This window comes from Vombatus ursinus, unplaced genomic scaffold (genome assembly GCF_900497805.2).
Source record: "Vombatus ursinus unplaced genomic scaffold, bare-nosed wombat genome assembly UNPS02014798.1, whole genome shotgun sequence".
NCBI classification, from domain to species: Eukaryota; Metazoa; Chordata; class Mammalia; order Diprotodontia; family Vombatidae; genus Vombatus; species Vombatus ursinus.
In genome coordinates, this window is record NW_020954576.1 from 48,390,381 (window position 1) to 48,462,469 (window position 72,089).

Consider the following 72,089-nt stretch of genomic DNA (forward strand, 5'->3'; position numbering starts at 1 on the left):
AAGGAGAAAGGGAGAGGTAGAATGGGGTAAATTATCTCACATAAAACAGACAAAAGGCTTTTACAGTGGAGAGGAAGTAGGGGAAGGTGAGAGAATGAGTGAATCTTATTCTCATCAGATTTGGTTTAAGGAGGGAATACCATACACACTCAATTGGGTATGAAAAACTATCTTACCCTACAGGAAAATAAGGGGGAATGGGATAAGAGAGTGGGGGGATGATAGAGAGGAGGGCAGATTTGGGGAGGGTGTAATCAGAAGCAAACACTTCTGAGGAAGGACAGGATCAAAAGAGAGAATAGAATAAACGGGGGCAGGAAAGGGTAAAGGGAAATACAGTTAGTTTTTCACAACAGGACTATTACGGAAGTGTTTTGTATGACTGTACAAGTGTAACCTGTATCGAATTGCTTGCCTTCTCAGTGAGGGTGGGTGGGGAGGGAGGAAGGGAGAAAATTTGGAACCCAAAGTTTTAAAAACAAATGTTAAAAATTGTTTTCACATGCAACTGGAAAATAAGATATACAGGCAATGGGATATAGAAATCTATCTGCCCTACAAGAAAATAGAAGAGGAAAGGGATAAGAGAAGGGGGGTGGAGATAGAAGGGAGGGCAGATTAGGAGAAAGGGTATTCAGAATGCACACTGTCTTGGGGTTGGGGGAGGGATGAGATAGGGAGGAAATCTGGAACCCAAAATCTTGTGGAAGTGAATGTTGAAAACTAAAAATAAATAAATTAATGGACAAAAAAAGAAAAATGAAAACAAAAGATGAACAACAACATGTGACTGTGGGCAAGTCATTTCAGGCCCCCTTTCTGGGCCACAGTTTCCTTTTCTGTAAGGTGAGGGGGGTTGGGTTAAGTGGTTTCTGAGGTCCCTTCCAGTTCTAAATCACTGATTCCATGATTTCTTCCAGATCTAACGTTTAGTCCTAACTTACTGGTTGGAGATCCTTGGTTTGCCTGGTGTTTGCCTTCTTAGATAACTATGTCATCTTAATGTGGTGTTGGTACTTTCTACTTCTACTTCTACAAAGACAGTGCTGGGCACAGAGTAGATACTTAATAAATGCTTCCTGCCACATCCCCTGCTCCCCTTTCGTGCCCTCCTCAGGGTACCACTGAAATGCTTAGTCTACCCATCTATTGCCTTTAATTCTCAATACATGACCAGCTAATTCTCTTTCCTGGTTATCTATGAATTTGATAACTTATCACCTCCAATAAATGTCCAAAAAATAGATAATAATATAGGAACATGCTATTGTGGAACTGTGCATCTGAGACCAAGAAGTACTGGCTTTTATGGCATCAGTAAGAATGTTAGCTCTTAAAAATAATCACGAGACTAGCCCAGAACAGAGGCTTTGAGCTAATAAGATCATATTTGTAAAGCGCTTAGTACAATGCCTGGCACATAGTAGGTGCTATGTAAATGTTAGCAATCATCCTCATCATCATTATTACTAATACCTAAACTTCTGCAGAGGAAAGGTGATATAGGAGGCAAGCAAGTCAATGAATTTTACAACTGACATTAATTTTGCCTTCTCTAGCAACAGATGTGTGGTTAACATTCAGTGGTCATGAATTCCATCTAGGAAAGAGGGAACATGCATTAAGATGTGATGATTTTAGAAGCAGAATATCACTATGAAAAGGAATTTGTCAAAGTAGATATTGTAATATCTTGGAAGAGGTTCTTTTCCAAATCCATAGTTTTCTTATCATTCTGATGACCACATGGTACAGTGGAATGAGTCCTGGCTGCTACAGGGGACCTGGTTTCCACTTAAGCTGCTAGGACCACCTACTTGTATGGCCCTAAAATGAATCATTTAATCTCTTTCTTTCGTTTTTCTTGTTTTGTTTGTTTGGCAGTGGGGGTTAAGTGACTTGCCCAGGGTTACACAGGTAGTAAGTGTTATATGTCTGAGGCCGGATTTGAACTCAGGTCCTCCTGAATTCAGGGCCAGTGCTGTATCCAGTGTGCCACCGATCTGTTCCCTAATCACTTTCTTTATCTGTAAAATGACAGGGTTGAAGGAGATGACTTCTAAGGTCCCTTCCAAGCTATAGAGTTATTACCCTTCTTTCCTACTCCAGGCCTTGCTACCTCATACCTCCACTATTGCAGTCAAAAGTCTCCTAGCTTCTACTCCATCTCCAATTCATCCTTCAGGTCACTTGCCAGACTAATCTTCCTCAAATGTTTTTTGCTCAGAAATCTTCACTGGCTCCTCCTTGTCTATGGCATGACATCATAGAATCATTCCTGATAGTCCCAGTTTTGTCTAGTTTGACCCTACCTTACCTGTGCAGTGTTATCACATATAAATTTCTGGAATAAACCCTTTCAGTTTGGCTTGTCTCAGTAGACAACGAGGTGAGGTGAAAAGAGTGGAGTGGGAGGCCCTGCCTAAGTTAAAATTCCAGCTTTTCTACTTGTTGCCTGTGTGGTTTTGACCAAGTCATCTCAGTTTTCTGTGCCTCAGTTACCTGATTTGTAAAATGAGGGAACTGCACTAAATGACCTCCAGGTTCCCTTCTAATTTCAACGTTCTATGACTTCTATATACTATATTGTATTCTTATTTAACTTTGTGTCATTTCCCCAAATAGATGATAAGTTGTTTAAGGGTAAGAACTGTGTCTTATTCTTCTGCAGTCTAGCACAGTGCTTTGTACATAGTAGGTGCTCAATCTTTGTTGAATGAAGGAAAGAAAAGATAACCTCTCTTTCTTATTAAGTTCTGCAGTATAATGGCAAGTAAACTAAGTTAGGGGATATAGTAGATAGAGTGCCAGGCCTGAAGTCAAGAAGACTCATCTTGCTGAGTTCCAGTCTGGCCTCAGACACTTACTAGCTGTGTGACCATGGGCAAGTCACAATTCTGTTTGCCTAAGTTTTCTTATCTGTAAAAGGCGCTAGAGAAGGAAATGGCAAACCATTTCAGTATCTTTGCCAAAAAAAAAACTCCAAATGGGGTCATAAAGAGTTGGACTTACTGAAATGACTGAATACCACCACCACAGATTATAATAGAATATGATGGAGACATAAGGCTGGGATCAGGAAACATTGGTTTTTCATCATGTTACGATGAAACCCAGAAAACTGAGTAGATAATATTTTATGGCTCTGCGTAAGAAGAACTGAGCAGTATTTATTTTTTCCCCCTCTTAAGAGTTGACTAAGTAATTATACAGTCAGTTCTCAATTATCTGCATCCAGATTCTCTTTTGTGGATTATCCATGGTGAATTCTTAACATTGGACTGACTTTTCCTTACCGTCTAGCCTGAGCCTGAGCTGCCTCCCTCCACTGCCCAGCTGGTGTGAGCTCAAAGAATATTAACTCATTTCAGTATTGACCTAAGCAAAACACAATTAGGAAGGCACATTTTCCACAAAAGGGGGAATATAATGAATTCCAAAGTCAAATATAAGTGAATTTTGGTTTATCCACTTTGCTACTTCCTTTAAGTAGTATGTATAATCAAGGGATGTATGTGCTAACTGCAGAATAATAATTGAATGCCAATACTGTATAGAAGACTAAATTCAACCTAGTTATTATGTAAGTGATTACTCACAGACCAGACATAAGGGATAAGAATACTATATTGTACAGACTTTGCCTGTTGTGAGCAAAAGAAAGAGGAAAATTGGTTAACTAGTTCAAATGATGTGGACAACAGTTTTGGATAATTCAGACTGAAACCTTTTTTTAATGGCAATTACAGACTTATTTTCATTTGGCCTAATTTCTCTGGTTAATTACCTCAGTTCTCCTCTTTCCTTTGCCTTCAGCTTCAACTCTGAGACAGGTGGTAGTTGTGAGGTCACAGTAAGGGGGAAGTGCTTTGGAAATAGTGATTGATGGAGGGAATTCAGCCTGACAGCTGCTGATCTTTGGTTCAGTTGATTTCCTTTTGCAGATGGTTATTGGCAGTTGAAACTGCATATCTACTGTTGGCTCCCCTGGTAAATTGCATTTACATTTAAATTGTGCATTCTTCCAAAGGATGGAGTAAGTAAATAACTGCAGATTAAACTTTAGTAATGAAAATTGTGTGGTACCAAACCTATAACTGCAGTGACATCTGGCTTTTACTATTTCAGTTATTTAGGTTTAATAACAGCATTTGGTATTAAGGGAGGAAAATTTTTCTCTACATTTTAATGAAAAGAGGAAGATCTCTGTGTTTGGATACCTTATCATGTTGAATTCCTAGTAGATTGGCATTTGAAATACTACTTTCCAGTGAATAATGTGAATAAAACACCTTTATGAGCGCTGGGAAAAATAAAAAGCAACCTAAGGCTCATGTAGACACAGTCAAACCTAAGTGGAAGAAGGAGCAATTTACATGGTAAATGTGGAGAAAATAGAGAGAAAATCCAGATAACTCAGCATCCTTCAATACAAAATTTTCCAGTGAAATATCTTAGCATCATAGAGCTGGAAAGAACTTCAAGAGATCAGTGCCTGGCACAGTGCCTTCTATGTCCAGGGGTGCCCAGGAGATATTCTTTTGGCTAAAATCATCTATGGTTTAGCCCTTTGTCTCCTTGCTTGATGTGTCAAACTTCAGATATTTTTGCCAAGAAAATATCTTGAAAATGTTTGCATCATCTCAACAGCCCAAGTATTTAATGAAAGCATTTCCACCTGGCAAGTAGCTTTTTGTTGGGAGCACTGCCTGGAAATGTAAACAAATTGCTCATGCATCCTAATAGCTCAAACCTATCATTTATTTGCTTTTATTGAAACAAATGTGATAATTTTGGAAGTCTTTGTCTGGTGGAAATCAATGTTTGACTCTTATCAAGTGTTCACACAAAGAATTTGTTAGTAAACAAACACTTTATTTAAAAACATCCTTAGCCATAGCCCTGAAATTATGATCAGAATCACCCTGTGAACATCACTGATGGAGAGCTGAAGACTATTAGTTCTTTTGGAGTTGGTGGAAATTTATCGTGTAGAGGAGGATATCTACTAAAATAGTATAGACTCTAGCCTAGTGTGGATAAGATAAGTGAAAACATCACTGACTTGCTGGTGCTCTACTAACCTTTGTATTTGATCTATACTTTCTGTATTTTTCCCATGCTGGGTTTTTTTGTTTGTTTTGTTTGGTTTGGTTTGGTTTTTGCCTTGTGATTTACTTTTAGCTCATCAGCTTTTCTTAAAAGAGACCTCAGTCTCATGGTCTTATCATTGGCCTTTTTTAATTAGTCTGTACAGTAGAACTAATCCTACCCATCTGTAGGGATGTGGTTAAGAGATCATAAATGTGAACTTCTAATCAGGAAAGAACTGAATTTGAATAGTGTCTCCAACATTGTTGAGCCTCAGTTTCCTCATCCCTAAAATGGCATTAATTAATAATAAATAATAATACTCTTATTATCAACCAGCAAGCATTATAATAAAGGGAAAGGAATTAGCATCTGCCAGCCACTGTGCTAAGCACTTTTCACAAAAATCTCACTTGATCCTCACAACAACACTGTGAGGTAGGTGCTATTATTATCCCCATTTTACAGTTGAGGAAACTGAGGCAAGCAGAAGTTAAGTAACTTCAAGTCACATTTGAACTCACATCTTCCTAACTCCAAGCCCAGTGCTCTATCTACTGCATCACCAGCTATCCCAGACAAAGAGTGCTTTAAGGTTTGCGGAACTCTTTACCTATATTATTGCATTGTTCCTCAAAACAGTCCTTTGAGTTACATCCTCCAAGGTTCAGTGACTTGCTCAGGGTTACAGAGCTATAAGCACTTGAGATAAGATTTGAATTTAGGTTTTCTTGATTGTCATTCCAGCACTTTAGCAGCTACACAGTCCATGCTTATCTGTCTTTCATTGTACAAATGCAAAGTATTCTCCTTAATTTTGTTCCATTGTAACCAGAGACCAGCCAACAAGTGACCAGTTTACAGACTTTGCCAACCTCCAAACCATGTGGGGGATTTGGCAAGCCTGCTTCCTACACTAGTCAGTCCTTGGCCAGTCCCCTGTTACAAATACCATATTGGCTAATTCTCATACCAGTATGAATACTTACGTTTAAAACATTTTCCTTTTCTTCTTTCCTCTACTTCTACACCACATAACCAAATTACTCATCCACTGGAATCCCGTATTGATTATCCAGTCCTTTAGGCTTGTTTGATCATTTCTTCTGTTTTTTTTTTTTTAATTTATTTTTTGGACTCATTTTAATTAGATAGTGTTTCCCTACTTTCTATGAGTCATATTTTTTTTATATAGTTATATATGTGCACCTTGTTTGTTTCCCGTGATAGAATGTAAAGGCAAGGGCTATTTTATTTTTGTCTTTGTATCCCCAGGGTCTAGCATACCCAATGCCTATACATAGTATGGACAATTAAATGTTTGGTGATTGATTGATAAGTAATGATGATTTCTCTATATCTTCTGCCTCTTTGCCATAAGACATAATTCAAAGAAACTAATTTCTCCTTCAGTTGGAACTTGGCATGAAATTGTAAACTTGTTTTCATATCAATCTGTTGCTATGGAAGTTACTGATGTCACACTGTAAGTATTATGACTATCATAATGTCTAAATAGGCAGAAGACCTGGTTGCTAATAGAAACCTCAAGGCAAAAGTCACATAGCTTTGGCGCCTTTTAGGCTTTATGAAGGGGTAAGTGGATTAATCATCCAATTGGATTCCATTTTAATATTTTTTTCATATATTTCATTATTTCCTCTAGGCAATTGTCAAGTGTGCTTTAAACTGATGAGATCTCATTTAGAGTCTATTTGGGGGAGCAGGTAAAACAGCAGAAACTGCTTTGCAAGGACAGATGTCCCCAAATGTGCTTGAGCTAGTTTTATATAAACTGAAAAGATCATCAGTATCTTATTTTACTTTTTCTTCAGGGTACCTCCATGACCTGTAATAGCTCACAATTAAATAGGGGTGGACATTTTACACATTCTTTTCTAACAACCTTAGGATGATAGTACAAGTATCATTACACCCATTCTATATCTGAGGAATCTTAGGCTCAGAGATGTTTGTGATTTGCCCAAGATCGTGCTAGTGACAGTAGACCCAGGTCTCTACCAAGGTCCTTTGACCCATAAGTTCAAAGCATTTAATTTGGCTTCTCTACAGTACAAGTTAAGCATAGGTTCATTGTAATAATTCCACAAAAATACATGTCAAGAACTCAAGGACTAGTGATTTCTTTCTGATAAGAACTCCAACCATTGATTACTAGTTGCATCTTATGTCATTTATACTCTTTGAATTACCGAGGCTCAGAAAGATTAAGCAACTTGTTCTTGGGTCACTGAGGTAGTCGGCTTCAGAGAGGCTTTGATCCCAAATCTTCAAAGTAGGCCTTCCTGATTCCAAATCCAGCACTCTATCCTTGACTGCCTCATTGACAAATGAACATTGATCAAATGTCTTATTTATTTTTAAACCTTTACCATATGCAAGGCATGTGATAGTCTTGAATGAAATGAAACAGTTCTTATGCCCAGCAGTTTTATATTCTGACAGGGAATACGAGATAAAATAGGGCTGGACTTGGGATTTCACTGATTCAGGGAACTCCCAGGTGACAAAATGCTCTTTACCAGTGTAGGTTGGTACTTTCTTTGTACCTCAAAAGTTTCAGACAACTGTTTGGAGCGCTGAGAAGTCAGATAGCCAGAGGAGAGACTTGAACCTAGGTCTGACTGGCTCCAAGGTCAACCCTATTTCACCATGCTGCTTCTCAAGAATAACAATGTTGAAATGAAATTAAAAAATAAAAAACAACACACCTGACTTCAAAAAAGAGAAGTGATAAACTTGTTCTGAACTACTGACTCATTATGCAGAATAGCTCATAAGATTTTTTTTTTATTCTTTCTAGTGTACTATGTTCCCCTAATTGGACAATGATTGATTACTTATGAAGGCAAATCCTTTTATGGTGTGTAATTGTCTTGCAGTGATTTTCACTACAATGTTAAAATGCTTTGTAATCTGATAAAACAAGAATTAAATGGATGCATATAATAAATAAACTCAAGGTGGATTTTCTTTCTTTTTTAAAGTATTGCTAATGGCTTTTGCTTTTTTCTTCTTCAGGTTTTTGTTAAATGGGTAGAGATTTTAGTTCTCTGATGAAAGGATTATCTGAATAAAACTGATTGAACCTGAGGCTGAGGAGTTTGGAACACTGGATCATGACTTGTATAAATCTGTATAAATCAATTTCTGTGCCAGGGACTGAATAGCCAACTTCATTCAAATGCCAATTCAGCAATTACGAAGTCTGCTGGCAGTTAATTAAAAACTACCATCTCATTATATTCAGAGGTAAATTACAAGTGTGAAAAACACTACTGTTCAGAATAACTTACTGTCCTCTACTTTCTTTAGAAGGTCAGAAATAAATAACTTTCATTCAACTTATTGAAATTTCTTTCTCTTTCATATTTAATTAGTTTCTTATCTCTCTTTTCAAAGCTTGAATCGTACTTGAGGTCTTTAGGCAGTTATGGAAATATTAAGGTGTTAGTAATTTAGATAATTTCTGAGGAAGATCTTTCTCATTCTAATTTGTTAGAAAAAGTTAGAAGTAATTGAACAATATAATATTGGGAGGAGTGTCACTTCAAGCTCTTTGTCATTGACAGCTGATAGGTTTTGTAATAGAAGGAGCAAAGATGAGATGATTTTAGTGTATCTTTGTAAACAGTGATTGGCTGCTCCCTCATGGTGAGTAATAATTTTTTTACAGTAAGACAGAAAGAATGGCCATTTCATTTGCTGCCTATATTCTTGCTGGGGTAGGATAGACAAGTTAAACATTCTTGTGGGTTGATAATTTTTGATACTTATTTGTAAGACTCTCTTAATTAATTGAATGTTTTATTATTTCAAAGGTTCAATGGCTAAAGAAGAAGGCCAAGTTCCCATTAGCATGGTGGATATTAAAAATCTGACAGACAGCGAATTGCAGGAACAGCTTATGAACCATGGATATAATTCGGGGACAATAATACGTATGCATACAACAAACAAAAACAGAAATTAGGGACTAGTGAAAAGTTTTATGTCAGGGAGGGAAATTTAATTTCTTCATCAATAACAGAATCAATATACAGAAAAGGGTTATATAGCTATGGGACCAATTGCATTTAAAATATATATATATATATATAACATGATATAAGAATCATAAAAATTTTATTATCTAATATCATTTGATTAGATAGTAAAACTTATTTTAATAATTTCAATCAATCAATATTTAATTAGTACCTACTATGTGCCAGACACAGCTAAGCTCTAGAGATGCAAAAAGAGGCAAAAGACAGTTCCTGCCCTCAAGGAGCTTACACTCTAATGAGGGAGACAATATGCAAATAAATGTATACAAAGCAAGCTATATACAGGATAAATAGGAAATAATTAACAGAGGGAAGGCACTAGAATTAATAGGGGGTAGGGAAGGTTTTCTGTAGGAAGATAGGATTTTAGTCAGAACTTAAAGGAAACCAGGCAAGTCAGTCTGAGCAGAGGAACATTCCAGGTATTGGGGACAGCCAGGGAAATTCCTGAAGCCAAGAAATAGAGTAAGTGGAACAACATGGAGGCCAGTGTCCCTTGAATGAAGAGTATATGTTGGGTAGTAAAGTGTAAGAAGACTGGAAAAGTAGGCGAGGGATAGTTTATTTTTGACTTTGAATGCCAAACAGAACATTTTGTATTTGTTCCTGTAGGCAATAGGGAGCCATTGTAGTTTATTGAATAGAGGAGTAACATGATTGGACTTATGCTTTAGGAAAATCACTTTAGTGACTGAATGGAGGATGGATTGGAGTCGGGGGAGACTTGAGGCAGGCAGACTATGAGATAGTAAGGGGTCGAGGATGACTCCTGGGTTGGGAACCTAAAGGACTGGGAGGATGGTGTTGCCCTCTGTAGTATTAGGGAAGGTAGGAGGTGGAGGAAGGTTTAGAGGGAAAGAAAATGAGTTCTGTTTTGGACATGTTGAGTTTTAGATGTCTACTGGACTTCTAGTTCAAGATACCTGAAGGGCAGTTGGAGATCCAAGATTAGAGATCAGCAGACTGGGGCTGGATAGGTAGATTTGAGAATCATCTGCATTGAGATGGTGATTAAATCCATGGGAGTTGATGAGATCACCAAGTGAAATAGTATAGAGGGAGAAGAGAAGAAGGCCCAGGACAGGATCTTGTGGGACACCTACTGTTAAAGTGTATGATCTAGAAGAGGATTTAGCAAAGGAGACAGAGGAGGGTTGGTTAGATAGGTAGGAGGAGAACCAGGAGAGAGGTGGTATCCCAAAAACCTAGAGAGAAGAGAGAGTATCAAGGAGGAGAGAGTGGTCAGTAGTGTCAGAGGCTGCAAAGAAGTCAAGGAGAATGAGGATTGAGAAAAGGCTAATGGATTTGGCAAGTAAGAGATTGTTAGTAACTTTGGAGGGAGCAGTTTCAGTGGAATGATAAGGTTAGAAGTCAGATTGTAAGGGCATCAGAAGAGAGTAAGAGGAGAGAAAGTGGAGGCACCTGCTGTAGATGATCTTTTTGAGGATAGCTACAAAGGGCAGAATAGATAGAGAATAATCGTGGGGTTGGAAGAGTCAAGTGAGGGTTTTTTCAGGGTAGAGGGAGACTAGGGCATGTTTGTAGGAGTAGAGAATGAACTAGTAGACAGGAAGAAATTGAAAATAAGTGAGAGAGTAAGGATGACAGAAGGGACAATCTGTTGGAAAGCCATGGGATGGAATGGAATGACTTAAACTAGTAGAGGGGTTATCCTTGGTAAGGAGTAAGGATTCATCATGTGAGACAGGGATGAAAAAGGATACAGTGGCAGAAGGCACTTGAGTGACGGGAGATGAGGAAGAGGGGTAAAGAGGGAAGTCATGATGAATGGCCTCTTTTTTCTGTAAAATATGAAACAAGGTTCTCAACTGGGAGTGTGACAAAAGGGGGAAGCCATGGAAGGTTTGAGGAGGTTTGAAAAGGTTTAGAAGAGCTGCTGTGGCCAGTGGGATAGTAAGTTGATAAGGGATAACGTAAACTCTTCTCAATTTTCTCAGCCTCCACAAGACAGGTTTATGAGGATAAACTGCTAGAGTTGTTGACCACTTCAAGTCCATCAATGCAGCGTAAGGTTAAGAAGAAAACTAAAGAGCCACTTCAGTATCTGGAAGGAGAGGAAAAGGAAGGTACTATGGTTAATCCAAAATTCATATAGCTAAAAATTCTTGCTTTTAATGGATTTGTCCAGAGCAGTTCATATATCTTAAAATGGTATGCAAACTGAGCTCCTAAATACCATTTTTTCCCCACCAGTTTTCACTTAGGTCCTCCAACAGGTCATGAAAATCAGGGGCCATTTGTTGTTCAAGGATTTGGTCCTACAAGGGAGAATTATACAACTGTAACCACTTGACAGCATTCAAATACCTGAAAAAAAGTTTTTTCTTTGCTAATATCATCTTAATAACAATACCAAAATTGGTAATTGATTCCTAAAGTCAAAATCTATTACAGGAAAACTTTAGAGTCCTTTAAGATACCCAGATTATATATCTGATAAAAAGTACGTAAGAGAGCCAAATGAATTCAATATACTTTCCTTTACCTAGACTCTCATACATGTTGTCTCACTGTCCCAAACAAGAGCTGCTAGGTAGTGTTTTTGAGAATCCTGGAATTTGGGGATTAAGGACACTCTTTGGAATTCTCTGATGTACACTTATAATGGCACACCCCTTCAGAAGCTCCAGAGTTCCCTGGTGGAACTTCCCAGTTTCAAAGTCCTTAGCAGATAAATCCAGAGGTCCCAAAGCATACCTTTCAAAGCAATCAAAATTAGGAGCTATGATAGGCAAATGTGTGGGAAGAGAGGATCTCACATAATTCCCTATTCCTTTCTAGTTTAGCAAGTAATGAGAATGCTTTGAGCTACCTTAAGGTCTACTGTTCTCTTCTGTCTCAGGATGTGGCACTGGGTGCTAGAAAATCCCCTAAATCACATGTAACACATGGTTGTCCTTCCCGCCTCCAATGAGTGTGATTAATGTGAGCTACTTCAGTTGTCCTATGATGGCAAAGGGTTTGGTGTTTTGTCACAGTCCTGGCATTTTTTGGAAACGTCAAAGTGCTATATAAATGTTAGCTATTATTATTCATAAGAATACCTCAGGACACTGTGACAACCCCTCTAACAACTTTCCACAATAACCAGATAATGGGACCTCAAAATTTCCATTTCCTGCAGATAGCAGCCCAAGCAAGCTACTTGTTCTCAATGACCATTAGGCAACTGCTGTCCTATAAAGAGAAGCTATATAGACAATCAATCAATTTGGCATAGTACCTAAGAGAGAGCAGTGATGGGCCTTTGGGACCCCTTCCCCAACAGCAGGCACAGGAAAGCTTGTATTTGTTGCTCAATGACGATCAATGAAAAGAATAAACTATAACTGGGACCATTGACCCTTTAAAAAATAGTAACAATCTCATTTTTTTAAACTCGTGAGTGAGAAAATTGGATTTGGTAATTAGTGTCCGTTGCTTTGATAGCTTTCATGTTCTCATCTCAATTTTCATTATATTTCCCATGATTTAGAGAATGCTGATGATATCGTTTTGGAAAAGAATATCAAAATCTCATCAAGAAAAACCAAACGACTCAAAAAAGTATGTAGTTTCTCGATGTATGAATATTTTACAAGTAATTAAGAATGATAAATTACAAGTCACTCTACTAAGGATCAGGAAGAAAAATTACGTGTTAAAAATGCTATTTTGATGTAGAGTTCTGTTATACAAAGATATTTCCATGCTCTGCAAGGATATTCATAGTAAAAGTGCCATTCTTCTTGTATTTAAATAAACTCTAAGCTGGGTTTGGTGGTGCCTGCTACCAGGAGGCTAAGGCTGGTGAATCTCTTCGGCCCAGGAGTACAGAGCTGCAGTGGGCTAGGCAGATCCTAGCCCACCAGTACTGTGCTAAGTCCGTATCAATATGGTATAACCACCTGCCTGGAGCAGGTTAAAGCACCTATGCTCATCAGTAATGGGATTGGCCTGGAAATGGTTGTTGCATGTCCAGCCTGCAAGAGCCAGTCTCTTTCCCCACCCAAAATTTATTAAGCAAAAACTCCTATAGAACAAATGTAGTCACAAGTTCGTGTCTATGGAGCAGTCATACTGTCTAATGGGAATGTTTGGGCCTTTCCACTTGAACTATACTTGCAAAGGTTTCAGGTGACTGTGGATTCAAGGAAGACGGAGGCAAGTAGCAGTCAAATGAAGAGGAGAGATGGAGATGGATAGAAGGTAGGACAGCAAAAGGGCGAGTAGATTCGTGAAAAGCAGAATAAAAGGGCAGGCAGTTAGCAGATCCAGGTAATATAAAATGTGGCAGTGGAGAGAAGGAAGTTCAGAGCCTGGAATGTTAGGTACAGTTAGAGTAGAAGTCACAAATGTAGATAGAACTGCGTTTATCCTTCCAGCTACTCCTGCGTTCACTTATTCCTGATTCTCCATAAGCAAGAGACTCTGAGCTCCATATCCTAAAGAATTCATACAAACCCACTAATGTGCCCCCGCCAAAAAGAGTTGTTACTGTTCTAAATATTGTTCTGTTGTTTTATGTGTCACCTGAAGTAGTTACTTCTTCAGCATTGCAGAGGATCTGTGATTTCATCAGTGTGAGCATTCTCTGTACCAGTGCTGATCACAGCCTTTTCATGCTTGGGTGTTCTTCTGGATTTGTTATAACGAAAAATTTACCTGGTGGTCTAGGGTACTAGTATCTCTTCCAGCCTGCCTCAAATGCCAGTCCTTTGCCAAGTTCGTACCAGAAATCCTTCCAGCTTGATATAAGACTTTCCAGAACCTACATCTGCTGGCATAACTATTTTTTTTTTTTTTTTTGCTTAGGCAGTTGAGGTTAAGTGACTTGCCCAGGGTCACACAGCTAGTAAGTGTCAAGTGTTTGATCTGAGGTCAGATTTGAACTCAGGTCCTCCTGACTTCAGGGCCAGTGCTCTATTCACTGCACCACCTACCTGCCCCAAACATTGTCTTTTTTTGGCGGGGGGGGTGAGGCATTCAGGGTTAAGTGACTTACCCAGGGTCACACAGCTAGTAAATGTCAAGTGTCTGAGGGCAGATTTGAACTCAGGTCCTTCTGACTCCAAGGCCAGAGCTCTAGCCACTGTGCCACCTAGCTGCCCCTGGCATAACTTTTGAAAAACAGATCACCTCCATACCACCATGAGGCACCAAAATGGAATTTTAATGGAAGTTACTACTACTTTCTTTCTTTTTTAAAAAACTACTTAACCACAATCTTAGAGATGGAAGAGATTTCAGATTCAACCCTTACTCAAATCATAGTTCTATAACATCCCTAGCCTCCTTGACAGCTAGAAAACCTCTAGTGTTGTGGATTATGTCATCTTTAAATGAAACTCATGCCATTTTAGGACATATATAATTATTACGGTATTTTCCCTTATGTTTTACTGAAATTTATCCTGTAGCTTCCACCCTTTGGGCCTAATTCTGTGTTTTGAAGCCAAGTAGAATTCAGTTCAACATTTTTAAAATATGTACCATATATATGGTACTGGAATATATAGAGTAAATAATCTTTTCTATGTGCCAGCCTTTTGAATATGCAAGATCTTGAGTTTTTGCTTCTCCAAACCTAATATCCCCAGTTCCTTTACCTAGTCCTCTTTGGCATGGTTTCTGGGTGCCCCCCCCCCCACTTCCCATGACCCCCATCCTGGCTGGCCTCCTCTGGAGAGGCTACAGTTTATCAGTGGCCTTTACTAAAAGTCTCCCTCCCCCACTCTGAACCAAACTTAATATTCCAGATGATCAGGGTATAGTCCCCATTCTGGACATTATATACTTATGTTAACGTAGTTACAAGTCACGTTAGTTTGGGTTCCACATCATATTTCTGGTTTAAGCTCACAAGCCTTTTTAAACAATATTAATTATCTAACTACATCTACCCTATTCAATACTTGGGCAGTTGGTTTTTTTAACCCAAGTGGAAAACTAAATTTTATCCCTTTTAAATTTCATCCTATTAGCTTTAACCCACCATTCTTTGCTGCCAAGGTGTTTTTGGATTACTTGTTTTATCGAGTGTATTAGTAGCCACTCCTGGCTTTTTATCACTCACACACTTAATATATATGTCATCTCTGGCTTTTTCCAAACAATGGACAATACTGTCTGTACATTATAATAATAGGTTCATATTTAAACATAATTCAGATTTTTTGAAATAATTCTGATATCTTAATAAATTAATTTAAAAGATATTTTACCAATGATTTGAAGGGACTCATTAAACATTTTTTTCCATTTATTTAGTCCCTGTTCTGCTTTTCAGAAAATATTTTTCATATAATTCATCTAACGATATTTCCAGGAGAAATTGGCAATCTATATTGTAAAAATATGTCAGGTGACAAAGATACCTTTCATCTTTCAATTTAAATATCTTTTGAATAATCTGTTTAAATAATCTAAAGAAGTAGGCAACCTGAAAGGTATGATTGGTTAACAGGTTTTGAATCCAAAGGTCTTATATAAGCCATTCTGATTTAATCAAGGACCTTAAGACTTGAGAAGAGATGAGAAAAAGCACCTCACTCTTCTTTGCAGAAGTGAAGGAATGTGGGTGTAGAACATTACATATACTGTCAGATTCATGTTTTTGCTGAAAAAGTTTTTTTTTCCTCTTTGTTGTAATACATGGCTCTCTGGATAAGGAGGGATACATTGAGAAATGAAGGTTATATAAAAAATAATATAACAATACATTTAAAAAAATAATAAGGGACCTTAAGATATGTTAAACTTTTAAATTCAAAAGTAGCTACCACTTATTCTAAGGTATTATTTTAAAAGTGATAGCCAAATGTATTTATTAATATACTTATCTGATGCTATATACTTCAACTTCTCAAAAAACTCTCACTTAATCCATCCATCCACAGTAGCTGTTGTCCAGTATATAGCCTCTTTTTTGTGGCTAACCTCCTTGAGAAGGCCTTCTAAAAATCAATGCCTATACTTCCTTTCCTCTTACTCTTTTCTCAACTATCTACAGTCTAGCGTCTCACCTCATCATTCCACCCAAACTCCTCGCTCCAAAGGTACCAATGATCTCTTAACTGCCAAATCCAATGATCTTTTCTCAATCCTCATTTTCTTGACCTCTTTGCAGCCTTTAACACTGTCAGTCATGCCTTTCTTGATGCTGTCTTCTCTCTAGGTTTCCATGATGTACTCAATCCTGGTTCTCCTACATATCTGATCATTCCTCTGTCTCCTTTGCTGGATATTCATCTAGGTCTTCCACATTAATCATGGGTGCCCTACATGGCTGTATCCCGGGCCCTCTTCTCTTCTCCCTCTGTACTGTTTCTCTTGGTGATCTCATCAGACCCTATGGATTCAACTGTCATCTCTATGCTGATGATTCTCAAATCTACTTATCCAGATCTGACCTCTCTGCTAATCTCCACTCTTATATCTCCAGCTGCTTATTAGATGTCTTGAATTGGATATTCTGTAGACATCTTAGACTCAGCAGGTCCAAAACTGAACTCATAATCTTTCCTTCAAAACCCTCCCCACTTCCAGATTTCCCTATTACTTTTGAGGGTAACACTCAGGCTCACAGCCTCATCTTCAGCTCCTCACTTTCTCTCACTTCTATATCCAGTCTATTACCAAGGCCTATCAGTTTTATCTTTGAAACATGTCTCGTGTACTTAGCCCTGTTTCTCCTCTGACACTGTCAACACCCAGGTTTGGGCCTTTATCACCTCATGCCAGGACTATTGCAGTAGCCTGCTGGTTAGTCTCTGTCTGCCACAAGTCTCTCCCCACGTCAGTCTATGCTCCTTTCAGCAATAAAATTGATCTTCCTAAACCCCAGACTCCCTTAAAATAAGCTCCAATTCAGTCAACTCTATTGGCCCCCTGTGACCTCCAGGATCAAATATAAAATCTTATTTGGCAACCAAAGTCATTCATAATCTGGCCCCCTCCTACCTTTCCTATCTTCTTTTAACCTATTCATCCCCAGGTACTCTCTGATCAAGTTTCACTGGCTCTTTGTTCTTTGTTGAACCACACACTCCAACTCTTGATTTCATGCCTTTTTACTGGCTCTTCACCAAGCCTGGAATGCTCTCCCTCCTCCTCTCTGCTTCCTGGATTCCCTGTCTTCCTTCAGGTCACAGCTGAAATCCCACCTTCTGCAGGAAGCTTTTCTGATCTGCCTTAATGCTAGTGCCTTCCCTCTGCTGATTAGTCTTCTTTTTATCCTGTCTGTAGCTTCTTTGTACCTAGTTGTTTGAGTGTTGTCTCCCCCATTAGACTGTGAGCTCCTTAAGAGCAGACTCTTGCTTTTTTCTATAGCCCCAGTTCTTAGCACACAGTACCTGACACATAGTAGGTGTTTAGTAAATGCTTACTGAGTGAGAAATGGAATAATACTTAATAGTACCTAGAGAAGTATTTGCATTTCTTTGATCAGGGCACCATTATTTTCTTATTTCAATAGTTATATAATAGAATTGAAATGACTTTGAGGTTAGGATCATGTCCGTAAATGTCCACTGAGTCAGAGAGGCAGCAGCATCCACTGCTTGAAATGCCAACCCTGGGAAATTTATGGTGTAATTAATGCATATTGGCTGCTGCATCAGCTGTGCTCAAAGACCAAGGAAGGTGGGCTGGTTCTTGAGTGACAAGTCATCTCCTCCATCCAGGCTGGAATCCTCATGTCTCCTAAACATTGCCTTGTTCTTTCTAACCTCTATATCTTTGCTATTTTATGCTTTTAGCTTAGAATGCTTTCCCTATTCCTATCTACCTATCCAAATATCACACATGTTCAAAGTCCATCTCTATGAAGACTTTTGAATATAATACAAGACAATATAATATAATACCATATAAAATAATGTAACTTAATATAAGGGACAGCTAGGTGGCATCATGAATAGAGTGCTGGGTCTAGAATAGGGAGGATTCATCTTTTTGAGGTAAAATCTGGCTTCAGACACTTACTAGCTATGGAACCTTGGGCAAGTCACTTAACCCTGTTTGCCTCAGTTCCTCATCTGTAAAATGAGCTGAAGAAGGAAATGGCAAACTCTTCCAGTGTCTTTGCCAAGAAAATCCCATATGGGGTTAGGAAGAGTCAACAACAATGTAATATAATATAGCATAATGTAATATAACTAATAAAAAACACAATGTAATATAATACAATATAATTCAATATAATAATGGTGAATATAATATCTGTACATAAAAGTGTATATGTGTATGTGTATGAATTTTAAGAGAGAGAGTGTTGAAAACTAGAGGTGAGTATAAAAACTCTTAACAGTATCCCATGGAGTGAGCCTCTCTGCTAAGCCTTCAAGTCCAGGTAACCCAATTGGGGAAAGCACTTGAAGTAATTGTGGAAGTACTGGCATGCCCAGTTTTATTCATGTCACCATGACTCCTCACCCCCAACTATAGCAGCAATAGTATTGAGACTACTCAAGCCTGCCATTGTTTCTTTCCTCTTCTAGTTTCCAAAGGGAATTATTGGCATATTATTGGCATTTTAGGGGCAGTGTGAATTTGTGCATCCATATTCATCATTATTCATCCATATTTACCATTTACCGTTTTGTAGGAATGAGTATAATATAGCCATTACCATGGAAACCATTGTGGAAGGCATTATCTATCTACATAATTCCAATTCCAATCCACTGACACTTACCATCCTGTGTAACTCTTGTCTGTGTCCTCACATAGGTTTGCCACAGGGGAGCCATGTCACAAGGGAATATTAGTGGGATACTCTGGCTGTCCATGTGTCATCCTTTGCCTTGTCTATGTGACCAGTCCATCTTCTCTTCCTATCTTACATTTTTTCCTTTGATATCTTTTACTCCCATTCTTTTTTGAAATTCCCATTAAAAAAAGAAAAATGCAAAATGGTCCTTAGGCTGGTGCTGTCTCCTTGTGTCACCACAGTCATGGTGGCAGAAGGGCAAAAATGCATACAGAGATGCTAAGAATACTGGTTCTTGGATGGCTGATAAACTTTAACTTCACAGTTGCTACTCTAGATGTGCCATAATTTATCCAATGACCAGTATAGACATATGGCTAGAGGAGGTGCCAATTTTGACATTCTCACTATAAATGAAAGCAGAAGAAAAAAGAAAGTTGCAACCAAATGGAATGACAGCTCACAGGTGCTCCTTGGAAAGAAAGGAGTTGGTGGAGTTAATTTTATTATATACCCAAAAGCAATGGAAAACGTTAATTCATAGGATATTTGGTTATCACAGTATCACTGATAACTATAATGCAAAAAAACCCATAAAGTAAATATAATTTATGCACAGTATCAGTTATTGAAGCTAAAGAAGAGAAATTCTGTGACAAATTCATGAAGATCTTACAGAGTCAATCAATACACACTCTGATACTTGGTAACTTACAGGGGGAAGATACCAAAAAATATACAGGAAATCATGACGCAGGAAGAAGGAATGAAAAGACAAAAACTTGGAGGCTACACAGAAGCCTCTTGAATATTTTCTTTTAAAAATGGTAGGCACAGGACATAGGAGCATCAAATAAAATTACCAAGAAGAAGTTAAATAGATTTCATTTTAAAAGCAGGGAGACTTGTTATTGATGTGAGAGTTATTCCTGAAACAGCTCTCTGTGTATGTCTCTTTGTTGAAGTAAAGATCAAAATGAGGAAAAATCAAGAAAGAATAATAACAAGAGAAGGATATGGAATACAGTTGAAACAATTCAATCCTGAACTAAACAACTAATCAACAAAGAAAAATAGATGGACAACAGAAATGACATTGAAATGGATTATAATAATCTTATACGGAAAGTGTTATTTTGTTTTGTTTGGACCAGACCTGTGATTTCAGCAGTATAAGGAACTCCTGGTGAAAAGTTTCTTCTATCAATACAGATCTATACTTTGAAACCTGCACAAGTGGTATCATGCAAAAAAAAGTTTTGGTTTTTTTTTTTTTTAAACTAAATCTGTGATTTCATTGCTATTGGGATCTTCTGGTAAGTAAAATCCCACCATAATTACTAGTTGTCTTTAGAGTTGGAGGAGAGGAACTAATATATAATATGTATCATGCTTTTTGGAGACAATTGGGAGTAAGTAACTTGCCTAGGGTCACACAGCTAGTAAGTGTCTGAAGCCAGATTTGAACCTGGATCCTCCTGACTCCAGGCCAGTTCTTTATCCACTGTGCCATCTAGCTGCCTCTTCATGCTCATGTTTTTCAATTCAGTGGTCTCCATATGGCTTTAGAGAGTTTAGGACAAACTGATCTTCAATTCCCTTCTGTTTCTAATTCTCCTTAGTCTTGTATTCACAAATGAGATCATTCATGAGATGAAGAGTAGCAACATAGTTCTTTACAAATTCGCAGTAATGGCCCCAAAATCCTAGAAAAACTATTAAGTCTCTAGGGTTCTTCAGACATGATCTGCTGAGAATCAGCCTGTCTTCTCTGAGTCAGAGCTCACTCCTTGCTGAGGTACTATATAACCCAAATACTTGACTTGAATTCTGTAAAGCTGGTGCATCTTGATTGTCAACTTCAAATCCTCAAACTCCAGGTGATCTAAAATGTTTATTTATCTTTCCCTATATTTTTCTAGTATCTTTCCAAAGACAGTGAGGTCATCTAGACACACCAACATGTCCACATAGTTCATTTCTCCATAAACCATAAAAAAATGTCATGTCACCAACATGGTTTACGGATTACACTAAAACTGGTAAAAACTGAATAGATGAAAACTGTCTTCTCTTTATCTTCCTCTGCCTTAGGTATCTAGTAATATCTACTGTGCAAATCCAGTAATGAAAACCACTGACTTCATAGCAGACAATCCAGGACATCTTCCAGTCTTGGAATGGTGATCCACTTGGGTTCTCTTGTTAAAATTCTGTTAGCCTACTCTACACATATTCATATTTTACTCTTCTTTTTCTGTACTACTATCACAGGTGATGCCTATGGACTGCTGGATTCTGTGATGATACTATTGACCAATAGTCTGCATATGATTTTAGGATTTGTTATCCTTAGACTATCCAGATGCAATGGTAGACTCTTTGTTTTTTTTTTAAATCAAATTATTAATTTTGTTCTAGGTTCTTATACCATAGTAATTAGTCATTTGACTGATTCAGATGTAAACTCTGCCTTTCCTGAGAATATTTCTGACTTGGACCTGTGACTTTCCTGTAAAGTGGGATGTCTACACTCAATATTATCTGTAGGTAAAACATCTTTTCCTGACTTAATTAAGTTCATCATTGGTTTATAAACTGGTAAGCTTTCTTTGTACTAGAGCTTTCACTTTTTAATTTGCTTCTCTTTAGAGGAAGAAATAATGATCAATTTCCCTGTAATCACTGAATCAGGAATTTTTGATTCATCATCTATATCTGTTACACCACAAAAAATTACAAAATAGATTGAAATTTATGTTAATCACCACATATCTCCCCAAATCTTATTAGCTCTTTTCAATATTTTAATAATGTCCTTTGTCCTTTTTTTCTTTCATTGTTTTTTTTGCATTCAAGGTCTACTCCTATAATTATCTCTTTGTGTTTTTTATAACTTTTGTTTCACATCACTTTTTTAAAAATTTTGGCCTCAGTTTTGTTCAAATCTTAGTTAAAATTGTATCCAGTAAATCAGTAGTGCTGAAGAAAACAACCCAGTGTGAAGTGCCATACAATAACAAATCAGTAAAGAAATATGCTAATGCAATCAATAAATACAGTGCTGCTATGGAGCAATATAGAAGCCATAACCAACAATTAGCACATGAAAAAGTAAGCAGTGTCAGTGAAATCAGTGCTACATACAAATAGGCAACAATGTTATTAATAGTAGTTTTAAGTGGTGTGGATTATCAGCAGAGCAATACCCCTTTATGTAACAGGCATGATTCATTAATAGTCAATAGCATTCGCATGTACAATGTACTTGGCATCCAATGAAAACTGGGTAAAACCATGAGAGAGTACAATCCCAGAGAACAAAAAAATTTTTTTTTAATTATTTCTCAATACTAGAAAAAAAAAGTCATGATGAAACATGAAGAATTAGAATATAAAGAAAATTTATTTTTTCATTAAAAATAAAATACAACTAGGAAAAGAAGGCTTAAAACACAACAAAACAAAACTCAACACATACACTCATACATTTCGAGGACAAGCATCCCCACAGGTGACTACATCTTGGCTCTAGGATATCAGTGTTTCCTACAGTGCTAAGATCTGGCCATTTAGCTCATTGCCACTTCCATCTCCCAGATAAAAATTTGGAAGTTCTAAAGGCGGCAGAGGAAGAGAGGAAGCCAACCCTGAGCTGTAAGTTAGAGAACACGTTTATCTTGATTCTATGTAACAGCTCCCTGCCTCAGTAGGCACTCAGGACAGTACAGTTTCCTGTATCATAGAGAGCAAGTACAGGGTATATCAGTTCTGTTGATATGTCTCACAAATTCTGTTCTGCCTCTTTCCCTCTATAGAAAAATTCGTCCCTTGAGTCTTCCCAAAGATGAAAAGGCTATGCAGAAGTATGCAGAGGGGCAGCTAGGTGGCTCAGTGGATAGAGCACCAGCCCTGGAGTCAGGAGGACCTGAGTTCAAATCTGGTCTCAGACACATGATACTAACTAGCTGTGTGACCTTGGGCAAGTCACTTAACCCCTATTACCTCACAGAAAAGAAAAAAAAGGAAGAAGTATGCAGAAGCTATACTACTAAATGTCATTATTTTTATATTTAGCTCAACAATCTAGCCTGTTGGAATTGTTTGTATCCTAGATCTGACATTCAGCATTAACTATCCTACCCACATTTTGTGTAATCTGAAAATTTCATAAACATATCATTTTTTCTAACATTCAAATCATTGGTAAAAATGCGTAAGAATATCGATCCCTGGGCCTCTCTCCTGGAGACCTCCTTTCAAGTTGATCTCAAGTCAGTAATTACTACTCTTTGATGTTTTTCAACCATTTCCAAATCCACCAATGTGTATTGTTTAGCCCACATATCTCGTGCGCGAGATGTCATGAGAGACTCTGTCAACTGATTGGCTGACATCTGAGTAAACCATTTCCCTCCCTTTACCAATGTACCACTTTAGTAGCATTGTCAGAAAAGAAAATGAGATTGGTCAGACATGATCCCTTCTTGATAAAGCCATGCTGGCTTTGTGAATACCAGTTCCATTTTTAATTGTTCACTAACCATCCCATTAAGGGGCAGCTAGGGGGCACAGTGGATAGAGCACTGGGCTTGAGCCTCATCTTCCTGAGTTGAAGTGTGGCCTCAGATACAGTTACTGGCTGTGTGACCCTGGACAAGTCACTGTTTGCCTCAGTTTCCTCATCTATAAAATGAGCTGGAGAAGGAAATTTCAAACTATTTCAGTATCTTTGCCAAGAAAACCCCAAAAGGGTAGCAAAGAGTCAGATACGCCTGAAGCAACTTCAGAATTGAAGTAATGTCAGGAGAGGAAGGAGGGACTTAAACTTGAAATTGCTTACTGATTAATCAATCAGTCAATGTTTATTAATGCCTACTATATTCTAGGCTTTTCATTCTGAGTCACTAGGAATACAAGACAAAAATGAAATCATCTCTGCCCTCAAGAAACTTAAATCCTATCAGGAGAGAACATACACACATCATAAATACAAAGTAATTTGTGAGAGAAGGCACTATCAGAGAGGGGAGTGAGAAAAACACCAGACAGGTGGTAGGGCTTGTGCTGAACTTTGAAGGAAACTAGGTTTGTTTTTTTTTATATCACCATAATTTCCTCCACTATCTTTTGCCTTCGACAGTCCATCCCATATAATAAATAAAATTTCTTAAGGAAAAAAATGGAAGAGAAGAGGGGAAAAGTTGGTATAACTGGTCAGTACATTGGAAAGATGTGTGCACCATGCCACACTCATTGATGTTTCACCTATACAAAGGGCTGAAGCAGGGATGTCTCCTCGTATCTCTTTGAAGCCATGCTTGTTCTCTGTAATTTCTCAACATTCACTTTTATTTTTTGTAGTCCTTTCCATTTACATTGTTGCAGCCATTGTATAAATTGTTTTCTTGGTTCTGCTTGCTTCACTCTGCATCGGTTCTTGTAGATCATTTCATGCTTCTGTGTATTCTTCATGCTCTCATTTCTTTCAGTGCAGCAATATTCCATTATGTTCATGTACCACAATTTGTTTAGCCATTCCCCAATATTTATCAATGATGTTAGTCTACAGTTCTCTTTTGAGTGCTTTATTCTTGCCTTGTTTAGGTATTAGTATTATATTTATCTCATAAAGGGAATTTGGTAGTATAGAATAATTTGTGTAGTGTTGGTAAAAATTGTTCTTTCAAAGTCTGATAGAATTCTGTGAAATCATTGGGTCTGAGAAGTACTTTTAAAAAATTTTCTTTACAGTTAGTTTTGCTTCTTTATTCTGAGACTGGATTATTTAGAATCTCTATTTGGTCTTCTGTAAGTTTGGGTATTTTATATTTTTTTAAAGTATTCCTCTGTTTCTTTTGTATTCTTACTTTTGATAGCATCTAGCTGTGTAATGTAAATTCTGCTAATTCTTTTTGTTCTGATTTTATTGTGATTTCATCTTGGTCATTTGTTCTTTTGCTGATTTTATTTTCTGACTTCTCTTTAACCTGATGGGCTTAAAGTTTATCAATTTTATTAGTCTTTTCAAAGAACCAGATTTTAGTTATATTAATCATTTTTATAGATTTTTTTCTAGTTTCTGTTTCTCCTCTAATTTTTAATATCTTCTCTTTTATGTTTATTTTAGGCATATTTAACTTTCTGTTTTTAAAATACATATTCAGTTCATCAATCTTCTTTTTTGTTTTGTTAATATATGTTTGTAGAGATATCATTCCCCCCCAAAGATTGTTTTGGCTGCAACCTAGAAATTTTGGTATGTTTCATCATTATCATTTTTTTCCCACACCATTATTGATTGTTTCTATGATTTGTTCTTTGACCTCCTTATTATTTAGGATCTCATTGCTAAGTCTCTATTTGGATCTGTGTGCTTTGTTTGTCTTCCCTAAATTGATTACTATTTTTATTTTGTTATGTTCTGTAAAGGAGAAACCAGAGATTCCAAGAGGTATGAAGGGGGGAGATGGAGAGTCCTATGTGAGGAACAGCAAGAAAATCAGTTTGACTGGGCTGAAGAGTGCATGAAAGGGAATAATATAGAATAAGACTAGAAAGATAAGTTGGAGTCAGGTTGTGAAAGGTTTTCAGTGCCAAACATTGAAGTTTGTATTTGATCCCAAAGGTAAACGGAGTTTATTGAATAGAGGCAGTTGAGTGCTTTAAGAAAATCCCTTTTGTGGTTCTTGTAAAAAGATGAATTGGAGAGGAGAGAGTCTTGAATTGTATCAATTAAGCTATTTCAATAGGCCAAGCAAGTAGTAATCAACTGAACTAGGCCTGAACTACGACCTAACTAAAGAGATGGGGATTAATGCAAGAGACATTGTGGAGATAGAAGCAATAAGACTTGGCAGCTAATTAGATATGTGAGGTGAGAGAGAGAGTGAGGAGTAAGTATAGCCTCCTACCTTTAAAGAAGCCAGAATGGAAGCCTACAGGATGAATTGTCAGTCACCGATATATTCTGATCCAAGGACCATTGGGGGCTCTGGAAAAAGATGGTTTCCTTCTCTCATGCTGAAGAGGGGATGGTGACTGAAAATCCTGTAAGGGGAAGAATTGAGCAATGGGGTACCTTAGAGGACTGAACTATGAAGAGCCAATGGGAAAGACTAGTTATTTTTATTTGCTAAGAAGATAATAATGGTAATCCTCCCCTTTACCTCTCTCCCTTACCACCTCTTTTCTAGGGAGGACAAATACCCACTCCAGCTCTTTTCTTTGTTTTTTTACAGTTTATCATTTATATTTGTTATTCACTGGTATTGAGATAAAACTAGATAAACTAAAGGACCTGTGTGTATTTCATTTATTCAAGATCTGTGCAGAGAGAGTAAGAGTCAGCTATGCAGAGTACAGGAAGGAGACTGTCCTGTCTAAATTGCCAGTTTCTTCTCTGATGGGTGCTCAAGAGAACCAGAAAGATTTTTAGTGATAAGCATTATTATAATTCCTGATAATCTTGGAGTTAAGATTAAATCATGTGATTTTGAATTCTGCGTTTTCCTGGGGACAGTTGTGCTAAAACTTGTCAATAGGAGAAAAGAGACATGGTAAGAAGTTTTCCCTGAGCTCCTCAGAGGCAGTTGGCCATGGGCCACTCTCCTCCTAGGGGTCCCATCTGCCCCATAGGGGGAAGTCATGCCCACAGGGACACCCACAGGAGGATCTGGGAAAGAGTAGCTTCACCCACATGAGAGCTGTCTAAGAAGAAGCAGTTGGCTTTCCTACTAAACTAAACTCCTCCAGTCCTGTGAATGGTTAGATAAGGATGACTCTAAACAGCCTACGTTGTTCGATGGATGGTAGTGCTTTTGGCAGAAATAAGGAACTTTGGATGAGAGGCGGGTTTAAAGGGAAAGACATTGAGTTATGTTTTGGACATGTTGAGTTTTCGATGTCCCTAAGACATCCAATTTGAAATATCCAGTAGGACCTGGTCATGCCAGACCTGAGCTCAAAAAAGAGTCTTCTAGGACTGAAGACAGAGATCTAAAAGTCACTTGTGTAGCAATGATAATGAAGCCCATGGAAGCTGCATGAAGTCACCAAGAAAAAAGTGTGTAGAAAGAGGGACTGGAACAGAACCTTCGGGTACACAGCAGAGGTGCAGTAGAAGATGGTGATCCAGCAAAGAGACTGAGATGGAGCAGATGGGGAAGAAGAACCAATAGAGCAGTGTCACAGAGTCCCAGAGAGAGGAGAGAGTGGCCAGCAGTGTCACATGCTGTGGTGAGATCTGTAAAGATGAGGGTTGAGAAAAGGCACTCAAATTTGGCAATTAAGAGAGGATTGGCAAGTCTGGAGAGGGCAGTTTCAGGTGAAGTAGGCAGTCAGAGTTGGATTGCAAGGGTTTGGGATGGAGTGAGAGGGGAGAAAGTGAAAATAAGTAGATAGCTTAAAATTTTTTTCTTTTTCTATTATGAATTTAATCATCAACAAACATTTTAGTGTACAAAAACAGAAGAAAAGGGGCAGCTAGGTGGCGCGGTGGATAGAGCACCGGCCCTGGAGTCAGGAGGACCTGAGTTCAAATCCCCTTAATAAAAGGATTTGTCCCGTAAAACTTGGACTCAGTCACAGGGCCACACTTGAGGACCTAAAGGGCCACGTCTGGCCTTGAGGACGCAGGTTCCCCACCCCTGGCTGGGGAAGGTTTTGATTCAGTTTAAGTTATTCATCTTTCTCTCTCTCCTATAAATCACCCTCAAACTGGCTAAGGAATACTCAAGGTTACATGAAAGGTTTGTGATTCTCGGGGTAGAAATCATTACTTTCTTCTCTCCCTGTGCCTCATACTAATAAGTGGATGCATCTCCTGTTTTTCTCAGACCAACCAGTTTCCCCAATCCTATATCAATGCAAGCATCAATGTCACAGCAAAGATTAATGGCCACTAATCATTTTATATGGAGGGAATAGACAATACGGTCATCAGAGAAAGAGAGCAAAAGGATAGAAGGGTACCTTTTGTTGGATATAACAGAGACCAGCAACAGGTGCTTCTAACCACAAGAGGAACACAAAGTGGCTTTTCTTTTTTTCCTGCAGCTAGGGGGTGCAGTGGATAGAGCACTGGGCCTGGAATCAGGAAGAACTGAGTTCAAATCTAGCCTCAGATACAAGCTTTGTGACCCTGGGCAAGTCAGTTAACCTCTGTTTGTCTCAATTTCCCCAACTGTAAAATGGGGGTAATAACAGCACCTACCTCTCAGGAGTGTTGTGAGGATTAAATAAGATAATATTTGTAAAGTGCTTAGCACAATGCCTGACACATAGTGGGCTTATTTTCTCCCCTTCAACCACCTAGCCTCCTAACCCCCTTATGGGAAGGAGAGAGAACAAGACCTAGAAGATTTGCTTCATTAGAAGGGTAGTGTTTTTCCCCCTCCTCAGAGGCAAGAGAGAAGAGGATGTTTGAGTTAGCTCATCAATCATCATCCTCATCAATAAAAATAAATACTGTTATTGGCCTCAGCAGTAGCTCATCACGGCCTCTGAAGGGAAGAAGGAGGCATGCAGAATACCCGAAGGTACCTAGCATCTCCTCACATGGCACAAAGATGTAGAATCTTGAACTCTGAATGCTGCCTCCTCATTCCTTCTTTTTCCAGCCTCTCTCCTAGAAGTCTATGAGAAACAGTCCTAGAAACCTTTACCAGCCATTCCCAGGAATCCTACCTACCAAGCTTCATTGCTGGCAGATTCTGGAGCACCTTGTTCATGGCAACATCATGTTACGTATGTCTTTCTGATTAATCCATAACCTCTCTGCAAAGAGGCAGGAGACATGCTTCATCATAAGTCTTCTAAAGTCGTGATTGGCCATTGCATTGATTGGAGTTCTGAAATCTTTCCAAAATGTTTTCCTTTACATAATTGTATCATCTTCCAACTTGTTCCATTGGTTCAATTCATTTCACTCTGTATCAGTTCATTCAAGTCTTCCCCTAGTTTGTCTGAAGCCTTCATTAGTGATTCTTAAAGAGCAGTAATATTCCCTTACATTTACATACTGCAATTTGTTTAGTCATTTGCTGATTGATAGGCACCCACTTTGTTTCTAGTTTTTTCCTACAACAGAAAATTGCTGCTATAAATATTTTTGTGCATATGGTAGACTTTTTCTAGGACTTTGGCTATGAAATGTAGCAGAGAAAGAATCAGTAGATAAAGAGAGACTGAAGATTTGGAGGAAGGGGGTGGTTGTTGGGGCAATCTGTTGGAAGAGACAGGAGGGAAATGAGATCAAGTCTATTTGGATGGGTTTGCCTTAAAAAGAGAAGAGTCACCTCTTCATCTGAGATGAACTAATGGATGGCTATTCTTATCAACTGATGACAATAGATAAATAAAATTTTAATTCACAATTAAGACTATTTTGTGGAGACCTGAAAGTATCACTTCAAAGGAGTACAGTTATAGTCATAATGGACTATAAGGATCTTTTCTATTTCAGAGGCCAAAATCATAGAGTAACCATGCATGATGGGCTTTGTTGCTGTCCCATTTCTTTCTGCTCATAGTACACATGCCCATCACCAAAAACATACTGTCCTCATAAGGTAGGCCCTTGTCCACTGTTAACCCAAGCAGTCTCATGTCTGCCCCAAGAGGATTATTTTCTGTGTATGGCTCCACTCCAACCTAATTTTTTCCTGAACTTTACACCAAATAAAATGAGCATTTCCTATAGGTAGCAGAATATAAAAAGAGGATTATACAGGAAAACTATGAAGCTGTCCTGGGAAAATAGCTTGCTTTTCTTTTGAAGCATATAATAAATTCAACATGTAACTTTCAATATCCTTGTCTGTGATTCCTTCTGGTCTGTCTTCTCTGTACATTTAAAAAAATGCTTTGGTGACCTCTTTTTTTTGATAGCTCTATTCCACCTCTCCTTTCTACCACTTCCTCCTCCCCCCCATGGGAAAAAAAAACCAGGGCCTAATAACAAGTATGGATGGCCACATTCCATACTGGGGAATTACTCCCACCAAAGGCATTTGGGAAGGCCCTGTCCACTGAGTCTCATAAAAAACATAGTAAGAGCAAGAGCCTGATGTTGGGGCGGGGGCAAGAGAAATACAGTCAGCAATTAGATATTTGATACTCAGCTCCTAGAGCAGGTAGTGACTCCAGAAAATAGCAGCAGGAATTCCCTCAAGCTTGCTAATTTTATCAGGGAAAATGACTGATGACAGAAAATTAGACAACACCATTTCAGAACCACTCTGCTAGCTTTTCTTTCCTCTAGCATAAAATATAAACTCCTCTGTTTAGCTTTTAAAGCCCTCTACAAACTGGACTTCTTACCAGTCTGATGGGATGTTCCTCTCCCTCTTCCTCTCTGTCATCAAACCATTCCTTCCCTTTGCCTCAGAGTCTCCCTCTTCCTTTAAGGTGTATCTAAAACAGCTTTCCTGATCTTCCTAACTGCTGATGTCCTCCCCCTCTACTTTGTAAATATATTTCTTTTCACTCACTTTATATTTATGTTGTCTATACTTATGTATGTACTTGTTGTCTCTCTCGTTAGAATGTAAGCTCTTTGAGAGTAGGGATTATTTCATTGTAACCCTAGTGCCTAACATAGTACCTGGCACAAAGTTGGTACTTAATGCTTTTTGATGATTGATTGATCAATTAATACAGCAACACTGAGTCGTGAGTGAAAAGTTGGGAGCATTTGACATCATAATGTGAGATGGTCATGGGGGTTTGGAGCAGAAAAGTGCCCTTAGACTCAGATGTGTGCTACATGTCTGAAGCATTTCACTAAGACTTGCATCTTTTTCCTGAGAGTGGGACACACCATAGAGTACTTTGGCTACTGGCATAACTGTGAAAAATCAAATGGACTCAGTCATCGAGGGAATATATATTGTCATCACTGCAATTAAGTCTGTGATTTTAGTAGTTTTAGGGGATAATATAAAACAGCTTAAAATATTTTACTTACTTAATTAAAAAATTCCCAATGGTAGCTTTTCATTCCATTTGTGTCAAAGAGGAGTAAATTACATATTCTGATAATACTTAGGAAAACTCTATTTTCTTACCTTTGTCATGTGTTAATGGGTGTTAGATGTCATTTTTACTGGGAGAATGAAAAGGGCAAGTGAATAATAAGTATTTATACAGTGCCTACTGTGTGCCAAAGGTACTAGTCTTTCCTGAACACAAGAAGGCTGCCAAGCCCTCTTCAGGGCTACTTTCCACCTCTGATGTCCACCTGTTCCACCTAACTCTCACCTGTGGTTCCAAGAAGCTGTAGCATGTACAGTGGCCACACCACAGTGAACCATTTCAGCAGACAGGCTAAACCAGGCTGAGGGTAACCGAGGAGTCTCAAACCTGTTGGTGAAATGGGGTGGGGGGTGTCTACCCTAGACATGTGAAGACTTCCCCTGGTAGAATGGGCGGATGAGCGCAGTCTGTTCCAATGGCCATAAAGGCAGCTAAAGCAGGTGCTGTGGAATGCTTAGAGCTTGGCTAGACATTGAAGATAACAGGGTCATCCATTGCATCTTGAGCCATCACCAGGATTAAAAGCCCTCAATCAAAAGATTCTTCCACATTTACATAGCTCACATTTGCTAGTTTGCAGATGAGGTGGCCCACTGGCAATTGGATAGATTATTATTTATGGGCTTTACATGTAACTTATTGCACAGAATCTCACAATTGCTTGAGACCTCAGAGGTCTAACCTAATCCTTCCTGAAGAGGAATTCACATCCTTTTTTTTTTTTTTGCTTTTATTTTAGTAACCCTAACAAAGTGATTATCCAATCTGTCCTTGAAGATCCCCAATATGATGGAGAACCCATTAATTCTTAAGATAATCCATTCCACTTTTGGACAGCTCTGTACGAAATATTTTCCTAACATTGAAATGGTCTACTTTTCTGCAATTTCTACCCATGATTCCAAGTTTTCCCTCATAAGTCCAAGTTGAACACATTCCTGAAGCCAAAAAGGGTAGGATCTTAGGCAAAGGTCTGGTACTGCCCTAAGGTCAAGCCTCAGACCCCACACCTGGAACCAAAAAAACTTTATCAAAAAAGTCAAAAGAGAATTTGTCACCTCTTCACCCCCTGCAACAGGAAACTTCAGACATAAGACTGAACTTGAATGCCAAAAGGACCAGAGTCTCTGACACTGGCCTGACAACCAGAGTAAATGTGAGATGTGAGATATCTTCATGGTGTGCCTCATTCCCAACCATCTGGGAATGTAACGACTAATTGGTAGTGATGTGTGATTTCAGTCTATTGTCTGATACTATGTGCCATACACTGTGCTAAGCATTGGGGAAATGCAGAGACAAAAAGGAGAACAGTCCATGCCCTCAAGAATCTTACACTGTGGACTTAGCTCTTCTCAGCAATTCAAGGATCTAAGACATCTCCAAAAGTCTCATGATGGAAAATGCTACTCACATCCTGAGAAAGAACTATGGAGTTTGAATGCAGATTGAAGCGTACTATTTGCCCTTTTTTTCTTCTGTTCTGTTTTGTTTTGTTTTTTCTTTTTTGTGGTTCCTCTTATTGGTTCTAATTCTTCTTTACAACATGACTAGTGTGAAAATATGTTTAATAGGAATGTATGTGTAGATCCTATATCAGATTGCATGCCATCTTGAGGAGGGAAGTAGGGAGGGAGGGGGAGAAAATTTAAAACTCAAAAGCTTATGGAAGTGAATGTTGAAAACTAAAAATAAATTAATTAAAAAAAGAATTAGTAAAAGGACTATATTACATGCAGAGCTAAAGTTTACTTTTAAAACACTTAACACAATGTACCTGTTGTTATCATTATTATTATTAATTATCTTACCTTAGGTATAATTAAAAGTAAAAATCATAGCATCAAGAGAAAGAAATAAAGTTTTAATCTATTTAAGACTCAAAAAAAAATAAATTAGACTACTTAGTTTTGTATCCTGGTTTATATCCTGTTAATTGTATCCTTTTAATGTCTTCAAAGCACCAAGCTGAGGAGGCCTGATCCCAATTTGTTATACAATTGGTATATGTTGTTTAATAAATTCATGTGCTTAGAAGCCTGGAAAAAAAAAAATCTTACACTGTGTGTGTTAGAGGGTGGGGACTGGGGATTGGTGGGTTATGGGGAAATGTGTCAGGGCAATAGAAACACAGTTTATGTGGGATATATATGATATATGAAATACATGTGTATGTATAGGATATATATTATAAAAATGAGATATGGGTGTGTATGCATATATTCATACATTCACACACACACACACACACACATATATACATTCATACTTGCATTAATATATATGTGTGTATGAATGTGACCCCAGTCCCAAAGCCCACTGGTATGGGACTCTCCTCATTGATGGAAAGCAATGCCCTGTACCTACGTGAGAGGTAGAGCTGTTGAGAGAGAGAGAGAGAGATTCCTTCTTTTCATGCTCCAGAGGGTCTTCTTCAGCTGTCTTCAGGCTTTGCAGTCACTTTGGACACTTCGGCTTCCTGCTTTGAGAGAAACAATGGAAGATTTCAACCCCACTTTGGGTTGCTGAAGGAAAAGACTCTGAGAAGACATAAGAGGAGCTGGCAGACTCTGTTGTGTCCCTTGATACACTAGAGACTAAGGGGAACTTCTTGCATGAGATCTAGGGGACTCTCTCTCTCTCTCTCTCTCTCTCTCTCTCTCTCTCGGTTAAGCTGAGTTACCTTGACCCAATGGGAGAACTTCCTTCATTCTGTATTGTCCGGCATATATTTCCATATGTATGCTTTCTCTGACTTCCATTTTGCTACCAATTTGGATAAATGGGCTTCTTGGCTAAGTGTTATGTTTGTTCATTTGGGAGCTAATATTTGGTGATAAAAGGGTTAAGCTGTGAATGTAAAGCTTGAGGCCCTACTTCTCCCACTAATGAAACAGCAGTCAGAAGTCTAGCTTGAACCTGAAAATTGCATCCTCTAGACTACCAATGGGCATCTCAATGGATAGAGTGCTGGGCCCGAAGTCAGGAAGACTCATCTTCCTGAGTTCAAATCTGCCCTCAGATACTTACTAGCTGTGTGACCCTAGTCAAGTCACTTAACCCTATTTGCTTCAGTTCCTCATCTATAACAGGAGCTGGGGAAGGAAATGGCAAAACATTCCAGTATCTTTGTTAAGAAAATCCCAAATGGGGTTACAAAGAGTAAGACAATGAATATTTACCAGTCTACCCTAGCCACCAGGGATGTAAACAAGATTTTTCTAATATAATGAAGCATATTCAATCATATTACATCTAATATTTTAGTGAGAGCAAAAAGGGTTTTGTACTATTCATAAGAAATTTATATTTTACATGTTTATCATACATATAATTTGCTAGTATAATGGTACATATGTGTAGTTTATAAATAAATATGTACATATTGAGGATGCATGCTCAACAACTTTAAAAATTTTTTTACTAGTAGAGGTCCGAGATTTTTGAAATTTTGGAAATTGTTGGTCCATAGGATAAAATACAAACTCCTTAGCCTGGTTCCTATTTGCCTTACTTCCATACTATTCCCTTTCACAAGCTACATTCCAGATGAACTGCATTGCTAGCTGTTGTCTAAAATTTAAACTCTATTTGCCTCCAGGAATTCACGCAGACCGCTCCCCCCACCACACCTACACACACCCCCTTTCCATGTCTGGAATACTGTCCCCTTTCATCTCCATCTCTGAATCCTTCAAGGCTCAGCTCAGATTCCATATCCTCTTGTGATACCTTTGCTAAGCTCTCTACTTGTTAGTAGTCTGTTTCCTCAGTTTTCCTTCTACTATATTCATTAGTGTGTAGATTACATCCTTTTAGTAGAACATAAGTTCCTTAAGAGCCAGTTTTGGGGGTGGAGCCAAGATGGTGGAAGGAAAGCAGTGACTTACTTGAGGTCTCCCTCAAACCCCTCCAAATACCTATTAAAAATGGCTTTAAACAAATTCTAAAGCAGCAGGACCCACAAAAAGACAGAGTAAAACAAATTTCCAGCCCAAGACAACCTGGATGGTTGATCAGAAAGATGTATCGCACCAGGTGGGGAGAGGAGCGCAGTTTGGCGTGGGTGCACAGGCTACAGCAAACCTGGAGCGGGCCTCAGAGGATTGAATCACAGGCAGCTGTGGTGATTTCCAGACTTCTCAACCCAGGAACGCCAAAGACAACTTGGAAGGTCAGTGGGAAAAGTCTGTGACTGCAGTGAGAGAGAAGCTAGGTCTCAGTCTCAAGTCCTGAGTGCGGCTGGGGGCTGTGGCTGCCTCTTGAGCTTCCGGCCCACAGACTGAGGGGGAATCGAGTTGATGATCAGAAGGGGATTGCAGGGATCTCTTTGCCAGTGCTGAGGTAGGAATCTCTTACTTTGCCCGTGCTTGCATCTGGGTCACAGTTCTGAGGGGTAGTCCTGGGGTGAGGAGGAGTGCTGGCCTGGTGGAGCTTATGGTGGCAGTGGAGAGGAAACACCTTGCCCCTTATCATAGCACCTTGGAAAAACTGAAAATTTTCAGGTCCCTAGAAGTATCTCTGAAAACATCTGTATAAACCCCCAAAGGTTGGGACAGTACATTCTCCACATTGGAAGCAGACTCTTACCTTAACAAAGAGTTTAAAACTCAAGTAATTGGTTGGGATCATGAGCAAACCTCGCAAAAATAGTCCAAAACATACAACCAGAAGAAGACAACAAAGCCAAAGCTCCTACATCCAAAACCTCCAAGAAAAATATGAATTAGTCCTAGGCCTTGGAAGAGCTCAAAAGGGATTTTGAGAAGCCAGTAAGAGAAGTGGAAGAAAAACTGGGAAGAGAAATGAGAGTGATGCAAGAAAATTATGAAAAACAAGTCAACAGCTTGCTAAAGGAGACCCAAAAAAATACTGAGGAAAATAACACCTTAAAAAATAGCCTAACCCAAATGGCAAAAGAGGTCCGAAAAGCCAATGAGGAGAAGAATGCCCTAAAAAGCAAAATTGGCCAAATGGAAAAGAAAGTCCAAAAGATTACTGAAGAAAATACTTCCTTAAAAATTAGAATAGAGCAATTGGAAACTAGTGACTTTATGAGAAATCAAGACACTGTAAAACAAATCCAAAAGAATGAAAAATTAGAAAACAATGTGAAATATCTCATTGGAAAAACAACTGACCTGGAAAATAGATCCAGGAGAGAGAATTTAAAAATTATTGGACTATCTGAAAGCCATGATCAAAAAAGAGCCTAGACATCATCTTTCAAGAAATGATCAAGGAAAACTGCCCTGATACTTTAGAACCAGAGGGCAAAATAGAAATTGAAAGAATCCACCAATCTCCTCCTGAAAGAGGTCCTCAAAGGAAAACTCCTAGGAATATTGTAGCCAAATTCTAGAGTTCCCATGTCAAGGAGAAAATATTGCAAGCAGTCAGAAAGAAACAATTCAAGAATTGTGGAAACACAATCAGGATAACACAATATTTAGCAACTTCTATATTAAGGGACCACAGGGCATGGAATATAATATTCCGGAGGGCAAAGGAGATAGGATTACAACCAAGAATCACCTACCGAGCAAAACTGAGTATAATCCTTCAGGGGAAAAATGGTCATTCAGTGAAATAGAGGACTTTCAAGCATTCCTGTGGAAAAGACCAGAGCTGAATAGAAAATTTGACTTTCCAATACAAGACTCAAGTGGAACATGAAGAGATAAATAGGAAAGAGAAATTATAAGAGACTTATTAAGGTTGAACTGTTTACATTCCTGCAGGGAAAGATTATATTTGTAACTCATGAGACCTTTGTCAGTATTAGGGTAGTTGGAGGGGAAAAATTATTTGTATGTATATATATATATACATACATACATAGAGAGAGAGAAAGCACAGGGTGAGTTGAAGATGAAGGGGTGATATCTGGAGAGTAAAATTAAGGGGTGAGAGAGGATTATACTAGGAGAAGGAGAAAGGGAGAGGTAGAATGGGGTAAATTATCTCACAAAAAACAGAAAAGAAAAGGCCCTTATAATGGAGGGGAAATGGGGGCAGATGAGAGGGAATGAGTGAATCTTATGCTCATAGGATTTGACTTAAGGAAGAAATAACATACACATTCAATTGGGTATGGAAATCTGTCTTACCTTATAGGAAAATAGTGGGGGAAGGGGACAAGCGAGTAGGGGGATGATAGAGAGGAGGGCAGATTGGGAAAGGGGGTAATCAGAAGCAAATACTTCTGAGGAGGGACAGGGTCAAAAGAAAGAATAGAATAAATGGGGGGGATGGGATAGGATTAAGGGAGATAGAGTTAGTTTTTCACAGCATGTCTACTATGGAAGTGTTTTGCATAACTGCACATGTATAGCCTATATTGAGTTGCTTGCCTTTTCAATGAGGGTGGGTGGGGAGGGAGGAAGAGAGAAAATTTGGAACCCAAAGTTTTACAAACACATGTTTAAAAAAAATGTTTTCACATGAAACTGGTAAATAAGAAATACGGGAAATGGGGTACAGAAATCTATTCTGCCCTACAGGAAAATAGAAGGGGAAGAGGATAAGATAAGGGGGGGGGAGAAATAGAAGGGAAGGCAGACTAGGGGAAGGGGTATTCAGAATGCATGCCATCTTGGGGTGGGGGGAGGGGCGAGATGGGATGAAAATTTGGAACTCAAAATCTTGTGGAAGTAAATGTTGAAAACTAAAAATAAATAAATTTGTTAATTAAAAACAAGACAAAACAAAAAAAGAGCCAGTTTTATTTTTTTAACCTTTGCATCCCCAAATGTGTTGCACATAGTAGGTACTTAAAGGATCTGTGGAATTGGGTCCAATTGAAATACTTGAAGGCAGTTATCCCTTCTCTCTCAAGTTTTCCCTTTTTCAGATTAAAAATCCCCAGTTCCTTCAACTGTTCCTTATATGAGACAGTGTTCTTCAGTTCCCAAGCCATCCCCTGGTCACCTCCTTTGGAGTCACTCAAGTTTGTCAGTGTCTTTCTGAAAATAGTATTCCAGAACTGAAAAAAATTCTCCAAACATGGTCTGCCTAGAGAACAGTATCATGTCACTTCCAATTCATTCCCACACACATCTTTTCATGGCCTATCACATATCAGGCACTCTTACTTACAGCCTAAGAGCACCCCTTCCCCAGGGATTGCCCTCTGACCATGCTTTCCCCATCCTTCGTTTGTTGACTTTTTAAAACCCAAGTTGAGATCTTTGCATTTGTTGCTATTTTTAGTCTGATTAGTTTCCACTCATCCTTCTAGTCTACCAAGAACTTTTTACATCCTGCCCCTGTTGTCCCATAGGTTAACTCTCCTTCCCAGCTTTGTGTCACCTGCAGTTTTCTAAGCTTCCATCTAAGCCATCCTATGAGTCATTAATAAAAATATTGTTGAAAACAGGGCCAAGAAAATAACTGGGAGGCATGGAAACATTATTATAAATGGGAATTAAGACTATAAATACAATTAACACAATAGTTCAGGTACGTCCTCAGTTAACTATGCTTTTGTGGAATAGAAGGAGAAAACTGAGATAATACTTTCACTACCTATCCTATAGGGTTTGTTGTGAGGATCAAATGAGCTAATATATGTAAAGTGTCCTGCAGACCTTAAAGTAACGTATAAATAATAACAACCAATATTTTTATAGCAGCTTAAAGTTTTATATAGTACTTTATGTACATTATTTCATTTGATGCTAACAATAATCCTTTGAGGTAAGTGTTAAAGATATTATTATCCTTGTTTTCCCAATGAGGTCATCGCTGTTATTAGGTCAGCTCCTCTTTTTTTATGACATTATTTCTATGGGAAAAATGCATTCTGAGTTCCAAACAACAGGCTTACAAACTTTGGGAATATTGCCTATGGGTAAGTTGGTGTCTGCTTATATGTTATATTACATTATGATCTGTTATATTCTATTATAAACTCTCACAATGCTCTGTGCCCTAGGTCACCTTGTGTTCCACTGGATAATCTTCCCAAAAAGAAATTAGGGGGAGTTCAGAAGCCCACAGTTTACACAGATACATTATAGGAAATTAAATCTAATCTCAGCCTTTTCATCATTGCTCATGTCCTCCTAGTATCTGGGGGTGGACATGGGAAGGGGATGATAGAATATACTATTAGCCAGGACACAGCACAACCCTTAGACACAATCTTTCTTATACTTAGTCCAAGTTCAAAGCCAGGTCTCCAAGGTGTAATATATGCTCTGAAACCCACTCACTGCTAAATACCATGGACAGATAAAACTTTTCTCCTCACATAAAATTCACTCCCCAAACCTTTTCACTCTCTAATCTAACTGCCACACACCCACTAACTAGTTAATCACTCTAAGGTTTATCTTTTAACTACCTAATAACTGATATCAGCCCTAAGGTTACATTCTTCTGTTCCCAAATACCCACGTGGAATTTCAGGTACTTTTTCTGCGACATAGTGTCTTGGAGAGTCATCTGGGACATTAAGTGGCTTGCCCAAAGTCACAGAGATAGTACATGCAGAAGTGGGATTGGAACTCAGATTTCCTAGCTGTATCATGCTACCTTTCTTAATATGTGATATGGCACAATATAATGTAAGAGAAGCATTGTTGCGTAGTGGATAGAGGACCAGCTTTGAAGTCTGGGTTCAAGAGCTTCCTCTCTGTGATCAACTAGTTGTCTGGCCATGAGCAAGTAATTTAACTTTTCAGCATCCTGCACAACTCTCTAATACTCCAGGTTGCCCAGCCTAATTAATGGAGGAAATTTCTCCTTTGGGAATTTATTACATTTATGAAATCACAGTTCTGGACAATTTCTACATATTTACACACATGCACAAAAGTACACAAAATTCTATGTTAGTATTAATGTAGATAGCCTATATATGTGGGCAATGATTATCTAAAGAAAATATTTCATTATTTTTATTTTCAAAATATTATTCTCCATTGTATTTTAATGGACTATATTCATGTACACCCAAAATGTCTAGGGAAGTGAACAAATTATCATAATTATTGTTATCATCACTGGTGGGGAGGAGGGTAGGTGGTATTGTTTTGGACTGTGGAATTAGTGAAATTTTTTTGAAGTATTTCCCTCTGATATTTTCAGTAATGAGTGTTACATAATGGAAATATTTTTCTGAATGACTATTTTGGCCATCAATGCAATACAAACATTTTGATAATCAAATGTTCCTGATTTTGAATTTCATTGTACAACTATGAAATATTCCATTTGCTGTTGTAGACATGACCAAATTTGTGTTTCACCTTTCAGATATGTGGATTTGTGGATCTTTCTATCTTCAATTAATATCCATCTTTTACATCCTGGTAGGAGAAGTCTTCAGTTCCAAAATCAACAAAACGAAAGAATTATGAAATAGAAGAGTATAACAATCTTGTACCTCTTCGTAAAAAGGTAAATTGTAGTTTGTGTATTATTTCTTGAGTTGCTTTAGAGTAGTGATTTTCCCTCCTTTGAATGGAGTGGTGAGGGGGACGGGGTTGGAACATACTGTCCTTTGATTTTCCAATACACTTCTCCAACAGTAAAATCCTTTATTTATATCAAAAAGCAAGTGGATCACTTCTCTTGGGAATCACTATAGAAAAAAAATAAAAGTGAACTGTTTATGTAGGTTATAATTTATACCTGAGAAGGGAGAGCAGTGAACTAGTTACACAGGAATGACATCTCTCATTAAATGCCATGAAATTGTTTAAAGTATGCTCCTGGGGAAATCACAATGTAGTTGAAGAAATAGAATCCACATATAAGAAACTATTGAAGTATGCTTACAAAGTAATATCTTAAGAAGAACAAATGAATGAAATATAAACTCAAGTCACTTAGTCAGTCAACAAGCTTTTATTAAGTGCTTCCTATGTGTCAGGCACTCTGATAAGTGATACCTCCCTTGAATGATAGTTATCAGTCTTATCTCCTCTACTATGCTAGATTCCTTGAGGACCTTGCTTTATTCATCTCTGTCCTCTACAGTGCCTTGCAGTTAGAATGTGGAATGGAAAAGCATTTATTAAGTGCTTACTATCAGCTACAAACTATGTTAAGTACTGGGGATACAAGTAGAAAAAAAAACAACACAATCCTTACTCTCAGGGAGCTCACATTCTAACTAGGGGAGCTAATACATATTAGGAGGGTTCAACTGCCAGGCAAATAGAAAGACCCAGTCAGTCTTAGGGTGCAGAGACAGGCCAGATGAAAAATCTCAGGGATCCTTGGGGTGTAATGGCAAGTGAGATGGTGATACCTGGATGTCAGAAGATCATAGTAACAGGCCAGATGGAAAGACCTGGTGGACTTTAGGAAACAATGGCATATTCTTGAGGGTCTCCATTAGTTATGTATTACTTTGTCATAATACTTGTATTATAATGATCTATGTATTTTATGTTAATTTTTCAAGTCTATACCATCCCAAACTGTATTATAAACTCCTTGAGGCAAAGAACAGGTCTTAAATTTCTTTGTATGCCCCGTAGTGCCTGGCACAAGGCCTAGTACAGAATAAATGCTTATAAATATTTGTTGATTGAGAGAGCACCCTGAAAAACAATACACAATAAAGAAAAACAAAATTCTGACCTAGTTTCTATACTATTTTAGTACTCTTCCTGTAGTGCACCAACAACATGCCAATATAGGATTTATATAGATATATCTTCTCTATACCACATGAAAGAATATTTTATACAACTTAACTCCTTTTTCACCAAGAACCCAGGCCTTCTCAATCAGAGTTCAGTGGCCTATACTCCTCTTCCTACCCGGACCAGTTTTATATGGGAAAATCAAATATAGTTCCAGGCTTGCCAGTGGGCAAAAGCAGTGGTGTCAAATTCAAATAGAAATAAGGCCAGTAAACCATACATAAGGATCCCTGTGGCCATTTTTAACTTATGTTTATAGATTTCTTTTTTTTGTTAATGTGTCACCACTAAAACCACATAAATCCATTTTAATCTGGTTCCCTGGCACTTGGGAGTGTTGTGGAGCCCACAAGCAATGTGTTTGACACCTCTGGTCTAAGGCATCCTCAGGAAGCCTTGCCAGGGCTTAGGTCCTCCATTGAAGGTAAAGGGTGCAAAATTCAAGGAATATTTAGTCCTATAAGGTGATCTTTAGATCATCTAGGTTTCTTTTTGGATAGAATATTTAAGAATAGGCTATACTTCATCATCCTGTTCACTGGTTTATTGATCTTATGATGATAAGTATAATGATACTAAACTTGAATGTTTTGTAGGCTATTAAACAGAAAAACCTTACAGTGGGGATTATGAGATGCTAAATTAGTCTTTTAAAGCTATTTTATTGAATTGCTTTCCTTGGAGACTTAAAAAATATTGAGCCACCATGTTTTCTTATTTGAGGTAGGTGCTGTCTTGCCAGAAAGCAAGAGGAAAGTATGGGGAGAGGGAGGTGCTATATCACCTCCAAAGATTATATCAGCTCTTAGGTTATTTACAGAATCACAATGTTCTAGAATTGGAAGAGTTCAAACAAGAAGTGAAAAGTACTCCTTATTGTAACATACCCAATAAGCAATCATTCAGCCTTTGCTTAAAGATGTCCATTTACATAGAACTCACTACCTCCCAAGGAAGATCATTCCATTTGTGGATAGCTCTAATTGTTAGGAAGTTTTTCCTGACATCAAACTTAAATTTACTTCTTTGTAACTTCCACTGTCCTCTAAAGACAAATAACAAATCTAATCTCTCTTCCACATTGACAAGCCTTCAAATACATAAACATGGCTATCATATTCCCCTTGTGTAATAGATTGGTAGAGATCTATATTTGTGAAGGGATTTCCCCTATATAATTTTAGTCCTTGGGATCCTACCAATCCTTTCTCTGAACCCACTGAAATCTCTTTTCCCACAGTCTAGGGTACATGTGAGGTACCTATGGGTGCTTATGTTTTCCATTCCATCATACATAAACTCTAGTAGAGAGTGGTCATTTCTCCCCAAAATTCCTATTAGCTGCACCCCAGCAATCAGTTCCCTTCTGTTATTGAAAATCGGAGCCAGTATAGAATTTCCTCCTATTGATTTATCTACAACAATAGGCATTAATTTATTAAGCACTTACTGTGTATTAGCTCCTGTGCTAAGTGTTGGAGAGTAAAAGAAAAGGGGAAGATAGTTTCTGCCCTCAGGGAGCTTACATTCTAAAGGGAGACGTGTGCATAAATAGGTATATACAAGTTATACACACAGTAGATACAAGGTAACATTATAGGAAAAGACATCAGTAGCTGGGGGGCGGGGGCAGGGTGGACTAGAAAAAGTCTCCCACTAAAGGAGACTGTTTAAGCTGAGTCTTGAAAGCAGCCAGGGATCCTAAGAAGTGAAGATGAGAAGGGAGAGCTTACCATGTGTAGGAGACAGCTGATATGAAGACACATAGGTAGGAGGGGGTTATTTCGGGTCAGGAACAAAAAATTGGCTGTTTGGACTACAGAGGGCATGGAAGGGAGTAATTGAAAGAAACTGAAAAGATAGGGAGGGGCTAAGTTCTAGAAAGCATTAAATGCCAGAGTTTATATTTGATCCTAGAGGAAATTGGAAACCCTGGAGTTTATTGAGTAGGGAGGGTGACATGGTCAGATCTGCACTTTAGGACAATCACTTTGGGAGCTATATGATTGATAGACTGGAATAGGGAGGCCCTTGGAGTTTGGAAATAATTAGGAGGGTATTACAATAGTTTAGAGATTAAAAAGCCTGAACTGAATAGAGTGGTAGAAAGGGACATAGAGAGAAATATTGTGGAGATTGAAACTACTACAAAATTTAGCAACTGTGATTGGCTATAGGGTGAATGAGAGTATGATATTGAGGATAACATCAAGATTGTGAACCTGGGTGACTATAGGCATGATGGAGCTATCAATAATAATTGGGAAGTTTGAAAGAGGAATGGGTTTGGAGGTAAAGATAATGAGTTTTATTCTAGAAATATTGAGTTTGAGATGCCTATAGGACATCCAGTTCATAATGTCCAGTATATAGCTGGTAATCACAAAGTGGAAGAGTATAGAGAGGCAAGAGAAGAGGTCAGAGCTTTAGGGGACATCCTTAGTCAGCAGGTGTGTTTGACATGCACGAAGAGCCAGAAAACAAGAAAGATCAGTCAGCAGGCCAAAAGACAATGAAGAGAGAGCAGCGGCACGAGAGCCCAGAGAGGAGGGAGTATCCAAGAAAAGATGGTCCACAGAGTCAGATGCTAGGAGAGGACAGAGGAAGGACCATGAGATCTGTCCATTTAAAGGTCTTTGGTAGCTTTGGAGAGAGCATTTTCAATTAGTTGATGAGGTCAGAAGCAGAATTGCAGAGGGTTTTGAAGAGAGTGAAAATAGAAAAGTAGAGGCACTGAGTGTAAATGGCTTTTTCAAGGAGTTTAATTTAGAAGAGGAGAGATATTAGGTGATGAAGATGGTAAGTTCTCAAGAAGGCTTTTTTAAGGTCGGGGGAGACTTAGACATGTGTGAAGGCAGCAGGGAAGGACTGTAGTTAAGGAGAGATTGAAGATTAGGGTCAAGGTTGATGGTGGGGGCAATCTGATGGAAAAGATGGGAAGGGATAGGACAAAGAGTATAGGGAAAGTGGTAGACCTTGGCAAAGAAAAGGGCTTCCTCTTCACTGAAGACTGGAACTTAGGACGAGACAGTGAGAGGTGATGTCAGGGGGAACTGACATGATAAGGAGAGAAGAGGGAGCTTGTGGCAAATGGCAGCAATTTTTGGAAGGTTGAAGAATAGCAGTTTTTGGAAAGGAAAATAAGGTCCTATTTAGAGGACATAGAAAGAAAACCATAGACCTCATAAAACTCTCTCTCTTTTAGTTATCTTCAGTTTATTCTGTGGATGGTGATATTGACATCTATTATTCTGATCCCAGCACTCACAGAGGAATAAGGTACTTTTTTGAAATGCAGGAAAGAACTATATGTAGGAAATATAGGATGAATTAAATTTTTTCTATCATGTCCCTCTTATTGCCGGTTTCTAATGTCCCCAGAGTTAATCAGATCCTTGGATCCATGAAAGAGAGGTTGGAAGGTGAGATAAGTGTCACTTACTGTTAGCACCTCCAATTTCAATCTGAGATGCTAAAGGTGCCTCCCTAAAACAGAACTAGCGAAGGAAGATAGCCCAGATGTCCAGAATTTTCATCCTTAAATTCATATAGTCACAGTATTCCAGAAGCAGCCATACCCCTACCCTGACTCCCTAACCCCAACTAATATAATAATCAAGTCTTTATTTCCTCTTTTGTCCTTTCATCCTACTCTGTTATTAAGGAAATAGCCTGAGACAATGGAGCATCCTTTTTTGGGACAGAGTCCCCAAGGGCTGATGAGTTTATAGTTTTTAAAACTGAATTAATTAAAAATGATTTGCCCTAAGATCATTACTTAATAAATGGTACAGCTGAGACTAGAACCCAGTACTTTTGAATTACTGCATATTCTTCTTCCTGTCCTTGAAGATGGGAAAATGGAAGTGGTCAACTTAATAGAAAGCTCAGCTTGACTCATTTTTCCAGCCTTGAGTCTTATGTACAGCAAAGTTTTATGGTTCCTTGATTTCTGAACAAAATGTGTAAGGCATCTTGGATGTATGTAGCTTTATGTCTCCTGTGTCTCACTGCAGAATGATGCAGGTCATCATAGGTACTCGAAGGCTATCCCAGCAGAGTACAGTGTCTGGTAGGGTCCATAAAGCTTGAAAAGCTTTTAGTATCCCTATGCCAAAGGTTTTATCTGCTAAGGATTGGCCTACCTAACTACAAACATTGTAAGCAGCAGAAGATTATCAATAGAAGATGAATTCTTTGGCCAAGAAAACCTATATGTTGGATTTTTACCAGCACATGCCCATACTGGAGGTAGGCACTGATATAACTAAAAATATAGAACCCTAAGGAAAATGTTTAGAAAAGACTACCAGCCCTTTGTAAACTGTAAAATAAGCAGGCACAAAGTCCCCAACCCATTCCTAATTGCAATGCAGAAGGTTATTTGGACAGATTTATTTTATTTCATTTTTTGCCAATTAAAGAGAAAATGAAGGGCTTTCCTTTCCAAGATATTTCACTGGCTTTTGTAATTTTCCCATGGGGAAATATAATAAATATAATATAAATATATATCATATAATTATAAATATAAATATATTATATAAATATATATAAATATAATAAACTGTCAACACATTGAGTGACAGATTATCAACATCTATAGATATTAGCTTGCAGAATTTAGGTAAGGTGAGCGCTGTGTACAGATGATATGTTTTAGGGAATCTTAGCTATCTCTGATAACACCCTTGAATTAGTAGAAATATTAAGTAGAAAGCTACCACTGAAGGACCCACACTTGTAGGTGTGAAGGACCCTTCAACGTCTAGTCCCAAAGCTTTGTAGAAGGTGTTTGTGTAGTAGCCATGTATTTAGATAGATAGATAGATAAATAGACACATATCACAGAGATCCACCAACATTTTCACAGGATTACCATAAGAAGACCATTAAAAACCAAAAGAGAGGCTTCACGAACAATGTTGGAAGATGTGAAAATTGTAGAAAAGAAAATGGGCGTGATTTCAGTTGCCTTTATAATTGCTGTATTGCTCATTTTCACCTTGATACTTGTTGTCTACTTAACCATGGAAAAGAAGGTAATCACAGTTTAGTTCCATACAGTAAGACAAGTGTGAAGACAGCAATCAATGGGCTCCTGACTGAGTGAGCAGTGTACCATTCTCTCTTCCTTCAGTAAAAGAACTCAGAACAACTTTGGAATTAGAACGCTCAAGTAAAAAGCCAAATCCGGTGACTATGTGGTCTTCCTTTGAAAGTATACTGCTTTAGAAAAAAAAAAAAAGGAAGGAAAACAATACACTGCTAGGTAATTTATCCATATGCCTATGTCAGGATACAGGAAAGCAAATGGCACAGAGTAACCTTTTCAGGATGGAGAACAAAATTAAGAAATCTCTCTATATTCATTACTGCACCTACTTATTAATATACTTCTGGATTTTGGTAGATTTGTAAAAAACAGAATGCTGTTATTAAGCATGGGAATAAGCTATGCATGATATTTCCTTTATTCCTAAAATAATCTGGTCAAACATGCATACTTCTTTTGTTAAGAGCCATTCACAGAATTGTGAAATTCATAAGTCATTTGATAACTAATAGTAATAAACTTTGATCTGCTCATGGCAATAGTGATCACCAAGCATCCTTAGAGAGACATCACCAATATATTTAGTCTTTGCTAATTTCTTCTTACAATTTGAAACTTTTATGACGTGAAAAAACATTTGAAATGATTAACACTATACCCAGAATCTTATGTCTCTTCCTCCACCCAGAAATTCCTAAAATTAGCAAACTGTTATTTATGGGATTCCCAATCAGATTTGTCTAAGTATTTATGCTTACTAATTTCTAGGTATGTGGGCAACATTGACTTTGTAAGTATCCTTCCTTAACCTTACAGTAAATCTTTCACGAAAAGTTTTTCTCTGTCTGGTTGTCAAATATTTAAATGTTGTACAGACTAAAGTAGTCAGAATCCATCCTGTTACATTTACTTTGGTGCATTTTGTTTTACTGTGCTTTGTATATGGAGAGATGAATGACATTCTGTTGTGTGTAATGTTTAAATCTTTGCAAAGCCTACCTTCAGGTTGATAGACTGAAGAAAATTAAAAAAACTCTTTTCTTGTTTTTCTCAATTCACAGAAACACTATATACCGTCGTATAATGAGTTAAGTACCAAATTATTTTCATTGCTGCAATACTAATGGTAAATGAAGACATACCAAACTGTGTTTATTATGGCTGATAGCAGAACTTTTGCAGACAAAAGAACTAAAGACTATTGATGCTTGGGCTTTATTTAATGGGAGAAAAAAGTCTTGTTGATTTAAGAATGTCTTAGAATTGAGCCTTAAGGAAAGTTAAAATTTACTCTTTCCTGAAACAGTAATTTATCTCCTACTCTAATTTAAGAAAACACTTAATCTGCTCAGAGGCAGATTTTGAGGAGAAAATTCCCACAAGACCTTGGATAGTGGGAGACAAGGGCATTAGCATACTAATTCATCTGGTTCTTGGCTGACCTTGCTTAGGGTGAAATGAACCTACAAAGAGGTGAAAGAGCCATCCATCAGCTCTGCCTTTCTTCAGAGTACATTTCATGCTAGCTCATTTTTTAGCAAAGCAGGTAAATGAAGAGAGAGAAAAACGTGTGTAGGTGTTGCTATACGAAAAATTGATATTGATAGGGTGAATTTTCTACTGTCGTACAACCTCATTCATGGAAAAATGATAGTTACATTGTGTGGGCAGTTTCCTTGTGTGGGCAGTAACCTAAACACAGTCCCTGTCTAATGCAACCTTCTCTGAGGAATTAGAAGGGTACTATTCTAGGTACAATGCAAAAGTAGCTTGAGGACATTACTACTGTATTCCTAGGCAACAACAGAATGGCATTTTTGGTGCAGTTTCAAGGAATCCCATTGTAAAATCTCCCTCACTCCAGAGCTGGGGATCATCTGTAAATATATGTAAGCTCCTCTAGGGCAGAGACTGTCTTTTTTTGTTCTTGTTTTCTGTTTTGTTTTTTGCATCTTCAGTTTAGCAGAATGCTTGCACTTAAGAAGAGCTTATTGAATTGACTGAATTCAGGTGTTAGTTGATAAAGGTGTTTAGGTAAATGTAGATTTATATATAAGCATGTAGATATATTCAGGTATAGATAGGCCTGTTTAGGTATATGCAGGTAAACATGTTTTTATATACACACACATAGATAGATAGATAGATAGATAGATAGAGTTTTGATTAGAAAGCAGACCTTTTCTATTTCATAAGATTGATAAAGGGGATAAAGGATGGCCCACTGTCAAACAGAAAAAAGCTAATATTTATTTACCATTTAAAAATTTACAAAGCTTTTGTTGTTGTTGTTCAGTCAGTTTTCATTTGTGTCTGACTTTTCATGACCTATTTGGGTTTTTTTTGGCAAAGATATTAGAGTGGTTTGCCGTTTCCTTCTCCAGCTCATTTTACAGATGAGAAACTGAGGTAAACAGGGTTAAATGACTTGCCCAGGATCACACAGCTAGTAAGTAAGTGTCTGAGACCGGATTTGAACTCAGGAAGATGAGTTTTCCTGGCCTAGAGCTCTATCCACTGATGTACCTAGCTGCCTACAAAGCTTTACATATGCTATCTTTCTAAATTAAATTAAAAATTTTTTTGATTAATAAGAATCCATTTTCTCTCTGACTTACTTCCCTCCACCACTGGAAAAAAGGAAAGAAAAGAAAAGAAAAAATGCCATCATTGTAATATATGTATAGTCAAACAAAACAAATACCCACATTGGCCATGTCTTAGAAAATATATGTCTCAGTCTACACCCTGAATCCATCCTCTCTGTGTCAGCATATTTCCTCATGGTCTTCTGGAATTGTGATTAGTCATTGCACTGATCAGAGTTCTTAAGTCTTTCAGTTATTTGTCTTTACAATGTTGTCTCTACAATGTATAAATTGTTCTAATTCTTCTCACTTCAGTTTGCATCTGTTCATATAAGTCTTCTCAAGTTTCTTTTTCATTAGATGTATATAAATATATATTTGTTATAAGGGTTTTATCCTTGTTTTTTTTTTCAGTAAAGGGGAGGAGAGAGAAAAATAAATTTATCTTTTAATGTTTTATTTTTTCCCTCCTCCCACCTTTACCTTCCCATTTTCAGGGAATAAAAAAAAGAAAAGAAAAACAAAACCCTTGTAATAAATATGTCAAGCAAAACAAATTTCCACATTGGCCATGCCAAAAATGTATGTCTTATTCTGCATATTAGTCCTTCGCCTACCTCTGTCAGGAGGTGAGTAATATGTTTCATCATGAGTCCTCTGAAATCATGACTGGTCATTGTGTTGATCAAAGTTCTTAGGTCTTTCAAAACTGTTTGTTGAATTGTTTCTCTTTTTCTTTATTTCTTACAGCACAACAGCATTTCATTTCATTCATATGCCATAATTTATTTAGCCATTGATATGTACCCTCTTAGTTTCCAGTACTTTGCCACCACAAAAAGAGCTGCTATAAATATTTTTGTACATATGAGTCCTTTACTTCTTTCTTGGTCTCTCTGGGATATAGACCTAGTAGTGGTACCCCTGGGTCAAAGGGGTACAGATGAGTAAATTTGGGGACATAGTTCCAAATTACTTTCCAGAATGGCTGGACTAATTCACAGCTCCATCAACAGTGGATCAATGTTCCTGTCTCTCCCACTTCTCCCCTCCCCACACCTCTCCCTCAAATATACTCCCTCCAACATTTGTCATTTTCCTTTTTGGTCAACTTTGCAAATCTAATGAATATAAGGTAGAATCCCAGGGTTATTTTAGTTTGCATTTCTCTTCTAGTGATTTGGAGCATTTTTCATATGGCTACTGGAAGCTTGGATTTTACATATATTATCCCATTTGGGTCTCATAACTGCTCCAGGAGATATATACTATGGATATTTCCCCCCTTTTAAAGCTGAAGAAATTGAGGCTCCAAAAGGTCTTTCTGATTCCAAGTGTAGTATGCCATCTACTACACCAGGCTGCCTCTCAAAAAGGCAGGAAATTTATTAAGTAAGGAAATCTTTGCTACTGGGAAAAAATGGTTTCACTTACAATATCAGAAAGACTAACATTCCTACCAACTCTGTAGGGATTAAACCTTTGTCTACACAGGCAATTTCTGAGGAACATTGAGATGTGATGAAAAAAACCGCTGGACTGAACTAGGAATTAAGAGAATTGGGGTCTGTTACTCAGGGTCTATATGACTTTAGGTAAGGCTTTTAAGCAATCTGAGCCTCCATTTCCTCATATGTAAAATGACTTCTTAAGGCCCCTTCCAGCTCTAAAATTCAATGATGCTATGATATAGAAAACTAAGCAATTGTCTACTAGTTTTGTTCAATGTAGGTTATTAATCTGTCACTCCCTCAGGAACAGTTTGCATATATCATAATGCTTGGATAATTCCCTCAATTGTCTACTTCATATTGCCTCTGTGGATACACTGAGAGTGTGGGCAGGAACTCCTGAGGGAGATGATAATACCACACATTTATAAAGCACTTTAAATTTTGCAAAGTGTTTGCCTCACAGCAACCCAAGGTAGGTAGTGTAAGTATTACTCTTTCATTTTTACAGATGAAAAAAAACTGAGGCTCTGAGAGGGAAGAGACTTTGCCCATGATCATCCACCTAGTGAGTGTCTGAAATGGGAGTCAAACCAGATCTTCTAACTCCATGCCTGGTATTCTATTCCCTATGCCACACTGGCAAACTCTCCTGGCAAAATCAGTCAGCAAGTTTAGGGAATTATCAAAGCTGGAAATTCTCTTTCCTCTATGTGAGTTTTAATTCCCTCAATTACTTACTTGTCTTTGCTATTAGGGACTTAGTCAAGAGTACTTAAGATTGGGCACACTTTGTAAAACTTTGTGTTTTGATTGTTTGGAAACCAGTGTGGCATAATACTAAATGCACTGAACTTGTCAGAAGCCCTGTATTCAAAATCTGATTCTGACATTTATTAATTGTGAAACTTGGGGCAAGTCACAACCTTTCTATTCCTCTTCCCTCATTTGCAAAATGGGACTAATAATATTTGTACCACAATTTAACAGCTTATGAGGATAGTGCTTCATTAACCTTGTAGCAGTACAAAAATGTATTGTTATGGGGCAAGTAGGTGGCACAGTGGATAGGAGCACCGGCCCTGAAGTCAGTAGGACCTGAGTTCAAACCCGACCTCAGACCAAACACTTTACACTTACTAGCTGTGTAACCCTGGGCAAATCACTTAACCCCAATTGCCTAACTAACTAAATAAATAAATAAATAAAAATGTGTTGTTATCCTTACCTTCCAAAGGCATTTGTTATTCCACTTTGGACAAAACCTTGTCCATAATTCAGACACTTTCATGCATTTTTTTCCCGGACTTCGGCGTATAATTATAAATACATACAGGTAAATGGAATCCCAGTGTAAAGTGATTTAACTTCCCCACAGCAGTAGCTGCTATATAAATGCTAGAGTTTAGGTGCTGAGGTAAACTTATTTTTTTTTTTTGCAATTAATTCTAAGTGACAGCACAGATGTCTCCTGCTCATATGAATCCATTATAAAAGTTATTTTGATGTGATATGTTCTCCCAACATGGGAATGAGCTGGTATTTTTTATCAATAGATTTGCAACCTCAGCAAAGTGCTTCTGGTGATATGAATATTGTAAGAATATAGTCATTGTTTTATTTATACAGAATCCCACAACTATAGGATCTTTTGTTTGATATGTTTTGCCTATTGTCTGTCTTTCATTTAGCCTAGTCAGAGAATGAACTTTGCTCTACAAAAGTAAAAATATCTTGTTTTTAACCCCTTCTTGGTGCCAACACTTTTGGAAATATTTTTATAGTATCTTAGAAATAGTATTTTTAAATTTTCACAATATTTTAAAACATTTCCGTTTTGTAGGACGTAGAATACGCTGAACATAATTTACTCTTTTCTTGATGACTCAGGATCATAATCATAGACATTGGTTGTTACAACATGTCGTGACTGGCTTTTGCAACATTGCCAAGATGGGCTTTGGAATTGTGTAGAATCATTTGTCCCTGACACTAAATGGCCCCAGACTACCATGGGTTAGCTGTCACTTCTTAGAGCCACCTTTCTTTTTTTGCTTTGTTGCCCAAAATGGTGGCAGACGAATTAGGTAGCAAGTTTGTTAACATTGTATCTAAAATGTCAGTTAAACTTCTGAGTAAGGGCCTGAAAGGATCTGCTAAAGCACATGGGCTTTTTGTGGAGTTTTCTGCTCAATGTTTTGGTTTTTTTTGTTTAAAAGCAAAACAAAACAAAACAAAACAAACCTTTGAGTTCTCTGTTATTTTCTGCATAAAAAAACCTCCAGATAGATGTGATGCTACTATAAATGTAGTTATGTATGTTGAGGGTCTCCCCCCAAAATGATGGCTACCCTAAAGGCTAAGAACAGACTATTAAATAACTACTTTTAAGATGGTGAGGTTTGAAAATAATTCAGCATCATAATTAAATAATCTATTTTAGTTGGTTGATTCAGTAACTCCTAATAACCCCTTCTGTCTTTGTTTTTGATGTTTCTCACCCTTCCTTCCTCCAGACTGAATGTGATCACTCCTCAAATTTTCTTGGAATACTTTGTTTATATCTCTTTTGCCCATATCACATTCAATCTTTTGTTATACTTATGTATATCATATAATTTATATACTTATGTATGTCATAACCCTGATAGTACATTATAAGCTCCTTGAGGGTAAAGGCTTTCATATTTCATTTTTGGGTCCACTGGAGTGTGGTATTATTTTGCATATAGTGGGCACTTATTAAATGCTTATTAAATTATAGTTTTGACTTTACTATTTGCTGAAAGTAAATGGATTCTTCTAGTCTATTTTTTTAGATTGGGTGCAGGAACTAGCTCCTGGGATATAGTATACAAGCCAGAGGAGAACAAGGATGCCAGTTAGCAATCTTTGCCTTTCAGACTACATACCAAGTACTGGTTCAGAGAGTGGGTTCCTTGGATATCAAATTCCGGAAACTAAAGCAATGGTCCATTTTGTTCACACACCGACTCAACTGGTTAAACAACTTTGTGACCCTGAGATCACTGGCCTGGAACCAACAGTTAGTCCATACACCTAAAGCAAGATTCCTTGCTCTGGCCACCTTCAAGGCTATAAAGGAAAAATTGTTCTTCCTTACCTCACAGGCCCAACAGCTTGAGGGAAGGCTTGACCTGCCAGAGTAAAGTAAAGAGCAATGCCAAGTCTTCTGAGTTCTTCAGAGCACATTTGGGTTTTGCATGAAGGTTCAGGACAGTTGCCTCTGTGACTCCACTGAAAATGAGTAAGGATCAAATAAAGGAAAGTTGGAGAATTTGAAATGATTAAACCCATGGAGGAGAAGAGTCAGTGCATCCCAATAGTACCCAAAGTTATGAGCTCTGACTCTGTTTAATAATTTGTGAACTGGGCCAGTAATACAGCCAATGCTTGATTAATCAGGTTCCCAACTTCCCCCTTTTCCTTCTCCTCACCATGTTTTTGGGGGCAGCAGTATAGTGTAGAGGAACGAATAGCCACCTGTGTGACTTTGGGGAAATCACTTCCCCTCCCCGGACCTTAGTTTCCTCATCTATAAAATGAGGGGGTTGGACTCCTACATGGCCTCTGAGGTCCCTTTGATCTCTAAATCTATGATTTTACGAAGGGTCAGGAAAGAAGGTGAAATGTAAATCAATTAACCTTTATACTTGTCTGATAACTCTTAATTTTTTTAAAGGCAGCTAGGTGGCACAGTGGATAGAATCCTGGGCCTCGAGTCAGAAGAAATCCAATTTCAAATTTGACTTCAGACACTTACAGCTGTGTGATCTTGGGTCATTCACTGAACTTCTGTCTACCTTAATTTCCTTATCGGTAAAATGGGGATAATAGTAGCACCTACCTCCCAGGGTTGTTGTGAGGATCAAATGAGATAATATTCATAAAGTACTTAGCACAGTGCCTGGCACATGCTGTTGTTGTTTTTTTTAAAATAATATTTTATTTTTTCCCAATTACATGTCATGACAATTTTTAGCATTCATTTTTTTGTTTTTTGTTTTATTTATTTATTTAATTTACTTTTAGTTTTCAACATTCACTTCCATCAGATTTTGAGTTTTAAATTTTCTCCTCCTCCCACTTCTCTCCCCCTCATAACGTACAATCTGATATAGGCTCTACATTCATGTTAAGCATATTTTCCCATTAGTCACGATGTAAAGAACAATTAGAAATAATGGGAGGAACCATGAGAATGAAGCAATAAAACAAAACAATAAAGGAAAATGAGAGCAAATAGTAGGCATCCATCTGCATTCAGACTCCATATTTCTTTCTCTGGGTGTGGATAGCAATTTCCATCATGAATCTTTTAGAGTTGTCTTAGATTCTTACATTGCCGTGAAAAGCCAAGTCTGTCAAAGTCAATCATCCCATAAAGTGGCTGTTACTGTGTACAGTGTTCTTCTGGTTCTGCTCATTTCACTCTGCAACAGTTCATGTAAGTCTTTCCAAGTTTTTTTGAAGTCTGCCTGTTCATCATTTCTTATAGCACAATAGTATTCCATTACATTCATTTACCACCAGTTGTTCAGCCATTCCCCAATTGATGAGCATCCCCTCAATTTCCAATTCTTTGCCACTACAAAAAGAGCTGCTATAAATATTTTTGTACATGTGGGTCGCCTTCGCATTTTTATGATCTGTTTGGGATACAGCCCTAGAAGTGCTATTGTTGGATCAAAAGGTATGCACAGTTTTATAGCCCTTTGGGCATAGTTCCAAATTGCTCTTCAAAATGGTTGGATCATTTCACAACTCCACCAACAATGCATTACTGTTCCAGTTTTCCCACATCTTCTCCAACATTGATCATTTTCTTGTTTTGTCATGTTGCCCAATCTGATAGGTGTGATGTGGTACCTAAAAGTTGTTTTGATTTGCATTTCTCTAATCAATAGTGATTTAGAGCATTATGACTATAGATGGCTTTAATTTCTTCATCTGAGAATTGCCTGTTCATATCCTTTGACCATTTATCAATTGAGGAATGACTTATATTCTTATAAATTTGACTTAATTCTCTATATATTTTAGAAATGAGGCCCTTATCAGAGAGACTGGTTGTAAAAATTCTTTCCCACTTTTCTACTTTCCTTCTAATCTTGGTTGCATTGATTTTGTTTGTGCAAAAACTTTTCAATTTAATATAATCAAAGTTATCCATTTTGCTTTTCATAATGTTCTGTATCTCCTGTTTGGTCATGAATTCTTCTGTTCTCCATAAATCTGATAGGTAAACTATTCCTTGCTCTCCCAGTTTGCTTACAGTATCAGTCTTTATATCTAAATCATGAACCCATTTTTACTTTATTTTGGTATATGGTGTGAGATTTTGGTCTATGCCTAGTTTCTCCCATACTCTTTTCCAGCTTTTCCAGCAGTTTTTGTCAAAGAGTGAGTTCCTATCCCAGAAGCTGGGGTCTTTGGGTTTATCAAAGAATAGATTACTCTAGTCATTGACTACTGTGTCTTGCATGCTTAACCTATTCCACTGATCCACCACTCTATTTCTTAGCCAGTACCAAACAGTTTTGATGATTGCTGCTTTATAATACAATTTAAGATCTGGAATGGCTAGGTCACCTTCCCCTAAATTTATTTTCATTAGTTCCCTTGATATTCTAGACCTTTTGTTACTCCAAATGAATCTTGTTATTATTTTTCCTAGCTCAATAAAATCATTTTTGGTAGTTTGATTGGTATGGCACTGAATAAGTAAATTAGTTTAGGTAGAATTGTCATTTTTATTATATTAGCCTGGCCTACTCATGAACAACTGATGTTTTTCCAGTTGAGACCAAATTTTTTGGTTTAATTCTGTTCTTCTCCTTACAAAAGCTTGAAATCCTTCTATTTCATTGAATGACAATTTCTCCCCTTGTATTATGCTTAATTTCACTGGGAGGTGATTCTTGGTTGTAGTCCTAGCTCCTTTGCCTTCCAGAATATCATGTTCCATGACCTCTGATCTTTTAATGTTGTAGCTGTTAAGTCCTGTGTAATCCTGATTGTGACTCTCTGATATTTGAATTGTTTCTTTCTGGCCACTTGCAGTATTTTTCCCTTGACCTGAGAGTTCTGAAATTTGGCTATAATGTTCCTTGGAGTTTTTATTTTGGGATCTCTTTCCTGAGGTGATCAGTGGATTCTTTCAATGTCTATTTTGCCTTCCAGTTCCAGAATATCAAGACAGTTTTCCTTGATAATTTCCTAAAAGTTGCTGTCAGATCCTCCTTTTGATTATGACTTTCAAGTAGTTCAGTAATTCTGAAATTGTCTCTCCTGGATCTATTTTCCAGGTCAATTGTTTTTCCCATAAAGTATTTTACATTTTCTTCTATTTTTTCATTCTTTTGAATTTGTTTGATTGATTCTTGATGTCTCATAGAAACATTAGCTTCCACTTGCCCATTTCTAACTTTTAAGGAGTTGTTTTCCTCAATTAGCTTTTGTATGTTTTAAGGAGATATTTTCTTCAGTGGATTTTTGTATCTCCTTTTCCATTTGGCCAATTCTACTTTTTAAGCAGTTGTTTTCTTTTTCCAAGCTGTTGATTCTTTTTTTTCGTAATTCTCTTGTATCACTCTCATTTCTCTTCCCAAATTTTCTTCTACCTCTCTTATATGATTTTTAAGCTCCTTTTTGAGCTTAAAAAGTTCTTTCATGAGTTCTTTCTGGGCTTGAGACTACTTCCCATTTTTCATTTTTACGCATAGGTGTTTTGACATTGTTGTCCTCTTCTGAGTTTGTGTCTTTCCTGTCACCATAATAACGTTCTATGCTCAGATTCTTTTTTTGTTGTTTTTTTGCTCTTCTTTTTTGGCCTTTTTCCTTTCTTTTAAATTTGACCTCTGCTCCCAGGGTGGAAGGGGCACAGTCTCAGGCTTCTTAGGCTGCAAGCCCTGGCAGCTTACCTGGTGCTGAGCTGGGATCCTAGTGCTGGTGTCTGGGGTGTGCTGAGGTTGGTAGGGTGTTTCTGCATTTCCCCTGGGCTGCACTAAAGTAGTGCTGGTGTGACTGCTGTCAACTGCCTATTTGCCCAGGGCTACACTGAAGCACCTGACCGTTCTCAGAGTTGGAGTCTGCTGGGTCTCCTGACTACGCTGAGGCAAGTGGGGGGTCCTGGTGTTGGTGTTTGACTGCTCCACCACATTGGGGCTCAGGATCTACCACTGGTTTGCTGAGGTGGGACTTGCTGTTGGCTTGCTGGGATGCTTTCTGTCCTGGACTACATTCCCCTTTTACCCAAATGAGGCAGACCTTTCCTGTCAATCTTCCAAGTTTTTTGGGCTCAAAGATTGTTTCACCCCATCTTTTACTGGTTCTGCTGTTCTAAGATTTGTTTTGGGGTGATATTTTATGGTTGTTTGGAGGTGAATATGGGAGACTTATAGCAATTTACTGCTTACTCCACCATCTTGGCTCCCAAAACACACATGTTGTTGTTGTTCAGTTGTGTTCAACTCTTTGTGACCCCATGGACCATAGTACTCCAGACCCTTCTATCCTCCACTATCTCCCCAAGTCTGTACAAACTCATGTTCATTGCTTCCATGAGACTATATATCCATCTCATTTTCTGCTGTCCCCTTCTCCTTTTGCTTTCAGTCTTTCCCAACATCAGGGTATTTTTCAATGAGATCTGTTTTCTCATTATGTGACCACCTGGCACATGGTAAACTCTTAATAAATGCTTGTTTCAATGGGGAAAGGACCCGTATGTACAAAAACATTTATAGCAGCTCTTTCTGTGGTGGCAAAGAATTGAAAATTGAGGGGATGCCCATCAATTGGGGAATGACTGAACAAGTTGTAGTATATGAATGTAATGGAATACTATTGTGCTATAAGAAATGATGAGCAAGCAGACTTTAGAAAAAACCTGGAAAGATTTGTATGGACTGATGCTGAGTGAAGTGAGCAGAACCGGGAGAATGTTGTACACAATAACAACCATGTTGTGAGATGACTAACTTCGATACTTAGCCCTTCTCAGCAATGCAAGGATCTAAGACATCTCCAAAAGTCTCATGATGGAAAATGCTATCCACATCCAGAGAAAGAATGGAGTTTGAATGCAGATCGAAGCATACTATTTGCCCTTTTTTTTTCTTCTGTTTTGTTTCTTCTTTCTTGTGGTTCCTCCTATTGGTTCTAATTCTTCTTTACAACATGACTAATATGAAAATATGTGTAATAGGAATGCATATATAGAGCCTATATCAGATTGTATGCCATCTTGGGGAGGGAGGGGGAGAAAATTTAAAACTCAAAAGCTTATGGAAGCGATTGTTGAAAACTAAAAATAAATTAATTAAAAAATAAATGATTGTTTCTTTCCTTCCTACCTGTCTTTTAAAAATTAAACATAAATGAGCAAAGAAGATGAAATAGATAATTAAATTTGTTTTGTACTTTCTATGGTTTTTAATTATCTATTTTATTTCTCTCTGCAACTGACCTTAATTCTAATTGTACTTGTTTAATTGTGCATATATGGAAAAGACAAATGTTTTCAAAAATACCTCATTTTTTCATAGCTGTTACCCTTCAGCTTACTTAATACGTAGATTTCTTATAATAGCTTCCTAATTGGTTTCCTGACTCCAGGAAGTGAATGAGGACCTGAGAGATGCTCCTAAAGCACATGGACTTTTGTGAGGTCTGCTCATTGAGATTTTTTTGCTTACTTTTGGGTTCCCTGAATTCCTCCTCCAACCCTGCAGCCCGATTAATTTTTTTAAAAAATTTCATTTTACTCCCTAAATCAGAAACATTTAATAGATTCCTCACTTCCTTCAGGATAAAATTCAAACACCTGGCATTTAGAGGCATCTATAATTGGGCCCTAGCCAGTTGTCTAGCCTCATCTCACCCCAATACAGGTCCTGTTTCCCATCCAATTTAGATACCTCATTGTTCTCCAAAAAATGAATCTCAGTTTCCTTCCTCTGTACCTTTGATCATATCATGCCCTCTACCTGGAATGCCACCCCCCCAATTCTTCCCCTATCGAAACCTTACCCATTTTTCATGGCCCAAGATAGAAATAATCCTTCTTTGGCATACCTATAAAACTTAGTTTGTCTTACATATGTAGCATTGTCTTGAATTGTAGGCATTTGTCAATCTTACTAAATTGTAAACTCCTGAAGGGACTTTGAATAATGCTTTACCTTTAGGGGCTGAGCAATAATGAATGAATGAGTGGAGAGTGAATGGTTGCATTATATTAGAGATGCATTTCCTTCACATTTTCAAATTTTTTCTCACCCTGAAACCACTTAAGTCCAAGGATCAACATCAGATGGGCACCATAGGCAAAGCTGGCATTTAAGACCCGTAGAATGGAATCTTTTGACTGAGGAGAAAAGGAAGCAATGCTAATCTTTCCTGCTCCAAAGAAGAAAAGAGGGAATTTTTAAAAATTGCTAACCATTGATTTTTTTTTTAAAAAAAAAGGTCCTAAATGAAAATGTCTGCATGAGCAAACATTGGTTTGTTTGTGTGCAGAAGTAGACAGATGTCTTTCAGCATCTGTTTGAGTTGGAAAGCAGTAAAATGAAACCTGAGATGTGCTGTTTGCTGAGGGATTTGATCCCCTTCTTTGTCTGTTACAGTTAATCCTAGAGTGACTGAAAGCTGCCTGCTTTTTGCCTTTTGATTTAGGGAGATGGGAAGACTCTGAACCAGCCACGTGATGATTATCTAAAAAGTGGCTTCTGGAGAGTACAAATGAACCATGTGGGAATTTGTATTAAGGGCATCTAGGTTGGCTGTACTGTGATTTTGAATGCATCTGCTCTTTTCATTTGCATATCTGATGATAATCCTTTATTGATCTCTCTGCCTCTTCTCCTTTCCCACTTGTGTTATTCCTCTATGATGTCAGACCTTATTTTTTCTTCAGAACTCTAATTCGATGACTTCTAATTGAAGGCTCTAGCTGGCTAATGGCTCTTATTCAACTGCAAGATTGACATTTACTTATTTGATTCCCACCTCTCTATCCCCTTTCTGGCCTTCTTTGTGAAGAGAGCTTAAATTAGGCAGGATCTCAGATCCAGTACTTTTTTTATATTTTAGCTTCAGCCTCTCCTTCCTTTTTTTTTTTTTTTTGCCAAATTGTGAAGGGCCTTGGAAATATGCCCTTGACTGATAAGTCCCAACACCTGCAGATCAGCACAGCTCTGCTGCTTGTCTGCTTCCCAGGATCCCAGCTGACTCTGAGCTGCCTTTCTTTGTTTGGTTTTTAACCTGGACCTGAGCCTGTTGGTATTAGATGGAAAAAAACTTTATTCTTGTCAGGAAATATCACTGCCAAAATATCTATTGTTACCTATTATATCTGAGAGGGTTCTAGGTTAAATATTGAACCCTCCTGTTTCTAAGGAATTGCAGGTAGAATTTTAATGTTGTACTATGACATTGTCTTTAATGACAATCTTAGTTCTCTCAAAAAATAACTTTTCCATCACATTCCCAAATATAGATATGCCCCTTTTCAGGAAATAATGGCACCACTCAATGGTTAAAACTTCGTTCCTTCATTCTGACTTTATCTCAGCATTTGCATCTTTAACAAGGCTTGTGAAACAACAAAAAAAATTGTCCCTTTATATTGTGTAACTTAAAATGTGAGCTGAACATGTGTAACCTATATCAGATTGCTTACTGTGTTGGGGTGGGAGGTGGGAAAGAAGAGAGGGAAGATAGAATTTGGAACTCAAAACTTTAAAAGAAAATGTTAAAAATTGTTTTAACATATAATGGGGGGGGATAAAATGTTATTTTAAAAATAAAATAAAATGTAAGCCAAGAGCAATGATAATTCTGCTTACATTGTTATTGATTTTGTTAATTTGACTATTTGTTCTCATCACACGTGAGTTAGGAGCAGCTTGAGCTAACGTCTTTTCGGTAGTCCAGCTCATTTGTACTAATTTTAAGGCTCTTTAACTTACTAATCATAGCCTCCCTCCCCCTTTGTACCCTCCTTTTTCTTTTTTTTTGGTCCAATTTACCCTTCGGTTTGAGTATTTTTGGTCACTTCAGCCATATTTCCAACTTTGCCCATATCATTTAGAAAGCTATTATGTTTGTGGCCTTTGATCTTTCTCCATGGATCAGTCCCACTTGCCTCTTAATTACACACCCTTCTCTCCCCTCCTCCGCCTCTGCTTTGGTTGGGCTGTAGCGTTCTCTCCCCTTGCATTCTTAATATGGCAACCAGCTCATCCTTGGGCTGCTCTGATGGAGACTGGTCTCTCAGGACCTAGAGATTGCCTATTGAAACTGACAGCCTCCCTTGGCTCCTGAAGCTGAAACCCAAGCCTGAAGTTGTCAGGGAGGATCTGAGAGACAATGACATAATACAGGGATAGAAATGGCAATGAAATTCTTTTTCTGTCAGACTTAACTAAATTCAAGGACAATCCAGTTTCTTATTTCAGGTGAAGAAATTAAGAACCATGGTTACAGAGAGAGAGAGAGAGAGGAGAGGGGGAGGAGAGGGGGAGAAAGAGAGGTGAATCAGCCACTTAGGTGTTGGCATCATCCAGACCCCCAGAAGTTGTTATTAACCTGTAAAAGATATGTTTTTTCTAACTCCCAACACCCACACTTAGCAATTTTCTGTCCTTATTTCTTAATCTTCCTAGCTCTTAGGTAGTGTGTGTGGTGTGGCAAAAGGAGCACTCAACTTGGAGTAATGTATGACAAAAAGCACAAGAGGGTGTGAGCTGTTACTGTCTGTTTCACTAAACTGAAAGAAAACCAGCATCCATTTGTAGTAAATACATTCAGTCGCCTTTACCTCCAGCCATAAAATCCCTCAACAATTGAACTGAAGAGTCATTGAAAGGGGGCGCTCACACCAACTCAGACACATTAGTGCCACTGTTTCAGTCGATCTCGTTTCTTTTCAGTACTGGTCATGTTGGCCTGTGCCCAGTGACAGATATGCTCACCTAAGGAATTCCTCATGGCACACTCATATTTATGGTGGCTTTTTTTTAAAATTAGCAGCCTGATATAGTATAACAGGGATAGCAGATAGGACTGGCTTCAACTCTGGGAAGACCTGGGTTCAAGTCCAGCCTTTGGTTCATATAGGCTATGTGATCCTAGGCAAATCACTAGGTGTGGCACAGTGGACAGAGGGATGAAATTGAAGTTAGCAACACTGGAATTTACACCCTGCCTCAGGCACTTATATGATATCTATGTGACCCTGGGTTAAGAGTCACTTAGCCTTCTCAGTCTCAGTTTCCCCATCTGTAAAATGGGGATAATAATAGCACCTACCTCTGAAGGTTTGGTTTTTTTTAATCAAATAAGAGAATGTGTAAAATGCTTTGCAAACCCATATAAATGCTAACCATTATTATTATTACTTAAGCTCTCAGCATTCTAGGCCACTCTGATTGATTATAAATTGTAGAGAAAGTACTGGTTTGCATTAGTAAAGACAGTTTCCTCCCAGGAATTCCCTAGAGCAGTGAAATCGTAAGTCCAATCCTGTCCCTTTAAAAGGTTACAAAAGGCATGTAACTTTGCTGAGCAAGTGTGCTGAGCTTTTTACAATAAGTTGCTTAACCCCTCTGAGCTTGTATGTTGGTAAGCAACAGAGATATGAAACAAACAGTGCTGTTTGCCAGAACAGAAAGGAAAAACCCACTCATTTTCCTTTTACACATACTCTAGAACAAAACATAGGGCTATTGGTTAGAGATGTCCTTTACATGACTGGTAGTCTCACAAGTAATTGCCCCTTTCTCTCCTCACTCCTCTCTTTCCCATCTGACCGTGGAGTCCAGCTTCTTAAATCTTTTTTGTTGGTTAGTTTCCATGGCAGTTATTGTCTGTGTGTATGTGTGAGCGTGTCCGCCCCCTCACCCTCTCTCTGTTCAGAGAGGGCCCCTAGCTGCTGAATTAAGGGTGGAAGGAGATACAGGCTTAGGCATCAGGACTTGGTCAGGGCAGCAGATGCTCCCCGTTAGTGGGGGGGGCAGGGGTCACATCTACTTTAGCTTAGGGGTACCATATTCAGAGGGGGTTGGCTGTTTCCCAATTCATTCAGCTAGAGGCAGCAGTATTTGGACTCCCCTGTCATGAAGAAAGCAACCCGGATCACCCTGCTTCTTCTTTCAAGCTGTTTCAGAGATGTAGCCCACTAAATGGAATTGGAGCCTCTTTTCTCCCTGGGCCTCTCCAGCTGTCCCTCCTCTATTTCCCTTTGTCTTTTGCACATGATCACCTGATTCCTTCCATTTACTTCCTGGACAGGTAAGTCTTATTTTGATGTATCTACTCTGAGTGTATTCTTAGTATCTCCATTCACCTTCCTGGCAGGGAGACAGTGGGGTAGTTTTAATGTAGATACTGTTCTGGAAGAGAGACATGATGATCTGAGCCTAAGCCAAACACAGAAAGAAGGTCTGTAATAGCCTATCTCTGTTTCTACCATCTCTGTCCTTTGGACTTAAGATTTCTATGCATCTGGCTTTAACTCAGTCAATATTAAAGATCTGTCTGTAATCCAGATATTCTACATGCTTAGCTAATTCAACAGCAGTCCACCTTCTGGTTTCCAGTACCACCCCCAAATCTTCTGACCCTACCCAAGAAGGAAACTGGGCAGTAAATACAAGGGGAAATCAGGAACAGGGAAGCATGTCCTCTTCTCCCGCCCCCCCCCACCAGCCATTCTCACAGAGCACTTGTTTAGAGCAAGCTCAAGCTTGAGGGGCCAGCGGGTAGATGCCCACCATAGTGTAAGCTCCGTGAAGGCAGGCGCTGTACTTTTCTATATTTATTCTTTGTATTTTCTTCAGCACCTAGCCCAGTGGTCTGCACAGATTCAGTCAATAAGCATTTAGAATAAGGGCTTAATGTTTGTTGAATGAATGAATAGGGTGCTTTCTTAAGGGCTTTTTTCTATGGATGTTTCTAGATAGGCACTTTTAGAGCTCTCTCATTGTCTGCCCCAGCCCTACCAACCCTATTCCAGCCCTAACAATAATCATTAGACTTCAATTTCACCCTCCACCACAAATGACTTAAGCTGGGCACAGTGCAGAATATTTTTCTCTTGTGAACCTTTCTCATTCTGCACCTCGGTTTCTGCATCTTTAAAAGAGAATAATGATCCCTGTCCCATCCTTGCTTCAAGGGAATGGTCTTTCTTCTTGCCTCCAAGGGAACTGAAAAAGAAAAAAAAGAAACAACAAGATTAAACTGCACTGAGATCATCTATATTTATTTCATCCATTTTAGATCATCATCTCCCTGAAGACAGGACCAAGATTTCTCTATGTTTAGGTCATCACAGTGAGTAGTGAGGAAATCAGCACAGATTTGGGATTTTATTCAGTAAAAGAGAGCTTGATAAGGAGACAGGAATTCTAGTTCCTTCTGGTTTTTTTTCTCTTTCACTAACAGTGACCCTCAGGAAGTCACTTACCTTTTTAGTGTTTCAGTTTTCTGTCCTGCAAAATGTGACCCTGAATAAGTAATTTCATCCCTCCAAGCCTCAGTTTCTTTATCTTTAAACTGGAGGGTTTCTGGGTAATCCATAAGATCCCTTCTATCTCTGTCATTCTATAATCATGACAAAGTAGATGATGATATCTATTTCAAAGAAGTTGTGATAATTATATATTGGATGTGAAAATGAAAAGTTTAAATCACGTGAAAATATAAAACATCTGAATGATTATAATAGAGATTAAAGAAGTTTCAGGCAGTCAGCTGTAGTTATAATATTGTACTAGGTAGGTACTGTTAAAGTAAGGTGCTGCCTTCAGGAAACATGCTCTGTACCTGACTCCCTGAGTGACCTTGAGTAATTCACTTAATATTTCAATTTCCTCATCTTTAAAATCAGGAGGGTTGGACCAGATTACTTCTAAGTTCCCTTCCAGTTCTAAATCTATAAAATACACAATCACATATCATGGAATTTCAGTGTCAGAAGGCACTTCAGTTGTCATGTAGTCCCATCTATACCTGAAAAAGAAACTCAAACAACCCCTTTATGCTTTTGCCTGAAAACCTCAAGTACAAGGGAACCCACCCTCTTCCAAAGTCATTTGGACAGTCTAATTGTTAAGAAGCTTTTCTTATATCAATTCTAAATCTGTCTCTTTGAATGTCCCACCCACTGTTCCAAGTTCTAAATTCTGGGGCCAAACAGGACCAGGAAGTCCTCATTTTTCCACATGACAGCCCTTCAAATATTTGAAGACAGTTAATATGTCCTCCCTTGATCTGATTTTTTTCCAGGCTCAGTGTCTCCAGTTCCTTCAGTTTTCATATGGACAATGGACTTACTTCACTGAACGGGCTGCCCTTCTTGGAATATTCTTTTTTCCCCTTTTAAATAGTATTTTATTTTTTCCAATTACATGTAAAGACAATTTTTAACATTCTTTTTTATATACAATTTTGAGTTTGATAATATCCAATCTTGGATATTATCGATGTTGATCAATTAACAGCATTTATTAAGCCCTTACTGTGCGTCAGGCACTCTTCTAGAAACTGGGGATACAAATTCAATGAATAGGAAACACATTCTCACAAGTACATATACAGGTACGTATAGACAAAAATAAAAGGAGAATAAATACATAGTAGTACCAATGTATCTTCAGAGGGAAGGCATTATTAGCAGTTGGGATCAAGAAAGACTTCACATAGAAAGTGGTGCTTGTCCTAAAATGTCGTACTTAGAGCAACATAATATATAGTACCCAGATGTGATCTGATTGTGCACAATATAATGGAATGCTTGTCTCTTTATTCTGGAAACTATGCCTCTCTTAATACAGCCTGACATCACATCAGCGTTCTTAACTGCCACATCACCCCTTTCACTCACATTGAGTTTTTGGTCCTTTAAAACACCTCGTATATTTTTCAGATTACTCCAACTGCTTCCTTGGTCTTATACTTGTGAACTTGAGTTTTTGAACCCAGAGGAAGATTTTCTATTTATCCCTATTAAATATTAAATTGTATTTTATTAGGATTGCCTCAGTAGTCTTATCTTCTCAAAATATTTCCAAATCCAAACCCTTTGGAAATATATCAGTTTGATATTTGGAAATTTGATATTTGGAAATATCTCAGTTTAGTGTCATTTGCAAATTGGATATGCATGCCACTTGTGCCTTAGCCAAGTAATCAGTAAAAATTGTAAACAGCTCAGGGCCAAGCACTGATAGATCCCTGGAGCATTCCACAAGTTGACGGGGAACAGTTAACTATTCTTTGGGTCCAGCCGTTCAACCTGTTCTGAGTACATCTAATTCTACTGTCATCTACTCCATATCTCTCTATATTTTCCACATGAAGAACATAGATGATTTTGTCAAATACTTTGCTAAAATTTAAGTAAATGATTTCCATAGCATTCCCATGACCTACCAGTTTAGGAATTCTATCAAAAAAGGACAAGCTAAGCACAACCTGGTCTTCATGAAGCCCTGATGGCTCCTTGTGACCACCATTTCCTTTTCTGGATGTTCCCTGGGCATTTCTTTGACAATGTCCTAATATTTTGCTAAGAACTGAAGTCAAGCTCACTGCCATACAATCTGCAGAGTTGACTGTCTTCCCTTTTAAAAAAATCTGAATAATATTTGCCCTTCCAATCCTGTAGCACTTCTGTTTTCCATGTTCTTTTAAAGATCACTCAGAAATCTTTGTGGCTCAGGAGCTGCCATCTGCCAATTCTTTCAGGACCTAGTTCATCTGAGCTAGCTGACTTGAATTCTTAAAGGGCAAGCTCATTTCTCTTGTTACATTGGGTATCAACTCCCTGTTAATATTTTTGTTCTGTCTTTTCTAGTAAAGATCATTCTCCGTTACAGAGAAAGATAAAATAAGAGTCCGGCAGCTTTGCTTCCCCTTCATCATCCGTTATCATTATCCCATCCACCCCAACCAGTGATTCTATCTCTTCTTTTATACTCTTTCCCCCCAATATAACTTTTTTTAAAAAAAAACACACTTTTTTGTTGTCATGAGTTTTCTTTAACAATTTCTGATTATTCTGCACTTTAGCAATAACACTAGTCCTATTATTGTGATCCTAATGACATCCCTGTATCTCTGAGAAGTGTATAACCAACCACTGGGCCTTCTAAGTCAGTCACCTGCTCCTAAACCTTTCATTCTCATGAAAACACCTCACTTCTGCCCTCTGCCGTAAGGACTTGCAGTAAACCATGTTAAATAATAATAACTTATAAATACTAAGCCATTCCTACTGCCTCTCCCTTACCACCAAGATGAACTGAAGGGTCTTAATTTTTAAAGAGGAATGAATTTGTAATTAACACCTTAACATTATATTGGAGCCATTCTGAAGATTTTTCTATTTAAATGCAAATTGAGTCTTCCCAAAGGAAAGCTAATAGAAAATGAAAATAGACAGCAAGGGATGAAGAAGGGGGTTGTAGGGAGGGAAAGAAGGAAATTTGCTTTGCTGTCAAGTTTTCCTAATTCATGTGCTCCCCTTCTCCGTACTCATTCTCACCTGGATTCTCTTAGGCTTTAAGGGAGAAGGAAGGTTCTGATTGGAGGCTGTGGAGAAATTTGTGAAACTAAAGAAGGTTTGAGTCCCAGGTAACTAGACCTCTGACATGTACTATAATCTAGGCCTTCATTTCCCTAGCCATACAATAGGGGTGATCAGTCTAGTTATTATTTGTTTAGGACTTCAGAGACTTGACACATAATAGGTGCTAAATAAATGCTTCATGATTTGTTGACTCAAAGCATTATAGGATCTAGTGCCAGAAAGGACATTAGAGCTCATCTAAGCCAAACTCCTCATTTTACAGATGAAAAAATGAGTCCCAGAAAGGTGAAATTATTTGTCACAAAGTCACAATAACTGGTAAAATTCTGATTGAAAACCATCTTTTGGCGACAAATAAAATGAATACTCTTTCCACTCTACCAAGATACCAGCACTGCTGGGTTCCTTGGGTCCTTTAGATAGCATCCTGTTTCTTCTAGCTGTCCCAAACCCTATAATTTGGTAGAAGGTGTCTCTTTTAACCTGAAAAGTGCCCTACAGTGTGAGGAGAGGAACAAACATGGGCAGCACTCACCCATTGATTTGGGGAAGTTCTGCTAAGTGGGTGAAATCATTGGGGGCTGGGAGCAAGACCTAATTTTAGTAGGTGTGCCAAGTACAGAAGGGAAGAAGAATGTCACGTGACGCTGGCAAGTGTCATTTCTAGACACGTACAGAGCAACAGCTGCAAGACAAAGAAAACCCCTGGATGCAGCTGTAGTTACCTAAGGTGAAGCCACTGCCTGTGGAGGGAATAAGAAACAGAGCTCTCATTTCTTGCCTGGTGATGTGCAGGGGGAAAGCTGATTTTCCTGGGGGCAAATCAAACATGGCCCATTCCGCTGGTACCAGACTGAAGTGTTCAGGGACTCAAGCCGCTGCTGCTTGCCTCCTATTTGAATGGAAAAAATGGAAGGGGAAAGGCAAGTCAGACACATGCATCTGTTGTCCTCTGAGGCGGTACCTATAGGACCTGATAGGTGGAGTCTGAGATCTGCCCTAAGCCTGGTCAATCTCTTCCTTCCTTAGTTTTTTGGAAGAAGATGGGAATTTTTTCACTTTATTTTTCTTGCTGGTTTTTTTTTTTTGCAACAAGGCTAATATGGAAATAGGTTTTGCATGATTTCACATGTATAATTGATATCACATTTCTTGCCTTCACAATGGGTGAGTGAGGGGTAGGAGGGAAAGAATTTGGAACTCAAAAAATATTTTAAATAAACGATAAGAATAAATTTTTTTTAAAAAAGAAAGAAGATGGGCTAGTGGAAAAGGACACTCTTTTGAGGCCATAGGCCTAGCAAGCAGAGAGTTTTCTGAATTGCTTTTCTCCTTTGTCTCTCCACAATCATTCCAAAATCCTGTTGAATTTCTGCTGAATTCAGAGGATCCCTAATGGGCCACTGCCCATGGCATTAACACAGGATTTCCAAATGTTTCCTAGGGCTTCTTTCATCTGGTCCCTATATGCAGACACTCACAGACTTGTACACACCCAGATCCCCCACCTCTTTCTGGACACTGCAGCAGAGAATACAGATCACATCAGACTGAGACCCAGACGAAGCTGATTGTCTCTACTCTCCCAGAGGGAGGCAAAGATTAAGGCAGGGATTGGACGATTTACAAATTCCAGCCCCCAGTCCCACTGCCTCAGCCTGTCTCCTCCTGGTTATTTTTTGCTAAACCTCTGGGGAGAAGTAGGGCTTGTATATGCATATGTGTGTTTGTGTGTGATAAAACTAGAAGTAAAGGGCGAAAGCTAGAACAGAAGCTTCCTGGAAAACATCACGTGTCTCCGGGGGTCATGGTAAGTTTCAGCCTTTTTCTGCTGGGACATTGAGCTGGACCTGCCCCTTTTGTGACTCAGAGAAGCCTATGGGCTCTTGAAGGTGAGCACTGACATCAGGGGAGAGAAGGAGACCTGCTCTCAGAACTGGATACCTGAATCATGGGTGAGAAAGAAGAGGTGAGCAGGAGTGGGTCCTGTCAAACAGGGGTGGGGTTTTTCTGGCACCAGCCATCTCACCCTCTTCAATCTGGAGGTCTGTTCCCAGGACCCCAAATGGAATGGAAGCTGGATTAGGTAAGAGAAAGATGAGGAGGAGGAGGTGGTGAAAAGGAGTCATCATTCCCTCACAATAACCCAAACTCTGCATCCTCATCTTCCCTTACTGCCGGCTTGGGGAAGGGCTTATCCTTAGCTCTGTGAAGGGCTATAGGTACAGGCCTATGGCGTATCAAGTGTTTTTCATACATTTTGTCTGGAGACATCTGGGAAGAGAGAGTAGGGCTGTGATGGCCGAGGTGAAGAAGGTATCTATAAGAAGTGGGGGCCCTTGGTCAAGTCACAACCCCACTGCCCCTCATTTTCCTCATCTGTGAAACGAGGCTGGACTAGACATTTTCCGAGGCCCCTTCTAGATCGATGATCTAATTTCCCCAAACACCACCACCCCCTCTTCTCTGGAAGAAGTGGTTATGGCTGCATGCCTCTGATGGATATAGAGAACACAGGCCTTATGCTCTCTTCTCTCTCCTAGGTTAGATAGAAGGAAAAAAGGGAAGGAGACAGGGCAAACAAAGGAGCCTTTTGTTTGTAAACGACCCTCATATCCAATTTTGCTCTCCTGCCCTTTGCTGCCAGATGCCCCTGCTTTGTCTGAGCCCACCAGGCGAGACTGCAGAAGTGGCTGCTTCCCCGGCTGCCACATTGCTACCCTGGCCCTCATTAGTGACAGGCAGAATGCTGTGTCTGCTGATGCATCTCCTCTCTGTGTTCCCCTGAGGAGGGGGAGCCCGACTGGTTTGTAAATCATTCACAGCCCTCTCTCAATTCCATGGTGACACGGAGTTCTTTTTAATTAAGAAGGATGGAAGGAGTTGCTGACTCTGGGGACAGTGGTATTAACTTATTAACTGGCATTTAAAGAGCCTGATTTGAATGGGATTCTGCGCACTCCCACATGCTGCCCCTTGGTCTCTGAATGGCTCTTCATAGCCTCATCAGCTCCTGGCCCCTCCTTCTCTTCTACCATGAAATAGGGGTGAAATAGGGGCTAAGGATCAGCATCCAGTGAACCCAGAACACAGTCATTCAGATATGGCCTGGGGAAAACCCATACTGTTTGCACTTTTCAAAGATGGGGAAGGACCCATCTGTTGATGGGTTGAAAAGACCAGTGAAGACTGGGTAGCACATCCAGGATCAGGAATATGGCGGCTTCTAAGGCTGTTTATATGTCGTGTCTCTTTTTCCCCAGCTCCCCTCTCCATCTAATATATTCAGAGACAATGAAATATTAAGCACCTTCTACATGCCAGGCACCGTGCTAAGCACTAGGGATACAAAGAAAGGCACAAGGCAGTCCTGGCCCTCCAGGAACTCACAGTCTAATGGGGGAAGAAAACACATTAAAAGAAGCTGAAGGGGGAAGGAGGGAAGGTACCCAGCTTGGGGGGGGGACTTCATTATGAAGTCCTACATTTGATGCTGGAATTGGTCTGAGGAAGTGAGTTTCAGAGTTGACTTAATGTTGCAGAATGATGAGTTTCTGATGATCACGAAGCCAGGAAAGCAGCCAGGTACACACAGCTAGTGTGTATCTGAGGCCGAATTTGAATTTGAGTCTTTCTGACTTCAGACCCAGCACTCTGTCCGCTCCTCCACCTAGTTACCTTTAGGTCAGCACCTGCCCTGCAATTGATAGATGAAAATTGACTGGGGCGCCGAGCAGTTAAGTGACTTGCTCAAAGTCACACAGCCAGTGTGTGTCAGAGATGGGACTTAAACCCAGGTCTATC

The 72,089-nt window shown here is 38.5% G+C and overlaps 2 protein-coding genes across 7 annotated transcripts in view; both read left to right on the forward strand.

The window, feature by feature from the left end:
• Positions 1–8,938: 8,938 nt before the first annotated feature.
• On the forward strand, positions 8,939–46,627 carry LEMD1 (LEM domain containing 1). The gene is made up of 6 exons (XM_027870986.1): positions 8,939–9,053; positions 11,120–11,248; positions 12,658–12,728; positions 40,231–40,314; positions 44,776–44,849; positions 46,444–46,627. The coding sequence occupies exons 1-6, from the start codon at positions 8,939–8,941 to the stop codon at positions 46,625–46,627; spliced, it is 657 nt and encodes a 218-aa protein (XP_027726787.1).
• A 23,455-nt stretch (positions 46,628–70,082) lies between these two features.
• KLHDC8A (kelch domain containing 8A) overlaps positions 70,083–72,089 on the forward strand; it is a 19,607-nt gene continuing 17,600 nt past the window's right edge. For 4 of the 6 annotated variants that reach the window (XM_027871797.1, XM_027871799.1, XM_027871798.1 and 1 more), the window contains exon 1: positions 70,083–70,254. The gene's annotated coding sequence lies outside the window, so the exon portion shown is untranslated. The remainder of the gene's footprint in view (positions 70,255–72,089) is intronic. The other 2 variants (XM_027871800.1, XM_027871802.1) reach the window with 2 other exon arrangements.

Coding starts and splice junctions, on each gene's coding strand:
- LEMD1 (XM_027870986.1), top strand. CDS start 8,939: ATGGCTAAAGAAGAAGGCCAAGTTCCCATTAGCATGGTGGATATTAAA. Junction 11,249..12,657: donor GGAAGGAGAGGAAAAGGAAG/GTACTATGGTTA, acceptor CCCATGATTTAG/AGAATGCTGATGATATCGTT. Junction 44,850..46,443: donor AGCACTCACAGAGGAATAAG/GTACTTTTTTGA, acceptor ACATTTTCACAG/GATTACCATAAGAAGACCAT.